The following is a 64,507-nucleotide window of genomic DNA, read 5'->3' on the forward strand; positions in this document are numbered from 1 at the left end:
AAATTTTTGATTCAATCTCCATTCTAATTTTTAAAATCTTAAATTTTTAATCAATATTGATCTCTTATTGTTGGTCTCTTAATTGGTCCACAAGAATGAATTTATTCCAATCTAATTTTATACTTAATAACTTTTAACTTTTAGCTTTGAAGCACTCAAATTCATAGCGCATTGATTGAAAACAAATTTAAAAATTCTAATGGGCCAAATTTCAAAATCTCTCTCCTTTATTTAGTATTAGAGCACACTTCCACTACCACACTACCACTGACCGACAGCAACATCTCAGAGGCTTAATCACCCTTGGTTCATAACAAACTTACTTCACATCTGCCCTACACGTGGCAAGCTCATTATCTATAAATGAGCACTGTAGCAAACAGAGGAATATAGAAAATGAAAATATTGTTTGCTTCACTACTGTTCTTCTTCTTCGTTATACCTCTTGCAGGTTGCAGCACCAATCTTCTTCAATAATTCTTCATGGTATCAGAGCAGGTTTGAGAGAACCTTTCTCTCACTGCTAGATCAAGATGAGTCAGTCGACGTCCTCTCAGACCTCAGATCAGTCTGCGAAGAATCCTTTGTCATTTCCGTCCATACCTTCCTCTCTCAAACTCATCCTCTCAAACAACAAAACCATTGTTCCCTTTTCACTTTCCAATGACAACTATCCTGTGTGGAAATCACAGATACTCAAGCTTCTCCGAGCTAATGGATTCGAAAGTCATCTGGACAATTCTCAACCACGTCCCAAACGGCTTCTTCAGCATTCAGACGGTACTACATCTCTAGATCCAATCTACACTCAATGGCTGCTTATTGATCAGAATCTGGCAGCAGCATTGTGTTCAACGATTTCAGCCGCGACTCTACCATATGTACTGCATCTGGACTGCTGCTCCGATATTTGGTCGACTCTCGAACAGAGGCTTCAAGCATCAAACAGATCCAGGGTGATGCAGCTGAAAAACGAATTACACAATGTGTCCATGCGCAATCTCTCCATGACGCAGTACCTCACAGCTATAAAGACACTCGTGGACAACATAGCAGCCGCCGGGTCCAATGTAGATTCAGAGGACATCATACTGTATATACTCAATGGTCTGCCTCAAACTTATCAAGCCTTCAAAACTTCTATCAGAACCAAGAGAAGTTCTATTACCTTGGATGAACTCTACTCCTACTTACTCACAGAAGAAATCAATCTGGCTCAAGAATCCAACAAGGAACATCAACCAGCTGACCCAGGCATGGCAATGTACTCATTTCGCGGTAGGGGACGTCGCAGCAGAGGCAGATCATACACATACAACAACACCGGTAATCGATCCAACCCAGCAGCTGCTGTCACCTGCCAAATCTGTGCTAAAAGAGGTCACACTACTTCCCAATGTTGGCATCTCCTGAACGTAAACTACACTCCCAGTCCTCCGCCAACTACGACCAAAGCCCTGGTAGCCGATTCTGGGACGCCCTCACAGGACTGGTACATTGATTCAGGCGCCACCTCCCTTCTTACCAACTCATTGGATACCATCTCACAGCCCACCTCATACCAAGGTATGGATAGCATTACTGTTGGCAATGGACAAAGCCTTCCCATCACTCACACTGGTACCGGTCTACTCCCTACTCCTGCCCGTAAGTTAACTCTCTCTCAGATCCACCATGTTCCCACCATCTCCCATAACTTGCTTTCCGTATCTCACCTCACTCATGACAATAACGTCTCTGTTGTTTTCTCTCCATCTGGGTTCTGCATCAAGGATCTCCAGACGCAAGCAACACTTCTTCAGGGTCCATGTCGCAATGGCCTGTACACAATTAGAATTCCTCCTCCCGCTTCGACTTCCTCTGCACTGTCGGCTACATCATCATCCTCTTACAGATGGCACACAAGACTCGGTCATCCTCACCCTCAAGTTCTCGCCTCCATATCTCAAGCCAACAGAGACTTAGCTATATCTACTTCTGTTTTTACTTGCTCTACCTGTAAGGCTGCTAAAAGCCATAAACTAGTTTTTCCAGTATCTTCCCGCTCCAATGTTACTCCATTAGCTCTACTTCATTTTGATGTATGGGGTCCAACCCCCACAATATCTCATCAAGGATATAAATATTATCTTGTTATCATTGATGATTTCAGTCGCTTTACATGGCTCTTCATGCTTCGTGCTAAATCTGAAGTTCCTAAAATTATAATTCACTTCAAAATATTCATTGAAAATCAGCTCTCACACAAAATCAAATGCATACAAACCGATGGAGGCTCGGAATTTACCAACAATGAACTCAAATCCTTCCTTCAAAATAACGGCATACATCACAGAATCTCCTGCCCATACACTCCGGAGCAAAATGGCATGGCTGAACGTAAAAATCGGCATATCATCGAAACGACTCGCACCTTACTACAGACAGCACACCTACCCTATCAATTCTGGCCGGATGCAGCTCTCACGGCCGTCCATCTTATCAACAGAATGCCCTCTGTTACAATCCAAAACAAAACTCCATTTGAGCTACTCCATCAAACAAAACCAACATACTCTCATCTCAAAACCTTTGGGTGTGCTTGTTATCCCTGGACTCCACCTTCTCAAAGACACAAACTAGAGCCCAAAGCCTCACAATGCTTATTTCTGGGCTATCACGAGTCCTACAAAGGCTATAAGTGCCTCAATGTATCCACAAACAAAATTCTATTCTCCAGGCATGTTACTTTTGAGGAAGATCTATTTCCTTTCTCCCTCTCACCAACTCATCCTTCAACGTCACCCTCTGTTCCTGCATCTTCAACAAATCCCTACCTTCTTCTTCCCACGTCCACACTATCAACCAGCCATGTTACTCATCAGCCATCCAACTCTCCTACAACTCCAACCAGCCCCACCGAACAAACCAACCTCACATCTCAGCCCACCACTCCACCACATACCACCTCTTCACCACCTCCGATACCATCATCCCACCCCATGATTACTCGTCTAAAGACAGGAACTCTCAAACCCAGAACTCTACTCAACCTTCTCCACAAACTACAACCAATCTCCCAACCTCTTCCTGATCCAACCTCTTATTCCGAAGCTGTCAAAATTCCTCAATGGAGGGAAGCAATGGCTTTAGAATTTCTAGCCCTGCAACAACAAGGAACATGGCTATTAGTTCCTCCCCCTCCTAATGCCAATGTTCTCGGGTCTCGCTGGACATATCGTACAAAATACCACTCCAATGGAACCATAGCTCGATACAAAGCCCGCCTTGTGGCTCAAGGCCATCGACAAGAGCATGGGCTAGATTACCATGATACCTTTTGTCCAGTAGCCAAAATGCCGACTATCAGAGTTTTTCTCCTCATTGCTCTCAACCATTCTTGGCCAATTCATCAAATGGATGTGGCTAATGCTTTTCTCCACGGTGATCTTCATGAAACAGTCTATATGACTCAACCCAAGGGGTTTGAGGACAACATCAATCCATCCCATGTTTGTCTACTAAAAAAAGCCATATATGGCCTCAAACAAGCTCCAAGACAATGGTTCCACAAATTCTCCTCATACATCATATCCTATGGATTCAAACAAAGTCAATCTGATCACTCTCTATTCGTCTTCTCTCAATCCAACATTCAAATCTATCTCTTAATCTATGTCGACGACATACTTCTCTCCGGAAATCACTCCCAAACAGTCTCAGCTCTCATCAACCAACTCAGCAAACAATTCACCATAAAATATCTCGGTACAGCCAGCCATTTCCTGGGCATTCAAATCCACACCACAGACAGCTCTCTGTTTCTGTCTCAAAGCACTTATGCGAAATCCATTCTTCATCAGGCCGGCCTCACCGCATGCAAACCTCTATCTAATCCCAACTGTACTAAACTACCTACAACACCCTTTTCAGATCCCATTCTCCACAATCCTCTAAGCTACAAACAATTCACCGGATCTCTTCAATACCTCACCATAACTAGACCGGACATCTCCTACTCGGTTAACGTCCTTTGCCAACACATGCATGATCCACAACCGGTACATTATCACCTTCTCAAAAGGCTGTTAAGATATATCCAAGGTACCACTCACTTTGGCCTTCCTATCAGCAAGGGACCTCTTCAACTCATGTCCATGTCCGATGCGGACTGGGCTAGTGATCCGATCACACGAAGATCAACCTCCGGCTATTGTTCGTTCCTTGGATCTACACTTATATCATGGAGTGTAAAGAAGCAACACACAGTTGCTAGATCCTCAACGGAAGCCGAGTACCGTGCCATCGCAGCTGCCACCGCAGATATTCTGTGGCTCCGGAAACTTTTGCATGACTTCAACATTTCCATCGATCAGCCCACTATTCTTTATTGTGACAACATGTCGGCTATCGCCATTGCCAACAATCCAGTTCTACATGCTAGAACCAAGCACATTGAGATCGATCACCACTTCATTCGCGATCATCTCCACGCCAAACACATAGCTCTTACACCCATCAGTACAGTTGATCAGATTGCAGATATTTTCACCAAATCTCTGTCTACATCCAGATTTCAACACCTCAGATTCAAATTGACCGTTCAAACTGAACCATCAATTTGCATGGAAGTATTAGAGCACACTTCCACTGACCGACAGCAACATCTCAGAGGCTTAATCACCCTTGGTTCATAACAAACTTACTTCACATCTGCCCTACACGTGGCAAGCTCATTATCTATAAATGAGCACTGTAGCAAACAGAGGAATATAGAAAATGAAAATATTGTTTGCTTTACTACTGTTCTTCTTCTTCGTTATACCTCTTGCAGGTTGCAGCACCAATCTTCTTCAACAATTCTTCATTTAGACTTTGTTTGGGACGGTTTTTTTACTATTTCTTAAAGCAGTTTCTTAATAAAAAAAATTAATTTTTTTTTTATTAAAAAGCTATTTTAAGAAATAGTAAGAAAGTTGGGATGGCTTTCTTACTGCTTCTTAAAAAAGCTTTTTAGTATATCAAATAAATTTTTTATACTAAAAAATATTTTAAAAAATAGTAAAAAAAAAATAAACAGCCCCAAATGTGTACTTTGTTCTCATTAATTCCTTTCAATATAATTGCTCATGAAAGTATTCCCCATAGATACTAAAAAAACTTCATCTTTCAAGATTATTAAGTTCTCTATAAAAATAGCACCATTTTTCCCATAATTGAGTAACAATCCATCAACTATAAAATATGAACCTAAATTCTATAATGTTTTTAAATTTTTAATAAAAAATGATGTTCTTTTCTTGATTGGCTAATAAGCTATCAATAAAAATTATTAATCTAACTTCTCTGCATTCTCTTTAATAATGCACTTAATGAAGACATTCTTACTATCGAAATTCACAAATATTGCATAACAATCTAGATAATTATTAATTAGTCTTCTCGTAATAGAAATTTTTTTACGACTAGAATAGCTAAGGTTTTATATTTTTTAATATTTTTTAAAGTAATTTTTATTTAAAATTAGAAATTTTTATATAAAAAATTGCTTTAAAATAGTAAGAAAGTTGTTCGAAACGAAGCCTAATAAGTTCCTTACCTTACAGCAACTTTACTTTGAGATTAATAATTTAAGGTTATTTTTAACAAAAAATTATCAAGTTATTTTAATTATATATATATTTTAAAAAAATTCTGAAAATATAAGAGAATATAAGAATAATATATCAAAGTTAAATATAATTAACCTTTATTTTAATTTAATTAGATGGGCAAGTCATGGGCGGATCTCCCTTATGTTTACCAATGGAGAGCTAGACGGATTAACCGGCTAAGGGCAAGCAATAACCTACATTAACGTGGATTTGGTCAACCGCGGCCAAAGCATTGGCTCTCCCAATCTCGTGGATTTCACCGCACATTCCTTCCGATCCAACGGCTGTGATAAAACATCGCTTCGAAGCCGGCTCTGTATTTGTCGATCTCAAATGAACGGGCTCTTTCTCCCGGACAGGAATCCTCGCTCTTTCGCCGTAGCGTGACCCCTCCACATTGTCTCGAAGCCCATACGCCTCTCTCTCTCTCTCTCTCTCTCAATATCTGGTCTTATCTCCGAGTTTGCCGAAGATGATGCAACCGCCGGCTGCTGGCGGAGAACAACACCACCACCAGCCGCTGCCGGCGCAGCAATGGGTGGGGATGCAGTATCCAGAGGCTGCGGCGGCGGCGATGGCGATGCAGCATCAGATGATGGGAGCTGTGCCGCCGCCACCGGTGCAGTATGGGTCCCGCTATCTGCCGTACCCTCCGCCACCACCCCATCCACCGCCGGTATACCGCCAGTTCGCCCCGCCATTCGTGCCTGTAAGCGGATTGGGGCCTCAGTCTGGGGAAGAGAACAAGTCGATATGGGTCGGAGATCTTCATTATTGGATGGACGAAAACTATCTCCACAGCTGCTTCGGCCATACCGGCGAGGTAAAAGACTCTCATTTGGGTTTCTTCGTTCTTCGTTTAATGTTAACTTCTGCCTTTGTGGGTTCTGCCTTCGGAAGCAGGATTTTTGTTTTTTTAATTAAATATGAATCAAGGGCTGATATTTATTAGGTTAAGAAACTTTTAACGGGAAGAAAGTAGGTGCTGGTCAAATCTTGCAAATTTGTTTAGTTAAGAATTAATATTTCTTGAGATTTATGCGAATGCCATTTTAAAAACTTATTGGGAAATAATTTAGATTTCAGAATCAAAATTGTTGCACGGAACTTGTCAGCAATTTGCTATGTTTGGTTTAGCTAGACTTTAATTAAATTTGTAGATTACATGCATTTTTTTTTCAAAATGCTAATCACAATGTGATGTGTGAGGGTTCTTTCTTGGTTTAGTGCGTTAAGCGCAAGTGAAGCAGCACTTTTAGTGACTGTATAGTTCATCATTTGTCAGTCATTTATATATCTATTAAGTTATATAATAGTGATTTAATTATTCACAATTAAATCACATCAAGTAATAAATTTCAACAAATTTATGATACATTTAATAAAAATATTTTAATATTAATTGAAAGCCTATAAAAGAATAAAAGATATAATTAATGAAGTGATGAGAGAGTAGTTAAAAATTAAGAATACTTGTGAGAGTAAGTGACCAACAAGAGACAGAGAGGGAGAGCAACATGAAGTAAAAGCGAGAATGAAGATGAGGCATTAAGAAGAATTTTTGAGAAAAAACTCATAAGCAAGGAGAAATATGTCTATTTATAGTTTGAAGGATCAAATTACTAATGCCTGCAAAATCCAAGGGCTCATTTAGCGAAAAATAATTTGCTAAATTTGACTGCAGAGTAATTATCATAATCCGAAGTTTCTTTATGGGAAGAAGAATAAAATGATGCACTTCAGTTGATTATCCATAATTTTATTGTACCATCAACACTGAGGATTAATGCAACTTGTGTTTTCTTCACAACAACATTTACAGTTTCTTTTGTGTTTTTTCCCTAGTCCTTTCTTTTGTGGCAATATTTCATAATCTGTGGCCCATGATGCACGGACACGGACACAACACGACATAAACACGGGAAACTTTTTTTTTTTTTTTTTAAATGTACGACACAAATACGGTGTGAACATGACATTACAATTTTTTTATATAGTGTATAGAAATTAATATAATATTATATTAGAAATGACAAACAATAATAAATGAATGTCATGATAATTTCTCTAGCTTATAATATAAAATATTTAGTATAAAATATCTAGTACAACCATATTTAGATGACTATGTTTTATGGGGATGAACATGTGATAAAAATATCAATGATAACCTATTTAAGTGTGGCAAAGATAGGAATGCTATGACACATGTGTCAAAAGACTACAAATGATAAGTTGATAAATAACTATGTAGGGAGAATTGTGAGAGTATTACATGTTAAATATAAAATAGTGAAAAAAGATTTAGGTACTTTAGGCATGCACAATAAAGATTACAAGATGCACCAATAAGGCATGCACATAAAGATGGAGCAAGGGGCGGAAGCCCTAAGGCATATGGCAGGCTCGTATTGATGCATATACGAGCGAATGTGATGTTTTATTTGATTTAGTAAATATAAAAATTTTATAATTTAAAATAATTTTATCAGAAAAAATTAGGATACGCGTGCCCACTTAAATTTAAATATTATTTTAATCAGACACGTGCTTGCCGTGTCAGACACTGCATTCCCTCTTTAAGAGGAGTGTCGGTGCATCATAGGTCCTGACTTTTCATAGTACCAACATTCAGGTGGGTAACCTCAAGATTTGCTTCTATTGTGATTTGTATATTTACTCTTTTTTCGTGATTGGTATATACTTCTACTTGATGATTACTTTTATTTCACAATCTACTTCTGTTATTAATATTCAAAGCAAAAGGGATTTCACCAATCTCGCTCCATCCGATATCTTCACTATGAATAAGATTTCTGATATCATTAAACTTCAATTTGTTTGATCCATAAGAGCGGCAAATGGCTATTACTACACCATTCTAACTTTTGCGGAGCAATAAAAGTAGACTTGCGATATATTGAGCTCAACTGACTTGTGATCAAGTCTAACTCGTTGAGGTACTTAATAATGGAGCCTTTTTTAGACATCCTAAGATTAAAAAAATGTGCATAAGATGTATCTTAGTGAAAACAAAGGGCTTCTCATACACGTTTGATACTGTCTTAATCATGCATCTTGCGGTCCTTTAATTAAGAATGTTAAAAGAAACATTCTTGGTTAGGGATAGATGAGTAGCCCCTAGACTTTGCATGCCCATCAACTCCCACTCATTTTGATCAATAGCAGAAGTCTTTTATCTCCTTAAGGGTTAATGAAGCTTTTTTTTATAAAGATCTTGATCAATAGTGAAAGTTTTTTATTCCTTCAATGGTTGATTAAGCTTTATTTGATAAAGATAATCTTATATTTGCATCTTCCAATAGTTAAGACTTTGACCACCAAATTTGTCGATCTTAATCTTTTTGCTCAAATTCTATGTAGCTTAAGCAATAAGCTCTAATAAAATCAAATGAAAATAAAGAATAAACACATTAAAGATCACAATTCAAGTCACACAAGTTATATGTTCAGATAGCATTCACATGTTCACGGTTGCATAGAAATCAAATATTTTACTAAGCTTTAAACAAAGAGTATATCAAATATTTATTTTCATCCATAAAATGATAATGATAGAGATACTACTTTTTCTATGCCAATGGTTGAGAGTGAACATAATCACTTGTTGCTAAAGCAGGGGATGAACATGGTAAAGAAGTTGTTTTTCCTATCATTACTATTTTTCTTTCTCGGATATGAGAGCTTCTTACTCTCTCTATTCTTCAAGAGCTTCTTCCTACTATGGCTGAAAGCTTTAGTCTCTCTCCCCTTTCCCCTCTCTCCCCTCTCCCCTCTCTCCCCTCTCTCCCCTTCTTCTTTCTATTTGCTTTTGTTTGTGGGATGCTTCAACACATTGGAGCCATTTTCTTATATAGTACTTAGAGATGTAGGCCACAAGCTTGAATTGATTATGTAGATGATGATAGGTATCATAATAGAGATGTCAGGTAGATGATGATAGGTAATAAGTTTATAGGAGTTAGGTATAATAGGATGATAGGTAGAAGCTTGTATGGGTTAGATAAAAAAATTTATTTTCATATCTAAACATAGCGAGGCTTGTCAAACATATTGTTATGTGAAAATTTTTGCTTATCCTGAAAAAACCCATTTTTATGATGGAACCTACTTATAATTAAAGCAAATGGAACCAATTAATTCATTTTGTTTTTTTTTTTTCTTTTTGTATCTACGATTCACTTTTATGTAAGGATCTTATCTTTATCTTTGGTGATAGTAAGCTATTGAACTATGATTTTTCTTCCATACCATAAAGGGGTGGAATTTCAAAACTTATTCAATTTCTTTCAGTAAAAATAATGAAAATGTAATAATGAAATGGCAAGGAAAAAACACAGAGCAAACATCACCACTTCAAATAAAATATATGCTTGACAAGAATAAAAAAAGAATTCATTCATTTAAAATTTTATTTATGTTAATCCGACTTGTTTTTAGAGGTTTGATGGAAAAATATAGAGGAAATAAGGAGGATCTACATATGATAAAAAACACAGAGCAAACATCACCACTTCAAATAAAATATATGCTTGACAAGAATAAAAAAAGAATTCATTCATTTAAAATTTTATTTATGCTAATCCGACTTGTTTTTCCTTTTGAGATTTGTTTTATAGTTACATTTTTTTTATTAGTAATGCTACACTACGCTAATCGTAGTCCAAAAAAATCTTGATGTGTTGGCAAGCTGAGTTAGTGTAAAGAGATTGGGTGTGATATACAGATATACAGGATTTTTAAGCTTTTTCCCTCTCCCTATCTATCTCTCATATTGCCACAACTTTGAGACTTTTTGAAATTCCTTGTGGAAGTGGCCATCCTTGTGGTGGCTGAAAATCCTTACCAATTTATATTAGATTTGACTTATGTTAAGAAAGGTAGGGGTATACCTAAAAAGACTTGGTTAGAAAATATTAGGAATGACCTTTCTTTATTAGATTTAAACGAGAATTTGGCTTTTAATAGGACACAATGGAGAAAAAGGATTCATGTAGCCGACCCCACGTAGTGGGATAAAGGCTTGATGTTGTTGTTGTTGTAATCCGACTTGTTTTTCCTTTTGAGATTTGTTTTATAGTTACATTTTTTTTATTAGTAATGCTACACTACGCTAATCATAGTCCAAAAAAATATTGATGTGTTGGCAAGCTGAGTTAGTGTAAAGAGATTGGGTGTGATATACAGCTATACAGGGTTTTTAAGCTTTTTCCCTCTCCCTATCTATCGCTCATATTGCCACAACTTTGAGACTTTTTTGGGGCTTTGGAGAGAAAAAACAGCATTTTTATTTTTTATTGTGTTATTGGGAAATTTTATAGTTAACCGTGTTCAAGAGGACTTTCATGAAAGAAATTAAGGTTTCATTTGGAATAGCTTTCTTACCACTTCTTAAAGCAACTTTTTAGTAAAAAAATAAATTTTTTGTATTAAAAAATTGCATTAAGAAGCATTAAAAAAGTAGTCCCAAACGAAGTCTAAATTGATTCATGCAAAAGTTAATCAGGAAAAATTTGTGTTGTGTAGTTAATAAGGTGAGAAGCAGTATAACAAACAAAACAATTTGAAGTACACAGATATAATAACATATCAACAAAATTTGATAATAACATATCTATAATTTTTTAGGCATAATGCATTAAAAATTAGTGCAAGGAGGGCTCAAAAAATAAAATAAAAATAGAAACAACTAAACTATACTGAGATATTGATTGTAGATACCACAGCTTTTTGTATAGTTACTGTTATAATGACGATTACTTATATATAATAAGCAAGATTACCTATTTTCATATTCCTGAAAATTTTTATTTATAAATAAAATTAACTTCCTAATAGGTCTAATCCACAAATAATTATTGAAGGAGACTAGGAGAGAGTAGGAGAGGTTTGGATCTCTATATAATTTGAAAAAAAATTAGTGAAAATTATAAAATAATAGAATGTTAAAAGTGAAAATTGAAACCTTAGAGAAGTTGTTATTTGATAGGAAACACTTGTAGATCTCAAGTATTTCTTATCAATCTTCTAAAACAACGAGAATTCTTCACACAAGTCCGCACAAAATCATGAAAACAGTAGATAATTTGTATTATTTGATGAAAGGAAAACAGAAAATAGCAAGATACACTTGATCCTCAATTCGAGAGGAGTATCGATCTCTCCCCAAATCTCTAGACGCCATTAGAGCCCAAAGAAAACCTAAATCTAAGAGATATCAAATTTTAGCCAAATTCAAGATGCCCTAACCCTAGTAAAACAAAGTATTTAATGCATACAAATCAAAAGGAAATTCCTAAACAATCCCTACATTCAAATTTCCCTCCCAAATCCCTAAAAAATCCTTCCTAAATGGCTTTGTTTGAACCAGGCGGGGCGTGCGGCTGAAACGAGAGGCGGAGGCTTCCGCCTCGTTGCGCCTAGGCCAGTCCCGCGTGGACCGGCCGAACCGGTCCAACATTACTTCCCTCCCGAGATCCACTTTGTCCTCAAGGTGGAGATATGCTCGTGTTCTGGTGGAGGTGGCCATCCTTGTGGTGGCTGAAAATCCTTACCAATTTACTGAATTAGGGGTTGCCCTAAAAGATAAATTTCCCCTCCCTCATTCCTGATCACATTCAGCTTGTGTAGTCCCACCAGAAAATCTTCCCCCACCTCTTGAAGGCCCCTAACCATGGTCTTAAGTGATACCATGACTTTGGATAGCCCTGCTTCTCTCCTTATAACCACCTTTCTTCCATCCACCATTAATTCCATCGTGAGTGCTCCCCAATTGTCCTTGATTTTCCCTAAGGTTTTTAACCACTTCATTCCCAGGATGACATCAATACTTCCTAATTCTAGTGGAAGAAAGTCCTCCTTTACCTGAATCCCCTGGATGATCAACATCACTCCTCTACAGATCCCCTGACCTTTCTCCACCTTCCATGTACCCATCATCACTCCATAACAATCGGTGTCCACTAATTTCACTCCCAATTGGTCGACGACCTGAGTGGAAATAAAATTGTGGGTAGCCCCACTATCAATTAGCACCACCACCTCCCTGCCCTCTATCTCCCCCTTCACTTTCATGGTATGATTCGTAGTGAATCCTACCACTGAGTTCAGGAAAACCTCAGTCATATCCAAGCTTAGCTTCTCCTCCATCTCCTCCTCTGTCTCCTCCTCACCTCCTTCCTCAATTTCCTCGTCATCGCAGACGGCGAGAACCTGAAGAGTTCGGTCCTTGCACCGATGCCCTGGCGTATACTTCTCCTCGCACTTGAAACACAACCCCTTTGCCCTCTTCTCCGGCATCTCCTTCTCTATTAGTCTCTTGAAATTTTCTCCACTCCCTCCTACTACTGGCTTCTCCCTGGTGGTCTCATTAATGTTGCCTGAGGCAGGCCCTTTGGGTGCTAGAAGAGTGGTCGTAGTCTTGTAAGAGCCTCCTGAGCTGCTGCTCCTAGCTCCCTTCTCCAGATTCTTCTGATTTTCCACCAGCTGTGCCAACTTCATGGCCTCCCCCAAGTCACTAGGCATCAGAACTTTCACTGCCGCTCGAATCTCTGCCTTCAATTCCTTCATGAAGTTCCCTTCCAATACCTTATTTGATAATCGCTCCACCCTACTGGCTAGGTACTCAAACTGCTCTCGGTAGTCTGTTACTGATCCCTCCTGTGTCAGAGCAAATAACTGCTCATAGAAATCTCCTCCCCGGTCTGTTTGAAAACGTTCTAATATGCAGTTCTTGAATTCCCTCTAGTTCCTGATAGGTCTCCCTGGTCTCTCCACTGGTATCATGACAATGCCTTCTACTCCAAACATAGGCATGCTGCTGTCAGTTTCTCCTCCTCCATTAGCCCATTAACAACAAAGTACCTTTCCACCTTTTAGATCCACCCATACGCATCCTCCCCCTCGAAGATAGGCATCTTCAACTTTCTCACCTTCTGATCTCCACCATTCCTCCTTATTCCTCTATAGCTTCCCCTCTCCCACGTGCTCGGCCCACCCCATGTCTCTCGGTTTTCTCTTTCCCTGCCATAGCCCAAACCCCCTTCAAATTCCCCTATTCTTCTTTCAAAATCAGCACCTCGACGACCATAATGTCCCTCCCGTCATTCCCAATCAACACCCCTTTGCTCCGTCCCTCCATACCCATGCCTTTCCCCATACCTACCTCCTTTATCCTCCCTCTGGAAAGACTCCAGATAGGGTTTCCTTATTTCTCCCTCCACGATACCACCTCATCTTCCTCCTTACGAATTTCAGAATTCGTATTTTTTCTTTCCTCGTCTTTTGCCACGGAAGCCGCCATTTAATTGTGGATTTCCAACATTTTCTTCATCATGTCCCGGAGATCGGCTACTTGTCCTTCCATGGAGGAAATACTTTCCTCCACTGTTGTCTTGATTTGGTTCATCTCCCCTTCAAGGCTTTCTTCTAGCACATCAACTTTCTTGGCCGCCATCTCGATCTGAACTTTTGTAAATCCAAAAATTCCGGATTTGGATTACAAAAACAGCACTTCGTCCCTTCCCGACCAAAAATCAGCCTCAGACTTTGCCAAAATCAGTCCATGAACGGTCCCAAGACTTGCTCTGATACCAATTTAATAGGAAACACTTGTAGTTCTCTAGTATTTTTTATCAATCTTCTAAAACAGCCAGAATTCTTCACTCCTCAGAAAAATCAGATATTTTATTTTGATTTTCTCTCTATTCAAAACGACTGATTTCAGCTTTATAATACACAGATCGGCCCGGCCGATCGCCAGATCGTCCCGGGACGATCAGATCAATTTTGATCGTCCTGGACGGTTCCCAGGACTATTCTCCGGCCGATATTTTGAACAGTGCCAATCGGCCTTGCCGATGTCCTCGATCGGCCTGGACGATGCCTACAGGAAAACACCTGGAACAAATCTGGGCAATTTCTGGAGCAGATTCTCAACTGATCGTCCCAGGACGATCCCAGATCGTCCTGGACGATCCTGGAGCAGATTTTGATATTACAGTGTAGTCCCACCAGAAAATCTTCCCCCACCTCTTGAAGGCCCCTAACCATGGTCTTAAGTGATACCATGGCTTTGGATAGCCCTGCATCTCCCCTTATAACCACCTTTCTTCCATCCACTATTAATTCCATCGTGAGTGCTCCCCAGTTGTCCTTGATTTTTCCTAAGGTTTGTAACCACTTCATTCCTAGGATGACATCAGAACTTCGTAATTCTAGTGGAAGAAATTTCTCCCTTACCTGAATCCCGCTGGATGGTCAACATCACTCCTCTACAGATCCCCTGACCTTTCTCCACCTTCCATGTACCCATCATCACTCCATAACAATCGGTGTCCACCAATTTCACTCCCAATTGGTCTACGACCTGAGTGCAAATAAAATTGTGGGTAGCCCCACTATCAATTAGCACCACCATCTCCCTGCCCTCTATCCCCCCCTTCACTTTCATGGTATGATTCGTAGTGAATCCTACCACTGAGTTTAGGGAAACCTCAGCCAGATCCAAGTTTAGCTTCTCCTCCATCTCCTCCTCACCTCCCTCAGTTTCCTAATCATCGCAGACGGTGAGAACCTAAAGAGTTCGGTCCTTGCACCGATGCCCTGGGGTATGCTTCTCCTCGCACCTAAAACACAACCCCTTTGTCCTCTTCTCCTGCATCTCCTTCTCTGTCAGCCTCTTGAAATTTTCTCCACTCCCTCCTACTATTGGCTTTTTCCTGGTGGTCTCATTAATGTTGCCTGAGGCAGGCCCTTTGGGTGCTAGAAGAGTGGTCGTAGTCTTGTAAGAGCCTCCTGAGCTGCTGCTCCTGGCTTTCTTCTCCAGATTCTTTTAATTTTCCACCAGTTGTGCTAACTTCATGGCCTCCCCCAAGTCACTAGGCATCAGAAATTTCACTGCCGCTCGGATCTCTGCCTTCAATCCCTTCATGAAGTTTCCCTCCAATACCGTATTTGATAATCGCTCCACCCTCTTGGCTAGGTGCTCAAACTGCTCCGAGTAGTCTGTTACTGATCCCTCCTGTGTCAGAGTAAATAATTGCTCATAGAAATCTCCTCCCCGGTCGGTTTAAAAACGTTATAATATGCAGTTCTTGAATTTCTTCCAGTTCCTGATAGGTCTCCTCTAGTCTCTCCACTGGTACATTGACAGTGCCTTCCCCTCCAAACATAGGCATGCTGCTGTCAGTTTCTCCTCCTCCGTTAGCCCATTAACAGCAAAGTACCTTTCCACCTTTTAGATCCACCCTTACGCATCCTCCCCCTCGAAGATAGGCATCTTCAACTTTCTCACCTTCTGATCTCCACCATTCCCCCTTATTCCTCCATAGTTTCCCCTCTCCCATGTGCTTGGCCCACCCCACGTCTCCCGGTTTTCTCTTGCCCTGCCATAGCCCAAACCCCCTTCAAATTCCCCTCTTCTTCCTTCAAAATCAGCACCTCGACAACTATAATGTCCCTCCCGGCATTCCCAATCAACACCCATTTGCTCCGTCCCTCCATACCCATGCCTTTCCCCATACCTTCCTCCTTTATCCTCCCTCTAGAAAGACTCCAGATAGGGTTCCTTCTTTCTTCCTCCACAATTTCCACCTCATCTTCCTCTTTACGAATTTCAGAATTCGTATTTTTTCTTTCCTCCTCTTTTGCCACGGAAGCTGCCATTTGGTTGTGGATTTCCAACATTTTCTTCATCATGTCCCGGAGATCGGCTACTTGTCCTTCCATGGAGGAAATCCTTTCCTCCACCGTTGTCTTGATTTTGTTCATCTCCCCGTCAAGCCTTTCTTCTAGCACATCAACTTTCTTGGCCTCCATCTCGATCCGAACTTTTGTAAATCCAAAAATTCCAGATTTGGATTACAAAAACAGCACTTCGTCCTTTCCCGACCAAAAATCAGCCGCCGACTTCGCCAAAATCAGTCCACGAATGGTCCCAAGATTTGCTCTGATACCAATTTAATAGGAAACACTTGTAGATCTCAAGTATTTCTTATCAATCTTCTAAAACAGCCAGAATTCTTCACAAAAGTCCGCACAAAATCATGAAAACAGTAGATAATTTGTATTATTTGATGAAAGAAAAACAGAAAATAGCAAGATACACTTAATCCTCAATTCGAGAGGAGGATCGATCTCTCTCCAAATCTCTAGACTCCGCTAGAGCCCAAAGAAAACCTAAATCTAAGAGATCTCAAATTTCAGCCAAATTCAAGATGCCCTAACCCTAGTAAAACAAAGTATTTAATGCATACAAATCAAAAGGAAATCCCTAAACAATCCCTACATTCAAATTTCCCTCACAAATCCCTCAAAAATCCTTCCTAAATGGCTCTGTTTGAACCAGGCAGGGCGTGCGGCTGAAACGGGAGGCAGAGGCTTCCGCCTCGTTGCGCCTGGGCCGGTCCTGCGTGGACCGGCTGGACCGGTCTAACATTATTACAGGGAGAAAATATATAGGGGATTAGGTGCAAAGAAATAATAAAAAGCTAAAACATTGTAAGCATTGTGGCTATGTAATGTTGAAAAAACAAAATAAGCGAAGAAAGTATATTGCAGAGAATAAAAGGAATCTAAAAACCAAAATCAAATCTTGGAAAGCAGTATTTTTATGCAACCGCATCCAGCAAAAAGTAATTTGTATTCGCATTGTCATTGGAAAAAGAGGAGGCAGGCGACAAAAATTGCATTTTATAGACTATTTGATGTGAAGGAAAATGTTGAAATTGCATGTGAATGAAAAGAGTAGAACCAGTTTATTTATTGGAAAAACTCAAAAAAGTAATTTTGGAAGCTGCATGTGAGTGAAAAGTTGCACCCATTAAATGTGATAATGCGTGAGGAAGGGTTAATCTGACGTGAAAATAACTGGATTTAAAATGGATATTTAGTATCTAAATGAATTGAATGGTTCAGATTTTGGGATTTAAAATGAATGAGTGAGTTTTGATTTGTTAAAGTATAGGGTGGTCCATATGTTAACTGGATTAAATTTCAAGCCCAGTTTTAGTAGTAAAACAGATTTAAGCTGCCTTGAAACTAACATTTTATGGGAAATCATCCAGTGTATCATGCATACAACAACAAGTCTTTATCACACTATTTGAGGTCGGCTACATGAATCCTTTTTTAAACCAAGTCTTTTTAGTTCTACCTCTACCTTTCTTAACATAGATTAAATTTAATACATCTACTCTCCTAACCGGGTCATTGGAAGGCCGCCGTTTTATGTGACCAAACTATTTAAGGCAACTATCTCTAATCTTATCTGCCACTGGAGCTACTCCAACCTTTTCATGTATATGCTCATTTTGTATCCTGTCTCTAAGAGTAAAACCACTCATCCACTTGACTACTTGAGCATCCTCATCTCTGCAACACTTAACTCAAATTATGCTTCTCTTTTAATGGCCAACATTCTGCGCCATAAAGCATTGCAGGTCTAATCACCATCTTACATACAAGCCAGGATATTATTACATGTCTTTTTTCAAGTAGATTTTCCTGTTTTAAAAATCTGAAATGGATGTATTGCTGGTGAATTGTTACCTGAATTTGTTATTGTGCATTAACTATGAAATGCTCCATCAATGATTTTCAATTGTAAGACTATTTATGGTTATTATTATTATTATTTTTTATTTTTGGTTTTGTGTTTAAGTCTAGGTCTGTGATTAGAAGAAAAATTACTTTGTAATTTTAAGAAGGGATGTATTATTGATAAATTCCTTCATCTACTTTAGTGCATAATGTTTTTCTAAATCTTTTATGCAGTCTAAAATTTATATATTTTCTGCGTTTCTTATATGTTTTAACTAGGAAACAATCAGTTAACTTAGGTTCTAGCTGCTCTTACTTGGGAAATCTCTCTCATTCGGAAAGCATTGCTTCATGTTGAGCCTTATTGACCACACCATTAAAGATAAAGTCCGAGTTCATTAATCTCTTTTCGTTATGATCTTTGTGCAGCTGGTTTCTATAAAAGTTATCAGAAATAAGCTGACTGGACAGTCAGAGGGTTATGGTTTTGTGGAATTTTGTTCTCGTTCTGTAGCTGAAAAAGTACTGAAAACATTCAATGGTCATATAATGCCAAATGCAGAGCACCCTTTCCGGTTAAATTGGGCATCATTTAGCATGGGTGACAAGCGTTCAGATGCTACTTCTGATCATTCCATATTTGTGGGAGATTTAGCTCCTGATGTTACAGATTCCATGTTGCAAGAAACTTTTGCTAACAAATATCCATCAGTAAAAGGTGCCAAAGTTGTTATTGATGCAAACACTGGCCGCTCTAAAGGTTATGGGTTTGTCAGATTTGGAGATGACAGTGAGAAAACAAATGCCATGACTGAAATGAGTGGTGTATATTGCTCCAGTAGACCGATGCGCATTGGTGCTGCAACTCCTAGAAAGTCAAGTAAGCCAAGTTTATTTTGCTTTTGTTAAGATCTTCTAAGTGGCACTCTTACTGGTTAAAATGTGTTTTTTTAACATTTGTAGATATAGATTTTTTTTCATTGGTAATGTAATTTGGCTAAAAAGTTTTTTTAGTCACCAATGTGCTAAGCGGCTATCTGCTTTCATGACTGTGCTTGTAACCTTTACAATTAGCATAAATTGCGGTCTTATGATCTAGAGTGGGTTAAAAAAATAATCTATTTAATGCAAAAAATTAATTTATGTAAGTGCATTTTTACTTCTAAACACAACCTATAGCACAGCATGATAAATAAGTACTATGCAAAACACAAAGTTATGGATATCCAATAGTATGAGCACATAAAATGCATCACAGTGTGGTAGCATGATACTAAATATGAAAAAAATGTGTTTAATGTCATATCACCGTGATATTATGATGTATTCTATGATTTTGAATAAACATATAGACATATTATACCACATAGGTGTTATGAATTTGCACATTTTCCCATTCAAAATGCATAAATAAAAGCATTTTTTCAAGTGCCACATCAAATAAATATTACATTTGTTAGGATTGTTTTTACATCTACTCGTAATTTTGTCTAAATGTGCAAAATGAAAAATGTGTGCAAGTCATTGTCAAGAAGGTGTACATGTTCACCTAGAGTTTAGTCAGTCTAACTTGGAGTCTATGTGTTAGTGTAAGTTATAAGTGTAAGCCCAGTCCTAGATCTGAGCTCCTAGATGTCATCTAAATGTGCCATAGGATGTCGGGGTTTTCCTAACCTAAGGTTTCCATGAGATTTAAATTATTAAAATAACATAAAATCTTATTTTAACTTTAATAAGTTAAATTTAAATTAGAGAATATATGTCCAAATTATCTATATTCTTAAAAAAATTTAAATAATTTTTCTTAAATTTGTTAATTTAGTAACAGATGATGCCTTATATATATATTAATGCAACAAAAACAACATCATCAAGCTTTTATCCCACTATGTGGGGTCGACTACATGAATCATTTTTCTCCATTGTGTCTTGTTAATGAAAACAATAAATTAAAAAAAATTGATAATATTTTTCTGAAAATCATAAGTTTTTGTTCTAAATTATTTAAAATGATTAAAACATATAATAAAAATTCCAAATTTATAATTTAAAACTAAAAAATCAAGTAATATTAACTTAAGCTGACCAAATTTTATCATGAATTATCATAGCTTTTTGAAATCGGATAAAATTTTAAAGAAATAATTAATTAAACTTTAAAATATAAATTTAAACAGAAAAAATGATAATTCAAAATAAAATTTTTAATTTCATAAAATAAAATTGAGATTTAAATTTTTTTGTAATTTAATTTAATTTTTTTTTACAATTTAAATGACATATTAAATAGTTTAAATTGGATTTTTAAATTAGCTTTGATGATTAAATCCTAACCTTAAAATTTTGCAATTCATTTGTGGAATTGTTAAAGCATTCTGATGTTAATAATATTGCTTTAAAATGAAAACCAATCATTGCAATCTGTGTGATGATGACGGACAATGATCTCTCATTACTTATGTTGTGAATTGTCAAGGCTTTGCTTATTAGTCTATATCCGTAAGACCATAATAACTATCCTACGATTTGTCCCTAGTATTTCAAGGCTGGTACTCTTTATGAGTGTTGGAAAATCAGTCTAGGCATCTCCCTCTAGTTGTGGAGTTATAATACTCCAAATCCTTAGTTTAGATATGTAGGCATATATAACTGTTTTTGTAAGTGAAGGGTTACATTAGGTAGTCGATACAAAAACGGAAAAACATAAAAATCAAATAAACTACTACATAAAATGACTCAAAATAAAACTCATGATCGTGGCCGTTGATCTCCGGCGTCTCCTGAAGGTACATGTGTCGAAATATCTGACGATGTCATCATCACAAATTCTATCTTTCATGGTTTACGTTAATTATTTTCTTGCTACATTATTATTGTTGATTCTTTCAATAGTAAAGTATGTTTGTTTTTCTTTGCTAAATTTGATTCATACTTGGAGCTATTTTGAATGATCCAAAACTCTAAGCACATTTAAACACGGTGAGTCTTTGTGGTGCTCATCCACTATTGAGCCTCACTGAGCTATTGTAGAAGCTATGAGTAGTTGATTTCAGTTGAACCATTAGCTTTAAAGAGAATGGAGTCACTCAAATTACGCCCAATATGCTAATGATTGGACTCTCAGTAATCCAAAAACTTGAGCTTATAGGCAAGAACCACTAACTGTATTTTAGGAACTGCGAGTTCATTCCCTCGAATTCGATTTGACTTCAAACTGCCCTTTTTAATCTTGGTTGAGCTTCAAATTTTCTTTGCTTTGAAAAATTAAGTTTCAGTTTCCCCCTCCTCCTTTTCTACTGCACGAAGCCATTCTAGAAAAGTGGCACTCTAAAAGTTTAACTAAAGGAAAATATGCGGGATATAAAACCTTAACTATTAGCATATAAGTATTTGTCAATGGATTTGTTCATTATACATGGAGTCGGTTATAGTTCTTTACTTTCATAATTCCAATTACAATTGTCATTAGGTGGTTTTGGTTCCAACGGTTCATCTGCGCAAGGTTTTCAATCTGATGGGGATTCAACAAATACAACAGTAATAATTCTTCTGAGAGTTTTATGTTTGAAATCATCGTTTATAAATATGCATTGTTGAAGATTTATTTCTGCTTCAGGTATTTGTTGGTGGGCTAGACCCTTGTGTTAGTGAAGATGAATTGAGGGAATCTTTTTCTCAGTATGGAGATATTATTTCCGTGAAAATTCCGGTTGGAAAACAATGTGGATTTGTGCAATTTGTACATAGGTATGTTGTCTTTAAACTCTCAACTAAAACTTCGTTTGGGACAGCTTTTTTAATACTTCTTAAAGCAGCTTTTAAGTATAAAATTAAAAAATTTTATATTTAAAAGCTGCTTTAAGAATCAATTAAAAACCCGTCCCAAAATCTAATTTTGAAGAAGCTGAACAATCATATTTATTTTTCAAATTGTTTCTATGCGATGTTAATGGATTGTTTCTGGATCTTTTGTCAGGAATAATGCTGAGGAAGCACTGCATTCTTTAAATGGAACGCTTATTGGAAAGCAGGCAGTGCGCCTGTCGTGGGGCCGCAACCCAGCAAATAAGCAGGTAGCACAGCCTCTAAATCATATTCAATTTTTCAAATTTTACATCCATTCTCCTTTTTCAGAGAAAGCAAAAATGACCTTACTGGGTTTTGAAGCGCCCTATCAAACTAGCCTTTGATAACTTTCTTTGTGTCTAACAATTGTTATAGTGATAACTGATTTACAGATCCCATTGATCATGGCTATTCATGTAGAAGTAATCTAGGAAGTTCATTATCTGAACTAGATCTCCAAGGCGGTGATGGCAAAGAAAGCAAGTGGAAGTATTGCATGTTCGTCGACTTCGTAAACCTAGATATAGCTTACCTCGGGTTCCTATACCTTGTAGATCTTCAATTCACTAGTGAACTTATCGATCGGATTTCAGACTCTCCATGATGCATTTTTGAGTTTTCTGAGGATTAAGGGCATCCCACTCATGAGAAAATGATGATTTTCAGAACATGAAAAGGGATGTATCATTAAATGCCCATTCCCTTCAGGCTAATGAACATGGTGACTACTTCTTAAAGGTTGATAGAAAATATTTTTGGGCACCAAAGGAGGAGGAACATGGAAGCATACACATAATAGCTTTTGGTTAAAAGCAACTGATACGAAACACTTGTAGATTTCAAGTATGTCCTATCAATCTTCGGAAAACAGCGAGAAAATCTTCCAAACTCCATTGAAAATCAAGGAAAGCAGTATATTTTATTGCAAGAAATCAACTAACGGAAGAAAACAATAAGATACAAGTGATCCTCTATTCGATAGGAGGATCGATCTCTCCCAATATCTATATGAATCTAGCATCCAAAACCTAAACCTAAGAGATCCCAAAATCAGCCAAATTCAAGATGCCCTAACCCTAGGAAAACAAAGTATTTAATGCATTCAAATCAAAAGGAAATCCCTAAACAGTCCCTACATTCAAATTTCCCTCTTAATCCCCCAAAAATCTTTCCAATTTGGCTCCCGCAAGGCTTGCGGCCTCCGTGGCACGCGCCAGAGGCGGAGAATCGTTCCTCTGTCCGCGCCTGGGCCCATCCCACATGGACCAGTCTAACAGCAACTCCCAGCTCTACAAGTAGATCATGATTTTCTATACAATCAAAAAGTAGATCATGATTTTCTATCTCACCAAAGTAAAAAAAATTGACATCTTTGAATTTGAGAAATTCCAAGGGAGCATTTGTCGAGGGAGAAAAATTAGTTAGTCAACCTATTGGCTAAGTATGAAAACCCCAATGTAACTTCTATCGGAAAGTTGTAGGTTCCTTTCATAAGAGAGCTGTATACGATAGAGAACGGCTTAGATGAAATCTGAATGATGCCGATCTTCAACCTCTTGAAGAAAAGAGCCCTATCTGATAGGAAGGAGGTTCAATGCTTGAAGAAGATGGCGGATAGGTACTTCATTGTTGAATACTTGCTTTACAATAAGTGGTTCTTTGATGAGAACTTGAAATGGCTTGGGCACACGCGAAGATGATGAGCTCATGGAGATATGTTAAGAATATGGTAGCCACTCCACTGTGCATACTTACAAATCCATGATTAAAAAAAAAAAAAAACATAGGAAGTTTTCTAAGTATATGAATTGCTAGTGCCATGGGCTTATCTAGTACTTAACGAATCCAATGGTTGCACCTGAACTTCATGATCTTTTGCATTGTGAGGGAAAGATTTCGTTGGCCCTCTCCCAAAGGCCCTTGAGCCTAAAGCTCACCTTCATATTCTTGTAGGCTAATTTACTTATTGGTTCTACAACTCCCAAGTTCGACCAAAGTTGTTCAAGCCCAGGGCCCAATTTTGTGGAAGTTTGAAACAACCGAATTATCCATATATACATCATATGGAACCATAGGAGATATTTTTTGCCTCACTGCAAATGCTAGCCATCATGGAGAGGATTATGAGAAGTTACCCTCTATTCATTATAAGAGCCTTATGCTATTTTTTTATCCTGGTAGCTAAATAAATTTAAGCAGCACGGCTTCAAACCCAGGGTTCATTGTTCACAACCCATCTTTCTTCTCCTCTCACTCTCCTTCCCAATTTCTCTTCTTGATATCAGGCATCATTGATGCCAACAAGCTTCTTGTATCATGTCATAGACTTATACTACCTAACAACAACATCAAGCCTGTGTCCCACTACATGGGATCGACTATATGAATCTTTTTTCTTCATTGTGTCCTGTCAAAAGTCAAATTCTCGTTTAAATCTAATAAAGAAAGATCATTTCTAATATTTTCTAACCAAGTCTTTTTAGGTCTACCTCTACTTTTCCTAGCATAATTCAAATCTAATACCTCTACTTTTCTAATCGGGTCATCGGAAGACCGCTGTTTTATGTGACCAAACCATCTAAGGCGACTCTCTCTAATCTTATCTACCACTGGAGCTACTCCAACCTTTCCACATATAAGTTTATTTCGTATCCTACCTCTAAGAGTAAAACCACGCATCCACCTGAGCATCCTCATCTCTGCAACACTTTACTTAGTATTATGCTTCTCTTTTAGTGACCAATGCGCATGAAGCCATTATCACTAGCTCATTCTTCTTTTTAATGTTTGCCAGTCGCGAGCTGATCGGAGCAGTCCATGGAATGGTTTATATTATGGCCCACAGATTTACAGTGGCTACGGGCTTGCAATTCCTCCTCATGATCCAATGATGTATTCTGCAGCATATGCTTCTTATCCATTTTTTGGGAATCAACAACAAGTGAGCTAAAGGAACCCATCTGCGTTACTAGATCCAAAAGGAAACACACTTCTACTGACTTCCAGTGAAGAACCCCTCAAGAGGCAAATATACGATGGGAAATCCCATTGCAATCAGCTTAGACTTAGCAATCTGGTTAGCTGTTACTTATATATGAATTGATTCATCATCTCAAGTCTGGAACTACTTAAGTCTCTACTAAAGCCTGTAGTAGCTTGTTTGTATTGCTCAACTTCTATAACTTATTATCTGATATTAATAATTTGTAATAATAGCCATTTTTCTAGCTATGATCTCAGTTGCTTTATTGTTCTTTGTGTTTGAGAGTGAAGAGAAATTGGATGGTTTAAGGATCCGTTTGGGATGGCTGCAGCTTTTTATAAATATGATTGTAAAGCTACTGTGAAAAAAATAATTTTTTTCGAAAGTTTTTGTAAAAAGTTGCTTAATTGCAAAAAAAATCATTAAAAATAGTGGTGAGAATAAGAATTTTAGTGCATTAATTATAAATTTTAATAATGATGATTAAAATAAAAAATTCGTAATCTCATTTTTATCATATTAATAAGTACAAATCTACCTTTTTGGCAGTACTCGTACAGTAAATAAATATATTGCAAAAGTTAAATGTGATGTGTCCAAATTCAAGTATAAATCACACATTTAAAGTTGTTGAAAATTTTTATGCTAAAAATTTATTTCAAAAAAATAGTAAAAAAGCTGTTCCAAATGGAACCTTAGGTTTTGTTTGAGCGACTTATTGCTTCTTAAAATAACTTTTAAGTATAAAAATTAAAAAAATTTAACTAAAAAATTACTTTAAGAAGTAATAAGAAAGTCGTCCCAAACGAGGCCTTAATTAGGACATCAGCTTCAAGTTCTTTACTATTTTGGGAAGATTTTGGATGTTAAAGCATAAATAAATATAAGAAAATTTTAATTTTAAGGTCTTAGCAATGTGATCTTTAACAATTAAACTAGTTAGCATCCACACTTCATAAGTTTAAATGACATGTGATAAGATTTTCAGCTGACAAGAAAGAGAAATACATATATAGTATTTTTTTTTAATAAATATTTACATTTTATCTATTTAAAAACAAACACTTAATTAGTGCTATTTATACTAATATTATTTACAATAAAATTACAATTCATATTTTTCAAATTAATTAAATTCTCAATGATTTGATCATGATAAATGCAAATATAGGGATCTGTCAATTCTTTCCTTTTTTATGTTGGATATATAAAAAAGGAAAATTAGTTTGAATGCTTTTTTAAAAAAAAAAAATTGGATTTACATGAAGATAAGTGCAAGATAGATTTTGATTAATTAAAAATGCAATATATGCATTATATCACTACATTCTTTAAATTCTTACTACTATATTGTCATGGCCATTTGATATTGTATGTGAAATAATTTCATTAATAAAACAAATTATGTTTATTGATTTAAAATTTGATAAAATTTTATGAAAATTATTTGCATCTCTCTTTGCATAAAATGATAAATTCAAGATCTTAATGGATGAATTTATGTCAATTATTCATGTTGATTTAAAACTGTTAATGTTAAAAACATATATAGTTAAATTTATTTTATAGATTTTGTTTCATGATTTAATAATGTATTAAACATTATGAATGTTTTGATGGTGGAGATTATAATTTTGAGAAATCAAATTATTAATTAGAGTACACGTTTTAGATATATTGGATCTATTGCTCATAATGATGGTGAAATAGATGTGGATATCATTAGAAGAATTCAAGTTGGATGGTTGAAGTGAAGGAATGCATCGAGCTTATTTTGTGATAGAAAAGTCTCCCTCAAACTTAAGAAAAAATTCTATAATATGGTGGTGAGACCTGCAATGCTTTATAGTGTAGAATGTTGGCCATTAAAAGAGAATCATAATATTAAGTTAAGTGTTACAGAGAGGAGGGTGCTCAGGTGGATGAGTGACTTTACTCTTAGAGACAAGATACAAAATGTGCATATACGTGAAAAGGTTGGAGTAGCTCCAGTGGAAGATAAGATTAGAGAGAGTCACCTCGAATGGTTTGGGCACGCAAAACAACAGCCTTCTGATGAGTCGGTTAGGAGAGTAGGCACATTATATTTGGCTTATGTTAAGAAAGGTAGAGGTAGACTTAAAAAGACTTGACAAGGAAATATTAGAAATAACCTTTCTTTATTAGATTTAAATGAGAGTTTGACTCTTATTATGACACAATGGAGAAAAAAGATTTATGTAGCTGACCTCACATAGTGGGATTAAGGCTTGATAGTGATGCTATTGTTGTATTCAATGGATGGCATAACTCTTTATGTAATTGATTTTTCCAAGAGTTCTCTGTTCTGATGGGCTACATATTATGAATTTTATTTAGTTTTGTAGCTCTTTTGTATTGATTTTACATCTTAGAACTCATTTTTTTAAAGCAATTGAGCTAAGATTCTCTTTTACATCTGTGTACATGTTGTTTGAGTCTTTAAAATATTAGTGGTTATGCATATTTTATCATGAATTTTAAAACATATAAGGGTATGCATATTTTTAATGTTTAGACTTCTAGGCAGTATATTATGATTTTGATAGGAATCAAAATAGTATCCTAAGTTTTTATTAAGAATCAAAATGATTCTCAACTATTTAAAAGATTTTATCTCTTAATTTTTTAAATAAAGATTTAAATGATTCCAGGAAAAAGACTAATTAGATTCATATTTAAATTATCAAGAGACAAAATTTATATTTTATACGTCACCAAACATTGCCTTGATCGAGGACAAATTTCAAGGCATATTCAAGTTGAAAACTTTTAAAATTAAAGTTGGGACCATCCAAACTCTGATTTCATCAAACTTATAGTCATTGAATGTCTCAAAGAGAAAAACCCAACAACACCAAAATCGGTCCAATCCTGACCCAAATGATTCCAATCAAAGAACCGAAGCACATTTTGAAGGTTCAAATCATAAATTGGATAATCAAATAATATCAAAATATAGTATTCTTACAATCGAATCGAGCGGCTCGATGAGAAAAATCCAACAAGCCTAAGAACGCTTGATTCCAACATTATTATGACATTTAAATGCTTGATGAATGCTCGATGATTGAGGGAATCGATGAGTCATCTGATTGGCCACTTCGATTTTATCATGAATCTTTTCCATATTTATGGAGCATGCCACTCTATAAAATCTATAAATATACCCTTACTTCTCACATGAAGGGGGGCTAGGGGCTTGGACCTTTTGCTGGAGATTGGAGAGGGCTTTGAGGCTTCAAGGATCTAGAGTTCCACCCATGCACCAACGCTGGCAAACTTCCGTCGATTGTTATCGACCCATAGCCATCAGACCACAGCTTAGCCACTGACCACCGTTAGAATTTTGCCCGACCATTATCGGATCACCGCCTAGCCGCCGACTGTCGCTGGAGCATTGTCAAATCACAGTCAACTGCCGACCGCTGTTGCGTGCAAACTATGGTCCTTAGATCTTTGTCGGTTATCGACTAGGGTCCCTCCGACCACCGTCGCCTGCCGACTATTGTCCCTTTAACCATTATTTCCTGCATATTACGGTCCCTCCGGCAACCGTCACTAGCCAACTACAGTCCCTCCGACCTCCGTCACCTGCCGACTACGGTCCCTCTAACCACCATCATCCACCATGTTGCTCGCTGGCTAAATTCCCATCGATCATCATCACCCGTCACATTGCCCACCGACTACGAACTATTTGACTTCCATCACCCTGTCAACCAAATGAACAAGCTTACGTTCTCTTGAGAATGACTTCCTTATCATTGGATTCTTCCAACCCCAACTATGTAATGTGCTTTATATGATACATTGAGTCAAGGGCCTCTCCCGGAGGAAGGGCAACATTTGTACTTAACTACAAACACTAGTGAAATCATTTTAATTGAGCCACACCTCACGTGTTTTCCTTCTTCGGGTTTTTCATTTAAAAATATTGGTGTCTCTTATGACTTTCACACCACTCTCTTTTTATCTGTATGTGTGTTGCATCTTTATTTAAAGCTAATACATTAAGTTTTTTTATCTCTATGCCGCCTCAAATGTTCCATTCTGCAACAATACTTTTATATAATTATAGATTATTTGGTCCTTAAAAAAAGGTGGATCAATCCAAATCTTTTTCTCTATTAAGATTTAAACAACTATTAAGTGAATATCATCCTTTATTTTTCTTTTTTAAATTTAACCAAGATATATGTGTAATATAAATTTTGTATGAGTTAGTATTAGTATATATAATTTATTTTAAATATATAAATTTTAATGTGAATTAAATATAAAAATTTTATATAAAATAATATAAAAAATTAAATATAATTATACAATTACATAAATTAAAATTTTGCACTTTCCATTTGCAATAAACCAAAATGGCGGACATGTATTTCATCCCATCAGAGTCCCAAGCGTGGGTTTTGCTTTGCTTGGAGAAGACGGGCAAACACCACCGTCCCGCCCGTTTCCATGGCTTATACGTGTTCTCTGTCCTCCCTGCTTCTCTCTCCTGTTCCTAATATCACTCTTCTCCCTTCTTCCTTTTCTTCTTCTTCTCTCCCCTTTCCAAGGCGCTCGCTTTTGTCGGTGATGAAGTTTCGTGCCTTCGCCTCAGCTTCCGCTCCCTCATCATGCCCGACGCCCGATGTCGTTGTCACCAGAGAGCAGGGGAAGAATGCCAAGCTTATTGATGCTCTAGTAATCTTCTCCCCTCACAGCATTGCTGGTTTTTCATTTATTTCTCTTTCTGAATGTTTATTCAAATAAAAATAGTGACAGAAGTCGCCTGGGTTTTCTCTTCTTTCACTTAACTTCTAATTCCACTTGGTTCTGTCGTCATTTTATCTCGGAAGATTCTACTAGTGTTTGATTTGCGTTATTACGATGCTATTTATGTAAAACTTGGTCCCTTTGTTTGTCGGATTATTCATATATATTGCTTCTGTATCTCTTCCCGATTTTTGCGCTTCAATTTCCCACTTTTTCCTCTTTATCTTTTGGGGCGTTTTGGCAGAATTGTAGCTTGATCAGTTGTATTTCAATTTGAACTCGAATTGCTTCAAAACGGCACTGGTTAGTTTCGTTCAGTGTTTTGTCTCAGAAGAAGAAAGAAAATGCATTAGCTATTTCCATTTCCTGACCATTTTTCTTATTTCCACCTTCAATTTGTTATTTTCTGCATTTTAGTATTTCATCAGCTTTATTTAATTCTACTAGTAATGCCTGCTCCACTTGTTCTGGTTTAGCGGAGGTAGCTAGTCCTTTTTTGTTTGCTGTCTACTATCCTTGAATGGGTTATTAGTAGGATATACGTAAGTAGAGAAGAATAATATTTGCTTTCTTTGTTTTATAAGTCTCCCTGTTTGCTCCTTAGCTCCGTTGCTGAAAAAAACCTCTTCTCCAATCCAGCTACCTCTGTGTTCTTTTCTCCCATTTCTTGGTGTTAAAAATTGCAGGAGGCTGTGGAATATTGAGATTATGTTTTATTTTCTTTTGCATCAAATTCCTTATTGTGTATTTGTGTCAACCCGATGACTTTGAAGGAAGTCAATAAAAATTGGTTTATTCTTTTGGCTGATTAAATTGAAGAAATATGCATTGTTCTTCTTTTGGGTAGATAAGTTATTTAAAAGTATTGAAGGTTGAAATTCACTAATTTGAGAAGTATTTTATGCAGTAAGTGAGAGAGATTGGAGCAATTTCTGGAGGATAGAATCCCCAATTGTGGATAATTTTAACTTTTAATTATATGATGTGTTATATCTGTATACTCATTTTGACTGTACATTTCATAGTTAATGATAGTGGCATGGTTTCATGTAGTAGTTAAAATGCATGTAATGGATTTTAGCATATACCATCTTTTCATGCTCTTGCACAGGAAATTTTGGAAAGATGATTCTTTTTTTTTTTAAATTAAAGGTGTCTCTCTTGCTTCACTTGGCTCTTTCCTAATATCTTAATAAACTATAGGCGAAGCTTAACATCCATTGTCTTGAAGTTCCTCTTGTTAAGCACACACAAGGGCCTGACTTGAATAAGCTTTCATCTCTATTGAAGGGTATGTAGTTGAGCTTAAGAATATTTCTATTGCCTTGTTTTTTCTTTAATTATATGCTTTTCTAACTATTACACTAGAATATCTTCTTTGGTGTGATCATCTTTTTTTCCTATATCAGAAGTTGAATCAAATGTGGCTTTTTGTATTTGACATATTTTTTTTTTTCTCATGTTTGGAGCATCACATCATGTAAGCGACCCCTATTTATGCGCAACTTCCACCTTTTCCTTCATAGATTAAAGTCCAACTTTCAGGCTTTTAAAAGTACATCATATGTCAAATGCTTTAATGAGAACCAATTCCTTCAAAATATTTGATCATCTTCTCAATGGTTATTCTTCAAGGCTCTTCTTGAAGCTGATTTAACCAAATTGACTGTAGTTATTGCATGCTCATAATTAATTGTAGGCTACAAACGACGTATAAGGGTCTAAAGTTCATCTTCACTTTCCTGTACTATTACATGTCTTGATATGGTTATGTGATAGGAAATACTCGAGTTCGTAAGTAACCCTAAGGTAATACTTGAGTTCGCAAGCAATCCTAACCCAAATCGAAGATCCAACAGCGACAAAGTTGCTGTCCCGAACAGAAAAAACAGCAGAAATCTGCTGTTGACACCAGAAAAACAGCACTATTCTGAGAGAAAACCAAGAAAAGACTTGTATTCCAATAAACGATGAATAAAACAGCAAAGTTACAATTGATCCTCAATTCGAGAGGAGGATCGATCTCTCCCAAATCTCTAGACGCGGCTAGAGCCCAAGGAAACCTAAATCTAAGAGATCTCAAATTTCAGCCAAATTCAAGATGCCCAAACCCTAGGAAATTCAACTATTTAATGCATACAAATCAAAAGAAAATCCCTAAACAGTCCATACATTCAAATTTCCCTCTCAAAGCCCTAAAAAACGCTTTCTAAAATACTCTAATGGGCTGGTCGGGCCGCTCGATCTCCACAGGAGGCGGAGAGTTGTCGCTCTTTGCGAACTGCCGGTCCTGTGCGGACCGGCTGGACCGGTCTAACAATACTCCCCTCCCAAAGATCCACCTTATCCTCAAGGTGGAAATATACTCATGTTTCTGCGAAGATGATCATCCTTGAGGTGATTGAAAAACCTTACTGTCTTGCTGAACCAAGGGCCGCGCAGAAAGAGAAACATCCCCTCCCTCCTCCAATCTGATCGCATCCAACCTGTGTAGTCCCACCACATAATCTTCCCCCAGCTCTTGTATGTTCCTAACCATGGTCTTAAGTGATGTCATGGCTTTGGATAACCCTGCATCTCCCCTTATAACCACCTTTCTCCCATCCACCATTAATTCCATCGTGAGTGCTCCCCAATTGTTCTGGGTTTCCCTCAAGGTTTGCAACCACTTCATCCCCAGGATGACATCAGTACTTCATAACTCTAGTGGGAGAAAGTCCTCCCTTACTTGAATCCCCTGGATGGTCAACACCACTCCTTTACAGATTCCCTGGCCTTTCTCCACCTTCCCTGTACCCATCATCACCCCATAACAACCGATGTCCACCAATTTTACTCACAGTTGGTTGACGACCTGAGTGGAAATGAAATTGTGGGTAGCCCTACTATCAATTAGCACCACCACCTCATGGCCAGCTATCTCTCCTTTCACTTTCATAGTATGACTCAGAGTGAATCCCACTACAGAGTTTAGAGAGACTTCTGCCACATCCAGGTGCAACTTCTCCTTTTCCTTTCCAGATTTGCTCCCACCTCCCTCCTCGTCTTCCTTGTCTTCACAGACAAGGAGAACCTGAAGAGTTCGATCCTTGCACCTATGCCTTGACATGTACTTCTCATCACATCTGAAGCACAATCCCTTTATCCTCTTATCCTGCATCTCCTTCTCTGTCAGCCTCTTGAAATTTTCCCCACTCCCTCCTCTTACTGGCTTCTCCCCGGGTGGTCTCATTACTGTTGCCTGATGCAGGCCCCTTGGGTGCTAGAAGAGTGATCGTCGTCCTGTAAGAGCCCCCTGAGCAGTTTTCTCGGGCCCCTCTTTCTGCTTTCTTCTGATCTTCTACCAACTGCGCCAGCTCCATAGCCTTTCCCAGGTTCCTCGGCTGGTACCCTCCATAACCTCCCATTCCTCGAAGGGGAATAGTCCCCGAAGTGTCCCGATCATCCCTCCGACGATTATATTCGAATCCCTCTTCATACTCACCTCTTCTTCCTTCGAAATCATCACCTCGACGCTGAATTCCTTCAAATTCAGCACCTCGACGATGACGTTCCTCCCTTCTTCCTTCAAAAATAGCCCCTCGACGCTGAATCCTTTCGAATTCAGCACCTCGGCGATCTTCCCTTCCCCCTTCAAATTCAGCACCTTGACGCTGGATTCTTTCAAATTCAGCACCTCGGCGATTGAATTCTTCCCTCCTTCCGATCAAACCAGCCTCCCGTTGGTCGTATCCCCTACTCATCTCCTCTCTAGAAAGCGGTTCTAGAGGGGGCAGGTCGTTTTCCTCCTCCAGGATCTCCACCTTCGAATTTCTCCTCCCCCTCAAGAGGTTCGGATTTCCTCTCATGCGATGGCCGTCGGTAGTGTCCCTTTCTTCCAATGTCGCCGGATTGGTCTTCATTTCAAGTAGTTTCTTCATCATTTCCTCCATCGCGGTGAACTTCCCCTCCAACCTTTCATTGTTGGAGGTGATTTGATTTTGAGAGTTGCAAAATCTTTCCTCCAAATCGGCTTTCAATTGGCTGACTTCTCCTTCTAAGACGTCAACCTTCTTTCCGGCCATCTTTCTTCCCAACGGATCTCAAAAATACCACTTTGGGAAGCCAAAAGCTCGTTGAAAAATCAGGATTTCAGCCTCCTAAGGTCCCAAAAATGATGCTCTGATACCAATTTGATAGGAAATACTCGAGTTCGCAAGTAACTCTAAGGTAATACTTGAGTTCGCAAGCAATCCTAACCCAAATCGGAGATCCAACAGCGACAAAGTTGCTGTCCCGAACAGAAAAACAGCAGAAAAACAGCACTATTCTGAGCGAAAACCAAGAAAAGACTTGTATTCCAATAAACGATGAATAAAACAACAAAGATACAATTGATCGTCAATTCGAGAGGAGGATCGATCTCTCCCAAATCTCTAGACGCCGCTAGAGCCCAAAGAAACCTAAATCTAAGAGATCTCAAATTTCAGCCAAATTCAAGATGCACAAACCCTAGGAAATTCAACTATTTAATGCATACAAATCAAAAGGAAATCCCTAAACAGTCCCTACATTCAAATTTCCCTCTCAAAACCCTAAAAAACGCTTCCTAAAATGCTCTAATGGGCTGGTCGGGCCGCTCGATCTCCGCAGGAGGCTGAGATCTGTCGCTCTTTGCGAACTGCCGGTCCTATGTGGACCGGCTTGATCGGTCTAACATTATGCTTATCTAAGGTTCTATTTGCTGAGATTGCACTGTGCTTTGGTACAAAAGAGTAGGCATCAGTTCTGAGCCGATAAGCTCCACACAATTACTTGTTCGATCAAGTATCTTAGGACTGTCATCGTTAGATGAGATGGCATGTTCTCCGGCTTGGTATGGAGACGCAGTAGAAGCATTGAGTCGACCCGTTAGTATAGTATTGGTGGTAGGGTTGACTTGCCTTATTGTGCTTATTGATCTGAAGTTGGTCAACTGTGATTTCAATGGTCCCAGTTTATATGCCTCTTGTGCCCCAAAATGGTTGTTGACTTTTTACAAGTCATTTGGGCGTGCTACGGCAACTTGGCTCTACCTCGCTTGCTGCTTGATGGTTTTCCATCATCCAATCCACAACAAATTGAATGAAACCGCTTCTCTTTCATTACGTGCTTTGTTCCACTCTCGCTTGCCGCTAGTATGAGTTTTTTCCAAGTCTTGAATACATAAGAGGCATTCCTTAAGGTGCAAAGCAAATTCTCCCCAACCACGATCTTGATACCAAATTTGGATCCCATGTTAGCCCCAAGATGTTGGTCTCTCATTAGAAAAGTAAATGCTTGAGCTTGAGAAGCTTTCGGCCCAATGTGTCTATAAAACTCACTAGGACAAGTGATATTATTGAACTAGACGAAACAACAGGCAATGAAACCAAAAACAAATAAAGCACAAACTATACAACAAGTAAGCCTCTCCAGACCATACAAAAGTATGGCGAGCCCGTGCAAAAGGTTTAGTTCATTTTAGGAAAGCACTCATTCTCGTTGTGTTCGAGCTAATAGAATTAACTTTCTATAAATTCCCTCTTCGTTTGTTTTTGGTCGCTACATCACTCAACTATAAGAATCTTGAAGGCAGTTACCTTGGGTGTGGGTCCGCACTTTGACACATGAAATTTCGTAATGAGTAGATATTTCCGAGCATAATCTATTTTCTGGTGAAATACATTACGAGATGTTTTTCCATACTTTCCACATTCAGTTCTTGCTATATATGCACCTTTCTGAGACTACTTCTAAAGACCATTTTATAACTGCTATAAGCTCTGGTTTGTTAATGCTTGCTAGTTTCTTGTGAAGTTTTGATGGGATTACTCACTTTTCTTGTTTATTTTTTTAGATGTTATATTTGATTGGATTGTCATTACTTCTCCAGAAGCTGGTTTGGTCTTCCTTGAAGCATGGAAGTAAGCATCTCCTAAGATCATTATGACCCACCTTATAATATTTGGATTATGTTAATTGTTCTTGCAGAGTTCCATCATAATCTTTAATTAAAAGGAATCCATTCATTCAAAATTTTGTTCTCTTTTCAAAAGTTTATTATTAAAAATAATGCATCCTTTAATTTAATTGGTTGTAAAATTCATTTAAGAACTCATTATTAAGATCGGCCTTATCCAAACTATTCGGGTGTGCATTATTAGTTTTCTTTGCTATTAATTAAAGTATTGCATAAAATATTTCTTCTGTACATAACATGCCAATTCAACTGATTTTATTGATATTTGGTTTAGCAGCTACAAATGCCTCATGCTGGATCTGGTGCTTATCTATCTAGTTAGGTCTGGTTTTTTTTTCTTGTTACTTTTTTTGATCAAATCTCTTCCACATAACTTATTGTTGACTTGTTTGTTTCCTGATTTTGTTCAAATTTGAGACAATTGGGATCTTATTATGGTGATTAAAGAACAATTGGTTGATGATTTTGCATGTTTCAAATTTCTTGTTTTTCTTCTGATTTATTTAATCATTCTATCATTACTTGAGTTCTAAATCTCTTATTTATTGTTTGCATTTAAAGGAAATAAGTTGGTTTATTTAGTGTTTTATGATTTGTGAATCCTAAGTTCTCTTGAGTGATTTATATACATTATATTCTTCTAATTGCATAAGGAAACAAAAACCCTTCACTGCCATTATTTTGGCTAGCTTTTGTTGTTACTTTTTTTTTTCCTGTTTTTATTTCCTCCTTTTTCTATTTCTATATTTTTTGAAGCTGTTCTGCATCATTATCCCTATTTTCTTTCAAGATGTTTTAGTTCATTTTTATTCAACTCTGAAAACTAGTGAATTTCTCTTTATGCTATACGTTGATATAGATTTTGCATGAATTCTTAAAATTTTGGATTATGCTCTAAATCTGATTGGTATTCACTATAACCAAATTGCACACTTATGCTCTGCGTACTAAAATAATATCAGGGCTGCCAGATGTCCTAAAGTAAGAATTGGAGTGGTTGGAGCTGGCACAGCAAGTGTCTTTCATGAGATTTTACTGTCACGTGAAAAAACTCTTGAGATTGCATTTTCCCCTTCAAAAGGTAAACTGAAGTCCTAGTATTTTGACTTAGCACGACTTGTACTATGATATGAAACATTATAAAAGTGCTCCAAATGACAGTTGTGATATAGTGCGCTCTATTAATAATTGCTATATATATATATATATTGAACTAACTTTGTATTAGTTCCTCTCAGCTACAGGCAAAGTGTTAGCAGCAGAGCTTCCAAATGATGGCGACAGCACTTGTAAAGTCCTATATCCTGCATCTGTAAAGGCTGGAAACGAAATTGGTATCTTATCATCATTTTGGTAGTATTTTTTAATTCTTATCCTTGATTTTCTCATAAAACCATGATTGTTTCCAAATAGTCATGATGTGAAGCTACTAGGAGTTATTTTAGAAATTAAAGAGAAACGATTAAAGTGTTGCTCGTTACGAATTTAAAGCTAGCACATAAAATTTGAGTTATGAATTCAAAAATATTAACTTGCTTAGGCCAAAGAGATGCAATAGAGATTAACCAAAATAGTTCATTCAAAATCCAAGGAGAATTAAATGCAAAGTACAAGTAACAAAAACCCAACGTTTAACAACGAGAATTTCACCTTGGGGCCGTCTCACTCAAATATTAGTAGGCTTTTAGCGGAGAGAGAAGATCCAAGCGATGAAGGATATTACCACTAGAAAACCGACGCCGAAGAGCCTCGTTGGTGGGAAGGTGGCCGGCGGGGAAGGAGATAGTGGGTGGCTTACGATGCTCCACTTGTGGCGTGAGAATCGTCGGTCGAAGATGCTAGCAAGGATCGGGACGACTCGGTCCAAATATTCTTCCACGGTGGTCTCGTCTTCAAATCCCACGTCAAAGCATGGAGATTTCAAGATGTTGATGCTTCCGTCAACGTGGAATACTAGACCCCACTCAAGCTCCGGATCCGCCATACATCCTTGGCGTGGAGAATTCTTCACGGAGAGGAGGGAGTGGCCGGCGGGATATCCAAGGAGGGAGGAATTTCAGCCAAGGTGGAAGAGAGGGGGCGGGTGCAATGAGTGAGAGAAGTTAGGTTAGATGAGGTGGCAAGCAATTTACTAAAATCTGAAGTTAATTCTCAAATTTTAGTTAAGATGGAGGAAATAATTTGAAAAGAGATTTCAAATTTTCAATGGAGTTAAGGGGGGATTTAATGAGCCATTAAAGGGGCTCATTAAAAGGAGGCCGGCGGCATGCTTAGGGGGGGAATTAGGGTTTGCAAACTTAAAACTGATTGTAATTTCAGTTTTAAGTAATTTGGGAGGGAAAATTATTGAGATCAAATTAGGAGTCCAAAACGGTCAAGGCATTAAAGTCTCATTTAATGGGGAATTCTCCATGAGGGGGCCGGCGGCATGCTTGGAAGAGGAAGGGGAAATTGAGGGGAGAGGTTTCTAATTTAGGATGGTGATGTGGCGACTCATTCAAGATTCCAATTTAAATTAAATTGAAATTGGAATTTGTCATGAAAAACTTTCCAAATTTGGAATTCCAAATTAGGAAAAATTTTAAAATTTGAAATTCAAATTTCAAAATTGAATATGGCGTTGAGATGGGGTGGACGGGGGAGGGGAAGTCGCAGGCAAGGTGGTCGGCCGGGACCGGGGATGTGGCCGGCGGTGATCCTCCAAGGGGCGGCGGCTATGGGAGTTGGGGAGAATTGGGTGATGTGGTGAAGGAGAAGGCGACGGGAAATTACAATTAAACAGATAAGATAACTAACCACGAGCCATGGACTCTTCCAACGACTGATGGGCCTTGCGATTTGCTCTCCTTGAGCTTTCTCCCTTCTCAAGCCCTCATGCAAGATGAAGTAGAAAATAATACATCAATTTCATTCAAATATTCATTTAGCTCAAAATGATACAAGAGACCACTATATATAGGTCTCAACTCATACAAAGCAGAAATACTAAATTGCCCTCTGGGCTACAATGACAAAATAACTCCCCACAGGGGTAAAAATAGAAAGACAGTAAATAAAACAAGATAATAATAAAATACATCATGACATCTAAATCAAAAGTAGAGGCGCTGAATCGTGGCCGTCGATCTGCGGTTTCGCCGGCGATAAACATGTCGGTAGCGTCTGTCGATGTCCTCATCAAGTCATCTCTTACTTCTCTTTATGCTTCTGTCTCTAACTTGCTTATTGAAAGTTTTCAGTGCATCTGGATGCTACCTTTTTTCTTGAAGCATACTCATTTATGACAGCAAAATTTGGCTAAACTGGAAAATGTATAAGTTGGAGAAACCCCGCATCAGTAAACTGGGTTTGACATTTCTAAACAAAATATATATTGGCTCGTAGGCCCTTTTCTTTGGCAAGTTGGTCAAGTTGAGGACAGGTAACATCTTATTTGTTAGGGGATTCAGCATGAGCCATTGTGCTATGTGCAGCTCTCCTTATGGGAAAATTATTAGGTCTGGACACCGGACGTAGAGATATGTCCAGACATCCACTAAAAATTTTACACGTGGAGTGCACTTTAGTTGCGCTTTACTTGTGCTTTACCTGCGTTTTACCTGCGCTTTAGTTGCGCTTTGACTGTGCTTTACCTGCGCTTTAGTTGCGCTTTTGGTGAGCTTAACTTAAAGTTCCGTGGACAGATTAAACATATTGAATATACACGTATCCACTCCACGTGTCGACATTTTATTGACGTCTTGCCTCCACTGTCATATAGCCGTTTTGCCTCCACTGTCATAGCCTTCCCATCCATCATTCACTAAGCACAGTTACTTTGCTTTTTAACTTTTTGGAGATCTTGTTAAATTCTTTTTTGCCACTGCAATTCATATCATTTAGGGAGAGAGGAATGCTGGGGTGTTTGTTAGTGATATCTCACCATATGGTTTCTCTCCAGAGTGATCCAGTGATATCCAACATTGAATCAGGGATGGTCTTAGGTCTTTAAGGATGAGGCACTAATCTGACAACAGGATTCCGGTCTTGCTGGCTTCATGTCAGGCAGCTTTGCTTGACATTCTTGGTTTCTATATGGCCCATGTCTAAGAATGTGCATGGTTTGTGCGAGTTCATCTATCTCGGGCTTTCACCTCTTTACTGGGAACTTCTCTTTGATAGTCCTACCTAGCTCTGCTTTCCTCTTTGCCTGCCCTAGACCCTATTGTACATGAAACCCCTTTTTCTTTGACAAAAAAAAAAATAAAGAAAAAAAATCAAGAACATGATTATTCCATTGAAAAAAGTATTTAGATGTCATTCATTTTTTCTTATTTTTATCAACCACAACCCATAATTCAAGAACATAGTTATTCAATAGCATGTGAATTTGGTAGGTGAACTAATAAAGTAATTTTGATCCTATGCTATTTGCCAAGCTAATTAGCATATGGTTCTAGACCATAAAACCTGGTATTCTAAACCATAGTTTAAAAGGCATTTGGGAGTTGTGACACATGCCTTGAGGTGCTGTTTACTTCTATTGCACGTATTCAACAATGTATTTTGATCAAGCATAGGGTCAAGGTCATATGACGGACGTAGTAACTCAACACTTTGTTTGTGACAGTGATCATTTAATTATTGCCAATTTCTTGAAATGAATTGTGCCAATGTATTATGAGGCATCAAAATTATCAAAGGATTCCCATGATCAACTCGACCAATCATGGCAAATATGGTTGATGATGAAAGCAACGTTGCCCAAAACCCTGCAATTGTTGATCTCATTTTTGTATGAGGTCTTAGGCTTTTATCATCTTGATGTAGAATGGAGCTAGGGGGGGTGTTTTAATTTCATGTTTTGAAATAAGATTAGATTGGGAGGGATTAGGGGTTTTTGAATTTCAAATAGGGAGGGAAAGGAAAATTATTCCTAAATGAGAGATTTGATTGAGGCATTTAGAAGGAGGGGAGTTAATGTAGGGAGAGAGAGATAAAAGGAGGAGGCCGACAGCTTGGTGAAGTGGCATAGGGTTAGGGGGTGTGAGTTAAAAGCTTGCCTAATCAAGGACTTTTAATTGAGGAAAATGATTTAAATAAAATCCAAATTGAAATTAATTTGGACTTGATTTAAGGACTTTCTTAAAATAAGTTGTCTGTTTTAGGAAGTATTTCAAAATTCAAAATTGATTGAATAATTGAAATCAAAGCTTTCCAAAAGAGGTTGTGTAGAGAAAGGAAAGTAATGATGGGAGGTTTAAGGGCCTGATGAGCCGATCCCTCCTTTCGCCTCCTCGATCCGGCGGAGATGCCAACCCTCCTGCTCCTCGCAACGGTAGAGATACTACCCCTCCTTTCGCCTCCATCGCAGGGCGGAGATGTCGATCCTTAGATATCTCATATCAATTGTTCAAAGTGATGGTGAAATAGATGGGGATATTATGATATTATTAGTAGAATTCAAGTTGGATGGTTGAAGTGGAGGAATGCATTGGGCCTATTATGTGATAGAAAAGTACCCTCAAACTCAATAGAAAATTTTATAAAATGGTAGTGAGATAAATGCTTGTTGTTATTGTAGATTATATATTGGAATGTTCATTTCCGTTATTTGATTATAAGACCAAACTAAAACAAGTGTGCATGATATAAACCTTGGTGCTTACTAATTTATATCTATCTATGCCCTTATTCTATGTTTGTTCAGTCGAGACTCGAGATGCATGCCTCATTATGTCATGAACCATGGTAGCTATATTCTGCCAATTATTTTCTATTTTCATTTCTTTGTGACTTTAATTATCTCTTCGGATACATATCAGTTTCATTTCATATCATTGATATTGGCACTATGCTTCTAAACTTGTTTTATAACAATTTACCCCTAGTCATTTTCTGTTAATCTCTGTTGACATTTTCAGAGGAAGGTCTGACGGATAGAGGATTTAAGGTCACCAGGCTGAATACTTACAGCACCGTAAGATCTTTAAACTTATCAGTAATTGTTCATTACATAATTATGCCATATTTGATTGGAAGTATTTTTTGAGCGATAATGCAATTGTTTTGCAATAAAAAATTTCATGGAGACTTGCATAAAACTTCCTAAAAGTTGTCCTCTAATACTGATACAAATTTCTATGCTTAATATAATCTGTTTCATAAATATGAAATATGTGTTGAGACAAACGGATTGACATGTGAGGTAGAACGGGAAACGGCCTTGCTATTGAAGAGGAGCTCTTCTCTAAAATCTGAAGGAAATTCTGATTTCTTTGCCCAAAACTTGAGAAGAATCTCAGATTTTTAAAGTAACAAGGGGAATTAGAGGGAGAAGTCTTGAGGCTTTAATTCCCTTGAAGTATTCCAGTGGGAGAGAGAGAGGCAACCCAAGGTGGGGTCTTGGGACAAGTTCGATCAACAGCAGGTTGTAAGTCCCCAAATCCCTCCAATGAGAACACTAAAATCTGGACAGATTTTTCTTTTTTTTTTTTAGCAGAAATTCAGTGGAGAGGAGCGGCGGGATGTAGAGAAGAATTGGGGAATTATTTCCTTATCCCCCTCTCAGCTTTGGGAAGTGATTAATGCTTGAGCGGGAATTCCCTGGCTGCAGCCTTAGAAGGCAGAATATTCCACATTAGGTGGAATTTGGAGAGTGATTTGTGGGGGAAAATTAATGTACAGGTATTGGAGAAGTTGGCCAGCAAGGGAAAGAAAGAGTGACGGGAATTTCAAATCAGAATAATGAGTTTGGCAAGATTTAATGAGGGGATGCTTAGGCAATAGAATTTGGAATGTGAGGGTGACGGGAATATGGGGGAGAATTTATTTCCAAAATCTAATTTCAGGTTTTAGGAAATAAATTAGAGCTTGGGCCTTGAACAATTTCGGTTAGGAGGAGATTTAGGGGTTTTGAAATATTTCCAAAAGAGAGACTTAGCTTAAGGAAATAAATCTAAATCCAAGCCAATGAAGGGGGCTGGCGGCATTAATGGGCAAGAGGGAATTTGGGGTGAGGTGTCATGCTTGCATAAATGTAAATTTAGGAATTAGGAAAGTGAGACAATAAATCAGATTTGAATTTAAATTTCAAATTGATTTCAATTAAGCACTTTCCAAAAATAGGTGAACTAAATTAGGAAATAAATTTTGAATTTCAAATTTAGATAATTTGAATTTCAAACTAAGTCCTAATATCATGCACCCCAAATTAGGAAATTCACGGAGAGAGGAGAAAGGATGAGGCCGGCGGCAAGGGAACTAGGTCTAATTTAATTTGGAGGGATTAATGACTTATCTCCTTGCAATTCAAATTTGAATTTTGAATTGGAGAGTTAAAACCTTCCAAATATGGATCAAACCCAAGTAGGAAAGATTTCAAATTTGAAATCCAAAATTGTCATGGATTTTCCCTCTCGATTTTGCCAACTCAAATTGGAAGGAGGCATGGCCATGGGAAGATGAGGGGGTGAGGTGGCCGGCGACTTATGGTGGAAATGGAGACGACGATGGTGGACGGAGGTAGAGGAAGAAGATAAACGACTAGCAACAACAAGAAGGAATAAAAACAAGAGATAAAACGGAAGATAGAAGATAAAAATCGCGAGCCTTGGACTCTTCTGAAGACTGACGGGTGATGCTTTGACCTTCTCCAAAGGGACTTCAAGTCACGAGCCCGGACCCATCCTGCGGCTGGTGAAAACTCCGATTCCTCCCATAGAAATCTCACCATCGTCCTCTTCACAAGAACACAAGTGTGGAACACAATTTTTTTTTTATATCAATAATCCCTCCTTATTACAATAGCTTATGGCCCTATATATAGGCCATAACATAAGAAAACTCAAAATACAAAATTGCCCCTTGGGCCACAACACTCACATAAACCAACCTAGGGGTAAAACAGGAAATACATCAAATAAGAACTAAAATTGAGAAAAATATATCATAATTGAAGATTTAAATTATAGCCGTCGATTTACGACGCCTCCTGTGATAGATGCGCCAAATCTTCGTATCGATGTCCGCATCGAGTCATCGACATGGCTTTTATTTTAATAATTTGTATGTTTTTATTTTAGTTTGAGTTTTCTGTTTTTGTTTTTTTCTAAGACATGCCAATGATGCTCCCTATAATGAGAATGGTTTGTATTTAATAAACTTTCCCAGGATTTATTATTCCTGAAATTAATGGTCTGTGCTTCTTCTAGAATGGATTTTTGGTGCTCGGTTATGGTGATCTTGCTTTTGGTGATGGTTCTTTGAATTTTATTGTTGGATTCCTATACTTGGTATTTGGAAGTTCTATTCCGCAACAAAGTTCATGTTTACTGCTTTTGTAACTTGTTATCGGTCATTTTTTTTGGTAAAGCGCATTATTTGGTTGATTATAGTTTTGGGTTATTTTTTAATGTAAATTCCTGGAGATATGATTATTAAAAAGAGTTATGAGGCTTGTTGAAAAAAAATCAAGTATTTTTAATAATTTTGTAATTGGATGTTTATGTTTTTGTAGTCCTCTCCTCAATCAATTGCAGTGTGAAGATTTTTGAAAGAGCATCTCCTTCTACGAGCAGGGAACTTGATTTTATGATTTTTCTCTATTTCCTTTCTCTAAATATTGATTTGGCTTTCATATGGATTGATTTTAATCAAATTTGATACAATCTAGTTTTCTACTGTCACGATTTTCAATTGATTGTATGGCTTTCATGATTTCAAATTTATATTTATTATTTATAATAAAAGGCTATTAAATTATTATCTTCATAAATTTTTATCTATAATTTTGATTTTAATCCGAGACTAAAATTTTTCTCAACTGGATTATAGATATGGATAATTTCCTTAAATGATAAGTTATGTTTGGTTATCGTCAAAGTAAGATTTGTTAAATTACACAACTCTCCTTGGCCTATTGGTTGAGAGCTTAGGCTTCCAACTAAGAGGTTCAGGATTTGAGTTTATGTGTATGCGTTGTGTGTGTGAGTTTGCCTTAAATGGCCTAAATGTCCCAAAAAAAAAAAAATTTGTTAAATTAAATTAATTGGGCAAATGAAAATGTTTTGAATGATTGTTAAAAAAAAATAATGGAAATACTAGGTGGAGAACTTGGAACTATGTAAGTTGATATGATTATATTATCTAGGAAAAAAATCTTTTATTATTATATCATGGTCAATTGATTGATAAAGTTAATGCTTTAATACAAGGAATAAAATTGTTAGTAGATATACGAAACGTTTGAGGAATCATTAATGTAGTTTAAAATAATTGAAGATCCTAAAATAATATTAAATGAGAAATGTCATTGTATAGTGTTTCATTTCAAACCTGCTTCGAATTTTAAATCATGTTAACATTTCTTATCTCTAAGAGCTATTACATATCCTGGGAACATGTCTTATCATCAAAATAATTAGGTCCAACATACTTCACGTATATTTAAGAGAAGTAAAACTTTTTTAAACAAGAATAATAAAGAAAAATCTTCAGATTTGTCGCCATGTAAATAAATGGCATCGTATGATTTTATATTTTAATGTAAAGAAGATGGTTATGAAGTTAAGAAGGGAGATGATATTCTTGATTTTTATAAAGAGAACAATGATTTTAAAAGTGCTTTTAGAAAACTCTTAAAATGTTATGTGATGTATTTAGCACACCTGATGTTGAATTTGATTACAAAAAACATCAACAACAACAACATCAAGCCTTTATCCCACTACGCGGGGTTGACTACATGAATCCTTTTTTTCCATTGCGTCATGTTAAGAGCTCATTTAAATCTATTAAAGAAATATCATTTCTAACATTTACTAACCAAGTCTTTTTAGGTCTTCCTCTACCTTTCTTAACATAAGTCAATTCTAATACATCTACTCTCCTAACCGGGTCATCGGAAGGCCTATGTTTTATGTGACCAAACCATCTAAGGCGACTCTCTCTATTTGATTGAAAAGTAATTTTTATGTTTTGAACTTAATTTAAGTCTGGTGATAGAATCTTTAAGCTTCTTACAAATAGTGTAATTTTTAATGAATGTTTTAGCTAACTCGGTCATTGATTGCATGAAATTTAAATTTGAGAGACAATCCTATAAACCTACATAGCTAGATAAGATTTTGATAAGATTGTTAGTCCCAACTTTCTACCTAGCATGTATTATTTTGGATCAACGTTGATTTTATGATTTAGATGTTGATTTAGATGCGTCTCAATTTTGAAATCTAATACTTATGTGTTCAAAAGAAATGGAAGAAGAGTAGTCTTAATGTTTGCTAAATTTAAAAATATACCCCTTCATTTACAAAAGAATCTACTTCACTTAATGAATTGAAGAAATCACTGTATATTTTAAATCAACATAAATTTAAATGAGAGTTTTAAAAGAGAATTAATTTATGCTTTCGTGGCTGTAAAATCTACGGTTGATATGACTGAAAGGGTGAATATACCTAAATATATCAATTAAGTACTATGTAATTTTAAATGCGTATCTCGATAACTTTCATGATAAACGGCCATCACTTACATCACTCAGAAGTATACATTATGCTATTGATTTGATTACTGGATCTATCTTTATCTAATCTACAACACTATATAACAAATCCAACATAATACATTGAACTTAAAAGGCAAGTGGCTTGCACAAAAAATGGATTTATTGTAGATGGTTTAACTCATGAGATGCATGTTAGCATACTTGTATAGATAATAGAACAATTAACCTGAGTAATTCACTTAATTTTATTAGGTACAAGTACTTTTTTTCTAGCACTCAAGGCTCTATATTTTGGACGCGTATATGATATTTGGGTACCTGGAGGGGGAGATGTAAGCAAAATTATCAACTTGATCCTTAGCCCAAACGTGATCTTTGGTTATTTACTAAAATCTCTAGACATGTTTTATATACTTATTAGATTGGATGATATATTGGATAGGATGATTGAAGTTATAATATTTTTTAAAACTGACCCAAGAAATGGCTTTTATCATATAAGAATGACAGGAGGAATAATATATATAGTTTTAATTAAAGATTAATTATGTGAATGGTTGGTCGTGCTTTTTGGTTAATAAATCACACTTTTTTATGAGCATTATGAATAGGGTTCTTCGACATTTTACTGGAATATTTTTAGTTGTGTATTTTGATGATATCTCGGTTTATAGTTGACTAAAGGGAAGGTTTTGGAGTGTCTTAGAAAAGTTTTGGAGATATTAAAGAGGCGATATTATATTTGAATTTACAGAAGTTTTATTTTTTTTATATATTTTGTGATATTTTGGATTTGCAGTATTACGTAAATGAATATTTATTATTCATGATAAAGTGAAGGTAATTAATGATCGATCAAAATCTACCAATATTCATGAGATTTTGTTTTATAAATAATTTATTAAAGGATTCAGTACAATCGTGACAACCATTATTATCTTGAAAGGAGTGAGTTTCTTTGGATGAATTTTTTTATCATGATAATGTTATTAAGTAAAACCTTAAAAAATGCGCCTGTGTTTACATTTTCAAATTTTAATAAAGTATTTCAGGTTTCTTGTCATGCTTAACGTCTCAGATTGTAGAACACGACCATCTTTTTAAAGCAATGTGAATAAGCTATAGTTTCCCCATTTTGTTAATCGAGACAATATTTTCAAAGTTTATCCCCTTGATATCGCACTTGTGTGGGAAAATCATGGAAATCAATCTTCAATGAGCTGATGTAGTGGCATCCAAAATAAAATCAAAATGGGAAAGGGCATGTCTCATGACCGATGAAAAATCATTGTGCACTTGTGAGCTCTGGAAAATGTGCATAGCTTACCAAAATCCTGCTAGCTTGGGTAGGAGCTGAACAGTGTCTGACAATCTTGATCCACCTAGGAATTTGGGAGTTTTTGGGGTTTACGAAAAATGACAGCTTGTTGGTCCTGCTTTAGAGGTGATTTCCATCTAGGAAAGAGGAGGATGGAGATTTCTTAATAGAAAGATATAGATCCCGTTATCAAGAGGAATAGTATTTTGTGTTCATGGTGCTACAAACCTCTATTTCTTGGCTTTCCATGCTGTTTTAACTTAGGTTTGGGCTGATCTGCTTCTTTTAGGGGCTGTTTGGTTGGAAGTAAAATGGGTGTAAAATATGCTAAATGCAAGGATTTTAAAAATATTGGTGTTTGATTTGAAGAAAAAGAATACAAAGTAAAGTAAGTATGGTGTAAACAATTTTTGTTCATATTTGAGATAAACTAAACTTGCCCAGTTTTGAGCGAGAACCGTTTATACCATAAGCAAGCTCACTTGACCTTCGCCGCCTGTTATTGCCCACCACCGCCGTCAGCCGCCACTTGCTGCCATCCACCAAAAAAACATTCATCTGCATTTACTTTACACTCGTCCAAATAATTTCAAAATATTTTTTTTACACTGCATTCTTTTTATATTGTATTCTTTTCCAAATTGCCCTTTAGAATAAAGCTGGTTATAATATCCTCTAGTTATAATCATCTGTTTTGTTTTTTTTCTTAACATTTTTCTTCGGTCTTTATTTTCTTCTTCTTTTTTTTTCAGCTCATCTTTATACGACATTAACTCACAAAAACAAATACAGCTAGGATTAACAAAATTGTTGTAGAAGATCTTAAAAACATGCATTCAAATTGAATGATCTCTTCTATGTCCCTATCCTTTTCAGGAACCTGTTCAAGAGGTTGACCACGCTGTTTTGAAGCAAGCACTTTCTGCTCCTGTTCTGGCCGTAGCTTCTCCTTCTGCCATCCGGTAACTTCCCTAGACTTCAACTAAACCATGCATGAAAGTATTTGCAATTATTTTGGTGGTTATTTCAGGTTGCTACTGTTCTGTTAATTTGCTACTTTGATATAAAGCAAATCGTTCATTACTCCACTGATGCAAGTATTTTTCTCATTTGTTATCTTTTTTATAACAGTGCTTGGATTAATCTTGTTCCAAAGTCAGAGAGCTGGGACAAATCTGTTGCTTGCATTGGTCAAACAACAGCTTTGGCTGCAAAGAAATTAGGCCTGAAGAACGTATATTATCCTGACAACCCAGGTCTTGATGGGTATATCGCTATTTCCCACTCTCAAATGCAACCTAGCTTATATGATTGTAGTTCTAGTGATTTGGCATTGTTACTGAGATTTCTGCAAGAGGAACAATCATATTGATGATTAATTATTCTGTCCGTAGACCAATCAGAATGCGCAACGTCACCCCTTCGCTCAACAATGCGGCTCAGTACTGCTGTCGTGGCGCATTCTAGTTGGTCTCTAGACGGCTCTGGACGGCATTTTGCATCCGGTCTCCGCACAGAATAATTTCTCCATATTAATTTGGGCATCTGCAACTTCATTGTGATCTGAAATTGCAAGGATGATATATTTCTATTTAGTTAATCGTTTTTGTTATTGGCAGGTGGGTTGAAAGTATTCTTGAGGCCCTGAGAATGCATGAAAAAGTAGAAAAGGTTACTGCACATAAACATAAGAAATGCTAAATATCTTCCAAGGGCAGTTTAATTTTCTTACTGATGATTCTGATGCTATTATTTTCTGTATCCTTCCTCTAGGCCCTTACCTGCTGACCAGATGCATCCAAGGAATGTAGGCTTCTCTTCACCCCAATGTGCTGCGTCTCAGAATTTGGTTTAGGTTCATTTCTTCCCTTCAACTTAAGCTGCAATAACATTTTCCTCTAAAACTTCAAGAAATCTTAATAGATAGTTTCTTATAGAAAATGTGCTAGTTTTTTTTTTTTTTTGAGAAATGTGAATATATATATGATTGATGCATAATATCAAGATTCATAAATTAATTATGAATCTTGATAAAATATTTAAATTGAAATTATTTGGAAATTAAATTTAGAAGAATTTAGTTTATTTGATTTCAATAAATTTATAAATAAGTGTTTTGATTAGATGAGACAAATGATGCCAAAAATATTTGATTTGGATTCAAGTGGGCTCAAATCAAATATTTGAAATATGATTGAAAATTTCTCAACATTATTTGATGGAAGAAAGGTTTATTTTATCTTGCATGTTTATAGTTAAAATGAGCATCTCAATGAGAGGAAAATTTAATGGAGGCTAAGTTCACTTAATTTTGATGTTTTTAAGGTACTTAAATGTAAAAAATAATAATAATATATGATTGATGGAATAAATTGAATCATTTAATGGATTCTTTGAGGATTTGGATTTAAATTATTCAAATGATATTTCAAACCATTATAAATGGCTAAATGGGTCTTTTTTTTTGGGAAAAAAGGGATTGAAAATTGGAGGGAATTTAAAGATATAAAGAATTTGAAAGAATTATTTGATGATGGTGGCCATGTCTCATCAATGATAATCAATATTATATGATTGTTGTTACTCAATTATCATTGCTCAACTACTACCGGTTGATCATTATTGTCATCCAATTGTTGCCACTCTTTGACCTTAGGCTTCGTTTGGGACGACTTTTTTATTGTTTCTCGAAACAGCGTTATAGTACCAAAAATAATAAATTTGTTATTAAAAAGCTGCTTTAAAAAACAGCAAAAAAGATATCGTCTCAAACGAAGGCTTAGACTTTGTTTGAGACGGCCTGTTAATGTTTCTTATTGTTGCTTTTGAATACAAAAATTTTAACTTATGTATTAGAGTGTTATTTTAAGTAGAATGAAAGGCTCAAATGAAGCTTTAGGCCTCGTTTGATTAGATTTTTTTTCTCCTTTCTTCGTTTGAATTAGCCAAAATCAGTTACATTGGATTGTTTGGAAACAAAACTTAAGCATACTTACTTGTTAATAAACATAATTTTTTTGGCAGTTACAAAATTTTTTCTTTGCCTGCTTATTCGTTCCTAAATTATCATTTTAGATGTAAAATGTCCAAATTAACCCTTAATTAATAGATCAAGATGAGTTGAGTGAAAAGAAGGCTTCCGTTATCATATAATTTCTTATTAATTTTCTTTTTTAACAATTAAACCTTGAAGAGGGTGATTTTTCTGACTTTCTGAATCTTTTCCAAGACGTCTATAATTAAATCTAGAAGGTCAGGTTATATTTTTAATATTCAAAATTGATTTTACACTCTTCATGAATAAACAATTCATATTACTGGACCAAACGGTCAACTTTGTAATAGAATATTATTAGGTAGTTTTCTAGAAATAGACAGCGGTGGTAGCTATGCATGGATGAAATTAAGCAGATCATGACATAACTACTGACTCATAACTGATTATTTGCAACATGTTAGGCATGAGTAAAGCTAAAGGTTGAAGCCGCAAATTTCAAAATGTTTTTGTAAGGTTTCAAACTGGTGGCTAAAAGACTAGTTTTAGTTGTAGTTTTCATCCCAATTATATTTTAGGGTTTTTTTTGGATAGTCTTCTTCATATTTTATTCCTTTAAATTACAATAATTTTATTTGATTATTATTTTTTAAAAGAATTTATATTGATTTTTTTTTCAGTAACTTACAAAAATATTATTTTCTTCATAATAATTTTATAATCATATTTATTAAAAATTGTAGTAATTTTAAATAGTCTTTTAATGCTAATTACAATTTAATATTTAACAAAAAAAAATTGTGGCTGAAGAAAATTTCTTATACTAAGTGTTGCAGAGATGACGATACTCAGGTGGATGAGTGACTTTATCCTTAGAGATAGGATACGAAATGAGCATATACGTGAAAAGGTTAGAGTAGCTCCAATGGAAGATAACATTAGAGAGGGTTGCCTCAGATGGTTTGGTCACATAAAACGGTGGCCTTCAGATGACCCGGTTAGGAAAGTAGATGTATTAGATTTGACTTATGCTAAGAAAGATAGAGGTAGACCTAAAAAGACTTGATTAAAAATATTAGAAATAATCTTTCTTTATTAGATTTAAACGAGAATTTGACTTTTAACAATAGAGAAAAAAAGATTCATGTAGTTGACCTAACGTAGTGGGACAAAGGTTTGATGTTGTTGTTGCCTTTTTTAGTTAGAAAATTATTTAGTAAGAGAATAGCCTAATAGCATGCCAAATACAGTTTTAGCGAGAAATATTAATGGTTAGCTTTAACGTTTGACCCGACATGAAGATTCTAATTCAAAATTTCTTAATTGGTAGTTAAAATTCTCAACCAATGAATCACAGGGACTTGCGTCCTGGCATGAATTAAGTAGGAGAGTGGAAGATATTATTAAAAATCTTTAATTGATGTGATGCTACAGTTTTAGCATTAAGAATCAAATGGGCATCATCATTTACCATAGAACTTTGAACATTTCAGTTACTGAAAAATAATATTGCTTTTGTATTTCAAATTTTAACCTCAGTTCGTTCAACGACTGAAATGAATCTAATTTAATTACAGCAATGCCCATGTAATTCAAAACTTTTTTTTTTATTTCATATTGTGTTGGAGAGGAGGTACATGAGCACTTTTTATATTTTTTTTATTAAAAATTTAAATGCAAATATTTTTCTTATTTTTAAATAAATAATTTAGTATGAAATTTTTTTATGAGTTATTATGTGTCAAAAAATTTAACAAATTAATTTATCATAATCAATTTAAAAAAACATTTTTTATAATTTTTTTTATTCATAATATATTTTTATTATTTTAAATTTATATTGTTTTACGGAAAATAATATTTTATATAAATATGTATCTTATTTTTTCATTAATAAATTAAAATGAATTTCTTAATTAATAAAAAAAAAAAATCAAAGTTAGTGTCATAAATTGGAGTTAATATAGTTATTTCTTATAGGCGATGATGAATATGATAAATAAATGACATTTAATTCAATTAGATAAAAATTGACAATTTGTTTTATGTTCTTATAATATCTTGTTGGCTATTTTTTAGTATTATGGAAGGATGAAAAAAGAATAAAAAAAAAAAATCTTTTCTTTGTTTATAATGGCAAAGTAAGATATAAATTATGCCGAGATTGTGAGTCACGTGTTATAAATAGAGCCTTATAAAAAATATGCCTTATAAAAAATATCTTATTATTATTATTATTATTATTTTCTTTTCAAATATCAATCATTTTTTTATTTCACTATTACTTTCTTGTTAATTTTTCATTGATTTCTAGAAAAATTTTTATTATATTTCCTTAGAATTTGTTGGGGACATATTTCTTACTGCTTCTTAAAACAACTTTCTAGTATAACATTTTTAATATTTTACTAAATAGTTGATTTAAGAAGTAGTAGAAAAACTATCCGAAACGAAACCTTAAAAGAATTTATTGCACTCACAAAAACAATTGTAAATTTAACACTTTTTTTTTTAATGATTTTCGACTTATTGATTTGGTGTTGAACATAAGAGCTATTTTAAATTTTTATTTTTTAAGAAATACATTTCTAAAATCTTTACAGCTCAAATGTCTCAAAAAACTAATAATTATAATAAGAAATTAAAAATTGATTGAAGCTTCCTTCTTTGTCCTCTAATATTCTAACATCTTAGTATCTTACTTCAGCGTTCCCATTGCTTAGGCATTTTGGCTGTTCAATTAATGAATTATCCGCAGATATTCCTACCGCCCACCCAAGTTTTTGTATAAAACAACACCTCCTTTCACCAAACCAATCTCCATAGTCTCCAAAACCATCAGAACTGTCCAATCAGCGAACGTCGGAGATGGAGGTCGTCGCACCATTGGCTAGATCGCCGGACTTCCACTTCAACAACACAATCTTCTCTGCTCACACAAGCGCTCCGTCGAGCCCGTTCCCGTTCGGCGACCAATTCAACTACCGATATCACTACACCAGCGCGCCAGGCAGCCCAGCCCAAGCCGCGGCCATCTACTCCCAGTGCAGCCCTTGCAGCCGTAACGATAACGGTGGCGATATGTTCGAATTCGCTTTTTCTCCGAGCAACTACCGTCATCGCCTGTCACCGGAGATAACAACGGCCGATAAGCTCTTTGAGAAGGGCAGAATCCGGCCGCTGCAAGAAAGAGGCCGGAGTTTGTTGGCCCCAAATTCCCTGAGTAACGGGCGAAGGAAATCAAGATCGCTTTCTCCTTTAAGAAACGAAGGACTCCTCGCGAAAGATAGAAGCCCATCGGCCAATCCCGTGAAGTGTGGGTTAAGCAGGAAGTGGCCCAGACTGAAGGATTTGCTTCTGTTTAGGAGCGCGTCGGAAGGGCGAGCTACTGGAAGAGGAAGCAAAGATCCTCTGCAGAAGTATACTGTTTTGCCCTCTGCTTCTTTGTTGAATAATAAGAGAGCAGGAGAGGAAAAGAAGACGGGAGGCGGTGAGACGGTTAGAAGAGGAAGTCGGCCGCCGGTATCGGCACATGAGAAGCATTACACGGCGAATCGGGCGGCGGCGGAGGAGCGGAAGAGAAAAACGCCTCTGCCTTTTCAGAGGCATGGGTTGCTTAGTTTCGTCGACCTCAGCCCCGCCATTCGAGGCAAGAATAAGGTGTCCGGCGATTCCTCTTTGCCGAAACGGAGATTCTGAGTGGTTTAAAAAAAAAACAGGATATCTAATCATGACGATTATCAGATTATTAGATTTCTTTTCAGATGAATATAATATTAAAAATTTTATATTATATTTATCTAAAATAATTTTAATAATTATAAAAATTTATCTCAATAAAGTTTTGATGAGATATCCTAAATTATTTTCTTATATCAAAATAATTTTTATTTTTGCTTGCTGTAAACTTGTAATATTTTATAAAGCCTCTTTTTGTTTGTTCATATTTTCTTGATTTGTAGTTAAAGAGCAAATTTTCTGTTTTTTTTTTTTGGACTTCTGAGTCAAAGTCAAACTCATATATGCAAATTTTTAATTCAAAATCTTTTATTTGATAGCTAAAAATCTCAAATAATAAATCAATGTAAGATTAAACTATCTTGTATAAAATAATTTGCTTTTCTCAGTAATTTCTGTCAATGTGACCATCTCATTTGAGGCCTCTTTTCAACAAATAAAGATGAGACTTTTTGTAGTCTTTTTTTAAGAAATTATTCTGTGTGGACATCGCATGCAGCTCTACATCCGAAGGTGAATCAGGTGCAACAAATCTAGCTGTACTGAGCTGTGGTACCAAGCAAATGGATGATGTGGCACATTCTAATTGGTCTCCGGACGACGTTTGACATCCACACATAATATTTTTCTTTTTCTTTTTTTGACAATATAAGCATTCGCCCAATCAGAATTCTCAAATATATTTTAAATTAGTCTGCTATGAGTTCAAGCGCTATTTATATCAACCTACACATATTTTTAAAATATTCTGTAAAAACATAAATTAATACAGTCTAAATTAAATATGACCCACATCAAATTCTCTTTCCTTCCTAAGTTTCCATTGAGTATTTTAGATCTTAGCTCCGTTTGTCTTTCTCCTTGAATTTAATTTTAGATAAGTTATTACAACCTACCTATATAAAATTGTAATCCGTTTTAAGCTTTATTTGGGATGACTTTTTTGCTGCTTCTTAAAGCATATTTTAAGTATAAAAATTAAATTTTTTTTGTATTAAAAAACTTCTTTAAAAAATAGCCTCAAACAAAACCTCGGATTATTTATTTATGACATTAGAATAAGCAACAATACTTTTTGGTTTGTAATTGATTTCAAATAACAAATCAGTTTAGATTATTCATAATTTATTTTAGCACTAGCTACTTATTAGAATAGTAATTAAGCTGAGTTTAGGCAATATAAATAAACTTATGAGTATTTTTGTTATACATTTCAAATAAATTTACCCACAAAAAAATCTATTTAGGATCTATTTATTTACAAAGGCTAATTAATATTTGAAGTGTAATGTATTTTTTGTTTGAAAAAGAAAATATTGATTTTCATGAATTTTTATATAAATATTAATTTTTGATATGAGTAATGCTACACACCTACACATTAGCCCTAAAAAATTCAAATGTTGGCACATAGACTTAACATAAAGGAATTAGATGCAGAACAAAATTATATGGTAATATTAAGCTCTCTCTCTCTCTCTCACTCACTTAGGGCTTTGTTGAGACATATTTTTTTTCATTTAGCTTTATAATATTATAAATATAATTTTGTTTGGCTATTATTTTTTTCGTTATTTTTTAAAACAAATTTTATACTGAAAATTTGGTTTTTTATGCTACTTACAATACAAACTACTTAGTATTAATCCATCAAAAAAACTTTTTACTCATAAGGCTAGAAAGTACTCAAAATTAGAAACTAAAATGATTTAAGTTTTAACTCAAAATATTATATCATAAGAAAGTGGCAAATGATACAAAAATATTTATTTGATCATTTAAAGTAATTATGAGCCAAAGTATCAATATATTGGTATTAAGAATGAGAGAAGGAGGGAGTTTAATGTAATACTGTCGAATTCCATCCTTTGTGCTACCTAAACATGCAAACACATGAAAAAAATTTTGCAGACAACTATTTAGGAGTGTTGCGTGTTGGAACATACAGGATGATCAAGATATAGAGAGTTTAACATCCTAACTTCGATGACGACATTCTTTAGAGCGGCAACAAAAATTTTCCCTTATGTGAATCAAAGAAAGCTATCAATTTGAATGTTAAGGATCAAAATAGACAAACTTTGTTTGATTTGAGGAGCATGCTTTGAGGTATTCCATTTATATTTGAATTGAATGGGCTAAAAAAGAGAATGTGCTATCACAATGAAGGGGTAAAATTCTTTTGTTACCTTCTGCTCAGTGCAGTTTATCAAGAATGTCTTCTTTGATAGATAGATTTTTCTCTTTTAAGGCCCATCTTCTTCAAGTTTTGAAATATAGCGATTATTGCTAAATGGATCAGTATATGAAAAAAATTATCTTAAGTAGATTTTATCGATAGAAATTAGCACAATACTCGCGAAGAACAAAGGAGGATTTCACGGAGAATGATATATATATATATATATACACACACACACACGATACTCTAGGGGTGTCAAAATTTGTCCCGACTCAGACCTAACTCAAAAAAAAAAAAAAAAAAAAAAAGGGTTTGGGTCAACCCGTTTTCCATATGGGTCGGGTATGAGTTTTCAACCAATTTGCAAAACCTGGTCGGGTTGACCCAAAAACCCGAAATCAATCATGGTTAATCCGGGAACATGGATGTCGCGTGCGTGACATCGTCTCGTCTGCTACTTTGCCCACTCGCCGTCGGCCGATCCACATTCACATGTCACCGTGCCGCGTCAACACCTCTTGCGAGACCCAAGTCCTAGCCTAGACAGCTAGACTGGCAGGAGCCAATCGGACAGGCATGCACGAAACACGACCAGTCAACGTCAACCTCGCACCGACGCAACCTAAGCTAACCTCGCCTGCCGCCGTCGTTGCACCGCCGTCCTCCGTCGCTATGTCGCCTCACCTGCCGTCATCAACGGATTTACGGGATTTGGCTGAATACAAGTGCAAACATAATAAAGCTACGGTCGTCGATTTCATCGAGTTAATTTCTTATGGGTCAAGTCGGGTTGACCTGAACCCGAATCAGGTCGGGTTTTGGTTGGGAAAAGTAATCTGATTTCCAAATTGGGTTGGGTTTGGGTCATGTCAAAATATGTCAGATCAGAGTTGGATTGGATCCGAATCCGACCTGTGGATACGATTTGACTTCCCATATGATACTCGTGACGAGCAAAGGAGTATTTCAAGGAGAAGGGAAGTAGAAGCAGCCGTATGGAGAAGAGAAAGTTGAGTAGAATTTGGTTTAGAGAAATCATTCTAGTTCTACTATTGGACTTTTAGCCACTTATACTAAAAACCTTACCATGATTCCAATCTTCATCTACAATTGTGATGATCACAAGCGTCCCGCATGGTCTTCAACTTCCTCAACCTCCTTAACTAAGGAAATTACAACACTTATTGAAGAAAGGAAGTAACAGAGAAGAGGAACAAAGAGAAGAAAGCTTTTTACTTGTAACTGTAGTATTTTTGTACACAAATTACAGAGCTTATGATTTATATGGAAGTATAGGAAACAAGTTTGTTAGAGATAATTGTTTGTCCGATGTGGCAGAGACTAGAGCTTTGTATTCTTTTTTAGTAGATGTTTTTGCTATCGTAACTTGCTTTTTGACACTCCAAGACGCAAATGTGTTGCCTAGAAAAGTGCAGAAACCAGTGGTGGACTTTTGATCAGAGGCAGCTAGCAGCCCATTTAGAATCAGAGTATGGTCTCAGTTAGATATGGCCTTGAATAAGAGGAATTATTCTATGTGGACACCGGACGGGAGAACCGTCTGGTTCTGCGCTCGGTACCGAGAGGTACCGAGCGCGGTACTTTTTTGGGGGCGACGTGACGCTTATTTATTGGTCTCCGGACGAATCCGGACACACAAATAATAATTTTTCCTTGAACGATGGGGAGCCCGAAGTGAACTGTGCCTTGAATGTATCATAGCAGCCTTATGAGAGATTGATAGTGTTGGTTTGTGGGATTATGCATATGATGACATATTTGATTTGTGACGAAGGAAATATTTGGTCATGTTATGCTAAGATACTCAAGAGAGCTTAGCTTGTAGACATTGATATGGATTAAGAGACATTGGAGTATGAGATGGTTTCCAGGTGGCAAATCCAGAGGATGTAAGAAGGTCTCGGGCATACTGTGATTGATTTAGGAATAGCCAAATGAGATGTGAAGTACCTGAATGCCCCAAAAAAGAGATATTAGCCCTCTTTATGAGAAAAGAAAGATTGCAGCTTTGAGATAAGCATATGAATTGTTGGTTGATGATTTCTAGTGTTGAGTAAGTCATCTACATACATGACCAGGTAAAAAAGTATATACACATTAACGGCAAGTTTGTCATAGAGAAAAGCATTGGAGACATCTAACTGTAGAACAATCCATTGTTGATGAAGAGCAATGATATGAAGGAAATGAATGGTGAGCATTTTTGCTACTGGGCTGAATGTTTCTTTATAATTTATATCATAATCTTGATTTAAATCTTGGGCTATTGGACATGTTTTGTGGCGATCAATATTGCCATTAGCTTTAAGTTTTGTTCTGAAAGTCCAATGACAACCGAGAATATTTTTATTTGCAAGAGCAGGAACGAGTGACCATGTGCCCTGTTTTTGAAGTGTTAAGAAATCAGTGGATACGGCGGTATGTAATGGTTGATATTTGACTGTTTGAGAATAACATGTAGGAGTGAGAGTAGCTTGAGATGTTGCTAAGAGATTGAGATTTGTTTGGGTTTAAAGTGTCCATTCTTGAAATGTGTTTGCATGGGATGAGTGTGAAGTGTTGAAGGAAGATGGGGAGGAAGTTCTAGTGAAGTAGTGGTTACACCTACATCAAAGCCCCAAAAAAAATTTTCATGTTGGCAAATAGATTTAACATATAGGAATTAGAGGCACAACACAACATAATTATATGACAGTACTAACTACTAAGCTTTATTTCTCTCTCTCTCACACACTCTCTTAGTTCTAGCACATCTTTTTTTTTTTTAATCTATGAGGTTGGAAATTACATAAATTAGAAACTAAAATGATTTTTTTTAGTTTTTAATTCTAAAAAATTGTATATTTAGAAAGTCACAAAAGATGTGTAAGATTCATTTTATCATTTAAAATTGTTTAAAAAAATAGTTTTATTGATATTAGGGGTGTAAACTAGTTGAGTCGAGTTTTGGCACTATCAAGCTCAGCTTGTCAATTGGAAAGCGAGCTCGAACTCGAGCTCATCCCACTATAAACGAGCTCGAGCTGGCTCACAAGCCTCGGTTATCGTCCACGTCGTCCGCATCTTCCGCGCCTGAGCAAGTCGTGCGCGTCTGCCTCTGCTCGCGAGCCACCTGCGTCTTCCGCAACCGTTGAATATGCCTGACGTTCGATCACCAAATTCGACCATCGTTCAACCGTTCGCATTCACCACCAACATCTTCCGCAACCGTTAAATTCGCCCGTTGTTCTACCGAGCGAGCCATCCGCGCTCGTCCCATAGGCATGCATAATGCGCAAATGCGCCCGCCTCGAGCGCTGTCTACCTCGAATTCTAGTGGGATTAGGCGGGAATATTAAAACATTTAGTGCTAATTTTTAGGTTGGAAGATTAAAACATTTAGTCTTAGTAAAAAAATTATTTTAAAAATATTAATAGTGAATCAAGTTGGCCGTGAATAAACGAGCTAGAGATCGATAAGCCTGACTCGCGAGCCAATAAACGAGTCGAGCTAGAGCCCGCTTGCGAGCTGGCTCAGCTCACTTATACAGTTATACCCCTAATTGATACTAATATAGAGAGATATATATGGATAGTTTAATACAATATATGATTGCATATAGCATAAAATTCATTTGTGCTGGCTCAACTTATCAACACAACAAACCAATTTTCGCATAAATTTTTAGGAGATGACTAAGATACTCTTAAATGAAAACAAAAATGTCCCCTTATATGATAACTTTTTATTACCTTCTAAAGTAGCTTTTTTTTGGAAAATTTAATAGTTCATTTTTTTTTTACTAAAAGCTATTTAAAAAATAGGAAAAAAAGGTCCAAAATGAAGCGTAAGCTACTGTAAAGCTACCGTAGAAAAAGTAACTTTTATTATTCATTTGGGACGATTTTCTTATTGATTCTTAAAGTAGCTGTAGAAACAAAAATTCTGATTATGAACTAATAAATAAATATTAAGAAATTTGTTTCAAATGAAACCTAAATTTATTTAATTTGAGCCGCATGTTTTAAGATAATCAATTTATATTTGGGTTAATTGTTTGAATGTGCTAAAAACAGTGAATGTGTTTTCACAATGAGAAGGGTTTTTGCCACTCAATGCAGTTTATGAGGAATGCCTTCTTCTTCGAGTTTTAAACATAGTGAATATTGCTATATGTAACAGTTTATGAAAAAAAAATTATTTTAAGTAGAATTTTGTCTATGGAACTTACACAATAATAATGAAGAAAAAAAGGAGATTTCAGGGAGAAGTATACGAAATCACAATATTCAGGGAGAATTTGCTGCGCTTTTACAAATACTCAGTAAAAATGCAACAAATATTCAATTATAAATATTTTTTGAGTATTTGCAAAATATTCAATACAAAAACATAACAAATACTAAGTACATCAAATAAACAAAAACTCAATATATATTTAGTAAAAGCACGATAAATATTCAGCAAAAGTGCAGTACATACTCAACAAATATTTATAATTAAATATTTGATGCATTTTTACTAAATATTTGCAAAAGCGCAATAAATACTCAGTATAATCACAACAAATTCAAACGGTTCTCATCGTCCAGTTTCCCCACAGAATAATCTCCTCTATGGGAGAGAGAGTACTACAATGTACTGCTTTAGACAATGCACCTTTTTCATATATAAGGTAATTGGTATGTTCCCAGCTTTGAGGAATTCAATCAAGCGTTGTTGAGTGAAGTCATGGATTGAGCGGTTGTTAATTAGGATTTGAATTTTAGGGTTGTTGTTGCATTCAATGGGGCCAAAGGTTTATGGATGAAGTTGGACATCAAGTGTAGAGTGTTTCAAATTAAACTTAATTGTGGCCCAAATAGCCCATTAGTATTTTGGGCTTTTGATTGAGTCTCATATTCTAGAGTAATCTATTGTAAAAGATGCTATGAACCTATTAGAGTAATCTATTATAAAAGAGGCTATGAATCTATTTTAATGTAATTTCTAAAATAGTTTATAATGGCATTTAATGCCATTTATGATAGAAAATAAAAGAGTATTTTACATAGCCATTTATACCCGTTGGATTGAAATGTGTTGGCGCAATCATAATGAGTTACTACTAATATAAATAATGATGATGTCTTTAAATTTGTATCAAGCAAAAAGTGAGTAGTAAAATTTGTACCCTCTTTCCTCATCTCTCACCATCTTCTTAATCTCTTTCATATTCTTTTTCGCTTCATACTTCTCTCAATCTAAAAGCCTTCTCATTCAAACATAGTGAGGTTATAGTTGTTGTTGTTTCCAGTTCAATTTTAAAAATGAACATCTTCCACTTGTTCGCATTTGTTAAGGATTTTGGCAGGCGTTAGTTTGCGTATGGGTAAAGGCATCTCCACTCAAACGTCAAACATGCGTATGACGTCGTTCGATCGCTCCAGCTGAACTCTAAACATTCCGCCATTTGATTGTGGGTGAATAGTGTGATGCCTTTACCCGCTATTTGTTTTTTTTTATTCGAAAAATTGATTATTAATTTTAAAAATTTAAGTATGAAAAAGAATATATTTGGAATATTCTCCTTTTAGAGTTAGAAAATAAAGTTCAATTGAAGATAAGTTACTTCATATTGGTGTATTACTGTATTTTGACGTGAAAAATGAGTTTATCGGTTGAAGATGCCCTAACAACAACCTTCCTCGCCGGATCCATAATGTGCAAAAACTTTAATTTGGAATTAATTAATCCTATAAACATTGTGACTAATAAGTAATAACTATTAAATTCTGCAATTCATTGAATATTTATTTCAAAATTCATATTTAAAATAATTATTTTTTAAAACAAAAAAATAAAAAAATCAAATAAATTTTCACATGTTATTAATAAAAATATCATAGTATATAGTAGGACTCTAAAATTAGTCCTCATCTGTAAGATATTAGGCTTCACATAATATTTATTTTCCACAAATAGCCGTGAAGTTGGTTCAATTGTTAAATCTTAAAATTGAGAGTCTATCCGGAAGTATCGCAGCATTTTATAAAATTGATTGTGAAAAAAAAAATAATTTATTTAATCTGATTATAAAAAAATTAATAGTAGAGCAAAAAAAAATTATCTGAAAATAAAACTGCCAAGTGAACTGTTTCAAATAGGTAAAATTATTCTGTGCAGATACAGATGCTTTAGCATCGGAGGAGAATAAGAACGTGGCATATCATTTATTTTGTTGCATACCACTAAGTACCAGATGATATGATACGTTTTGATTCACCTCTAGACGATCCGATATCCGCACAGAACAATTTCCGTCAAGTAAAATCATTTAAAAAAGAGAAACAAAAGGCTCTAAGAGGTGAAAGCAGTAGGTAATAACTTTCAGCAAATCACTTCCGAATCTTATCCATACCTGTTTTCAGCGGCTAATTACTATGTCCGAACATCAAATTCAGACGCCACATCATTCAAATACACCGGGACCCAATATATTTGGGTGATGTGGCACGTCTGGATTGGTGTCCGGATGAATCCGAACACCGGACGTAATAATTTGCCATTTTCAACCATGAAATTTGCGCTTCAGCTACAGGTGATTCTATAGCTTTGTTTGTATTATCCATAAGCCTGTATTTGTTATGAGTGTAACTTTTTTAGTAGGAACATTAATTAATAATACTTAATATACTTTTTTTTTTGGATGATTTTTTATCTTTTTATTGAATAATTTAAAATAAAATAATATTTAAACTTTTAAGAATTTAACTTCTTATATGGATCATTTGAAGAAAAATATTCATTTCTTAATTATTGGATACCATTTCACCACTAACAACCTTTTTTTTCCCTTTTCTAAATGATTTTTGTTCTTCTCAGGATATGTTTGGGATGATTTTTTCTTCTTTTGAGAGTCTGTTTGGGATGATTTTTTTTTGGAAATTGTATAAAAAAGAGCGTGATTTAAGTTTAAATTAGCTTAATGAGTAGATTAAAAAAATAAAAATAAAAATAAAAAGGAATATTGGGTTTCTAGATTAACACGGCGGTAGAGTTTATAAATTTATGCCCTAGCGTTGTATGAGTATTCAGCACACAAGCAGAAAAGAGAAGTGAACACTAGGGTTTTTTCGTGGAAAACCCAAAAGAGGAAAAAACCACGGGGCCTTGCCCAGTTGTAAAGTTTCACTAGGATTTGTTTGAAGTACAAAGGTTGATCCGTCTTACAAATCAAGACAATCAATTTACAATTAACTTCTCACAAAGTTCTGCAAATTCCTGACGTTTCCCGAAAATCCGGCAGAGTTCCGGCGTCTTCAGGCGGCAGGAAGAGCTCCGGTTGTGGTCGAGGAGGAGCTTCTTACTTCTCCTCCTTTTTCTATTCTTCTTCTCTCTTCACTTGAGTCCCCTTTGTGTAGAATGAGGGCTATATTTATAGTTTTTCTGGAGTGGCATGGCTCGTAAATAGGCGTGAGATCAGGAGCGAATTGGGAGTGGTTTGAATGGACGGCCGATATCGAATCTTTTGATCATGCACCGTTCGTTGGACATTTAGAAGCTTTAATGATGTCGGAATTCGGCAATCTTGGGCTCGTTGGATTCGTCTCGTTGAGCCGCTCGATTCGAGGATAAGCTTGTTAAAATGAGAGACCGTTTGGTAACTCAAATTGCGGTTTGAACCTTCCAACAGCCCTTCGGGTCCTTGATTCGGACTCATTTGGACTCGGATTGAGTTGAATTTGGTGTATATTTTCAAGACGCTCAGTTTGACTATAAGTTCGCTGAAATCGGAGTTCGGGAGCTCCTGGAATTAATTTTTAAAGTTTCCCTTAGCTTTTGCCTCGAGATTCGTGCCCGATAAAGCTAATTTTGTGATGACGTATCAACTTGCAGGAATTAATGAATACCAGAATAGTAGATACAATAAATTTTTGTTGGCAATTTTATAAAAAACAGCGTCTTTCAAGTTTAAATTAGCTTAAAGGAGATTAAAAAAACATTTTAAATGGAG

The 64,507-nt window shown here is 36.0% G+C and overlaps 3 protein-coding genes across 3 annotated transcripts; all 3 read left to right on the forward strand.

Moving 5' to 3' along the window:
- Positions 1–5,967: 5,967 nt before the first annotated feature.
- LOC110114112 (polyadenylate-binding protein RBP47-like) lies at positions 5,968–25,288 on the forward strand. The gene is made up of 6 exons (XM_020846878.2): positions 5,968–6,456; positions 18,624–19,074; positions 21,664–21,731; positions 21,811–21,941; positions 22,171–22,267; positions 24,835–25,288. Exons 1-6 carry the CDS (start codon positions 6,106–6,108, stop codon positions 24,988–24,990), a joined length of 1,254 nt encoding a protein of 417 aa, XP_020702537.1. The 5' UTR covers positions 5,968–6,105; the 3' UTR covers positions 24,991–25,288.
- Positions 25,289–29,415: 4,127 nt separating this feature from the next.
- LOC110114105 (uroporphyrinogen-III synthase, chloroplastic) lies at positions 29,416–49,554 on the forward strand. The gene is made up of 11 exons (XM_020846870.2): positions 29,416–29,736; positions 31,012–31,099; positions 35,666–35,732; positions 36,066–36,110; positions 36,751–36,869; positions 37,027–37,122; positions 41,692–41,747; positions 48,472–48,557; positions 48,727–48,861; positions 49,215–49,266; positions 49,369–49,554. Exons 1-11 carry the CDS (start codon positions 29,509–29,511, stop codon positions 49,381–49,383), a joined length of 987 nt encoding a protein of 328 aa, XP_020702529.1. The 5' UTR covers positions 29,416–29,508; the 3' UTR covers positions 49,384–49,554.
- A 3,750-nt stretch (positions 49,555–53,304) lies between these two features.
- LOC110114113 lies at positions 53,305–54,383 on the forward strand. Its single transcript, XM_020846879.2, has one exon. It carries the CDS (start codon positions 53,459–53,461, stop codon positions 54,287–54,289), a length of 831 nt encoding a protein of 276 aa, XP_020702538.1. The 5' UTR covers positions 53,305–53,458; the 3' UTR covers positions 54,290–54,383.
- Positions 54,384–64,507: the final 10,124 nt, after the last annotated feature.

Source organism: Dendrobium catenatum, unplaced genomic scaffold (assembly GCF_001605985.2).
Source record: "Dendrobium catenatum unplaced genomic scaffold, ASM160598v2 fragScaff_scaffold_1267, whole genome shotgun sequence".
NCBI lineage: Eukaryota > Viridiplantae > Streptophyta > Magnoliopsida > Asparagales > Orchidaceae > Dendrobium > Dendrobium catenatum.

Bases quoted from the DNA above. Each gene is read 5' to 3' on its own strand.
- LOC110114112 (XM_020846878.2), top strand. From the start codon at position 6,106: ATGATGCAACCGCCGGCTGCTGGCGGAGAACAACACCACCACCAGCCG. The intron at 6,457-18,623 runs GTAAAAGACTCT...ATCTTTGTGCAG, and splicing joins GCTTCGGCCATACCGGCGAG to CTGGTTTCTATAAAAGTTAT. The intron at 21,942-22,170 runs GTATGTTGTCTT...ATCTTTTGTCAG, and splicing joins TTTGTGCAATTTGTACATAG to GAATAATGCTGAGGAAGCAC.
- LOC110114105 (XM_020846870.2), top strand. From the start codon at position 29,509: ATGGCTTATACGTGTTCTCTGTCCTCCCTGCTTCTCTCTCCTGTTCCT. The intron at 31,100-35,665 runs GTATGTAGTTGA...TTATTTTTTTAG, and splicing joins GCTTTCATCTCTATTGAAGG to ATGTTATATTTGATTGGATT. The intron at 48,558-48,726 runs GTAACTTCCCTA...TTTTTATAACAG, and splicing joins GCTTCTCCTTCTGCCATCCG to TGCTTGGATTAATCTTGTTC.
- LOC110114113 (XM_020846879.2), top strand. From the start codon at position 53,459: ATGGAGGTCGTCGCACCATTGGCTAGATCGCCGGACTTCCACTTCAAC.